Here is a 72089-nt window from a genome sequence, read left to right on the forward strand (position 1 = left end):
TTATAGAGCAAATTTGTGTGTAGATAAAAATGTGTGTCTCATATAAATTTGAGGCAAATGAATAATAAAATACTACCACCAAAAATATTGTTCACAACAACAAAATTTATTCCTAGTTCCCCGGACCTCCGTTTGCTTTTGAGACAAACTAGTTTCTCGTTTGTCCTTGATAACATCCACATAACATTCACTTGCACGGGTTTAGAAGGCAATGCCTCATATCCTTCTGCTAATGCAGACATAAAAACTTTGAATTCTTTCAATTTTGGGGTCAATTTTGACCCTAAATAGCTGGGGCACTTCTGGGATTCTCAGGAAAGGCTGCTTAAAATGCTCACTAAAAACCCTTATCAAAGGAACGCAACTACTAGGCTTTATCTTTTGATTTCAGAAAATTAGCCATAACATCTTCCTTCCCCCTGGGTAGAAGTCCCTGCCTGACTGTCTTCATCACCAGAGGAGGCTGATGAATCATCAGTCTACCTCAGTGACCTCAACAGCCCTAACCTGCTTGGGCTTGGGTTGCTTCTTAGATTTACCTTTCAACATTGCTTCCTGAAGAAATAAAAATCTAATGAAGGTTGCTATCTACCCACTAATTCAAATGGACGAACCCAATAACATGACAACTGCTCGCAGCGAGCTACAGACAGATGGATGGCTATAAATTCTACTGTCACTTGCACCTCTTAGCTGCTGTTGTATCGGCTGTGCAAGAACTTGGCTGAGTAAGCAATCTTGCAATACCACACAGATTACAGAATGTATCCAAGGAGTGTAAGCAGACCAACAGTTGTGTGCTGAGTTAAAATCACTTATGTATACCAAGGCATCATTTACATTGGTGGCATCCCAACCAAGGCCTGGCTTATTACTGTGAGATGTAATCAGTTAGAGGGTCTGAAGACGACTCCTGTTAAACCCATCAGAACTATGAACTGTGTGTGATGACTGGAATTGTCACAAGGTTGGTGTCTTCATCTACAGGGGTTGGGTGACCAACAGTTGTTGCCACTCCTTCACCATGCCCCCTTCAGAACCTGAAAATAGCTTTGAAGGGCCCTCGATGAGGTGGGTGCATGTCCAAACCTAACCCAATTACTATTTGGTGAAGAAGAACAAATGATGAGTCTTGTTCAATTAGCATAATATGGATGTTGTAATAGTTAAGACTGACACAGTGTTCGATACTAGTGGCGGTACACATACACTATTAGTTCAAAGAATGGCCAAAATGCAACAACCAACTCTGGACGTGTCAGGAGAACCAGATATGATTATTAGGGCCTGTTTTGTCCTCTTTTTTGTGTAGTGGATGGATGATAGCTGTCGTCCAGTGTTCTGGTAGTTCTTTGATTCAGATGTTGATAAGCTGTTGAAGGGAAATTTTTGCTGATCTTCCTGCATGTTTTCAGATGACTACAAAAGTGTGTGATCTTCTCCTTCTGCTTTGTAGTTCATGTCACCCAGTGCTTGGTAGACTACTTTTATTGTGGGAGTTTAGTTTTCGTTTAGTTTTAGGTTTAGTTTTAGGGGCTTGGTTTTGTTTCTTTCTTTTGGAAGTAAATTTAATTTTAATTTTGACTACAAAGTGAGTTCTAATCCTCTGTTACATTGTAGAGCTTTTTGTGGTGGTTGTTTGTCCATGAAGACATGGTCTGGTTGCCATTCTCCTTTAATGTGTAGTCAGGGTATTTCCAGGTTTTGAGTTTTTGAGGTTTTCTTTTGAAATATGTGGATTCCAAGATTAGCTTGTGGTTTCTGCAGAATCGATGAAACTGTCTGTTTTTGTTTATTTTCTTTTGGACTGGCCATTTACTGATGATGTTGCAGTATCTTCTTTCTCTGCCTAGTTGAGCATTGAAATTTCCGATTTTTAACATGGTTTTTGGGGATGTTATTCATAGTCAGGTCTTGTAGATCCCAGAGCTTTTTCTGCTTCTTTATGGTCCTGTGGGTGCATGGGTATTTATTAGTGTAAATTTTATTACATACTTTAGGGTGAGTGTTGAGATTCTTGGGGATTGTGATTTGAATTCTTGTATGGAGTTTATTATTTTGTGTAGCTGACTAAAAATCCTGTTCCAAACTGTGGAACATTTTTCATCACCTCTTCATAGGTATACCTTTGTAGAACCTATTTCCTGGAGATTCCATGGCATCCTGGTCAGTGTTTATTTCCTGTAGATCCATGGTGAGAATTTTATGTTGGTAAATTAGGCCACTTATCCATTTTTAGTTTACCAGTCTGTATGAACGAGTTTACATTGTATTTGGAAATGCAGGTGATAATTATATATTAATATTATTTTCATTTTAAATTAATACTTCTTGTGATTATTTATATCCTTTATAATAAAATGTACATTGCATAAATATTTTAATTTAGAAATATTTTAAATACTTAATTAAATATTTTAATGTTATTATTTTAAATAAAAATGTTTAAAAATACAATGTATTATTTTATTATGCATTTTAAAACATATAGTAGTGTTACTTTACATGCTTGTCAGATATATAAAAAAATGTTCAGAGGAATTAAAAAAAAAATGTCAGGTTATCAGGTGATAGATGAAATTACATGTGAATAAACTGTGAATTAATCTTGCTGATACAAAGGTAAAATAAATAATTTTAAATCAGTTGATATACATAATAAATTGAGGATTTATTGTACATAAATTTAACAACTTTAAAGTAAAATCCACAGACTTAGGTCTTTTTTTCATAAAACAAAGAAGTAAATGTAATTAAGACTGTAAAATTAGTTAATATAAATAGTCAGCATGAACAAATAAGAAGTTATAAATACCCAACCAAGTGCAAGTAAATGTTCAGCTAGTTTGATAAAAAAATTTTTGATCTTTGTCTTTCCAAAGTCCAATATCACAATCCTTTTTTTGTTGTGTTGTGGTTCTCTTATTTCTAATATATGTTTACATTGGTAGCCACATTGGATGCTTAGTTTATTGTTGGCTGTTAACAAGTTTATATCTGTTTTGGTAAGGTTGATGATTTTCAATTTGTGGAAAAAATGGAACAAAGAATCTGCATTAAATTTTGCTGAAGAATGGAATAAAGTGCAGCACCACATTGGAAATGTTAAATGTTGCTTCTGGTGATTCTTCTGTAAATAAAACAAGTATTTGCAAGTGGTACAAACATTTCCAAAAGGGTAAGGATGTTTGATGAGTGCCCTCGAAATAATTCATGACAATTGCACCACAATAATGGACCTGTTCACACTTCACTGCTTGTTTGTGAATTTTTGGCCAAGTACAACACAGTTCTGATGGCTCAGCCTCTGTATTCACCCTCATGGCTCCCTGTAACTTCTGAAAAGAACCATGAAAGAAAAGAACCAAGAAGCTGAAAAGACCTATGAAAGACAACGTTTTGCCAGCATTGAAAAGATAAAGACAGAATTGCTGAAGGAGTTTAAATGCCATCCTGGAAATTGCATTTCAGAGGTGCTTTGAAGATTGGAAAAAGTGCTGGCATAAATATATTATATTTGAAAAGGAGTACTTTAAAGGTGACAGTCAATATTGATGAATAAAGATTTTTTGAGAAAAATGAAATTCCATGAATTTTTTTATCAAATCTTTTATTATTGTTGATAACTAGTACACTTTAGTGAGTTAGAAACAAAAATATAATAATTCACAGTAATTGTGATCACATCATTTATAGTATAATGAATTTTATATAAAGACACTGCAAAAAATTAAATGACATAAATGATAATTCACTACCAGATTAGCTGTTATTTTAATTTAATTTTCAAGTTAGAATACTACTGCTAAATAAACTTAAAAATTCTTTTCATTATTTATAGATTTTTATTTATTTTTTATTTTTTGTATTTCAAGTTATTAGTAAATGTAACTCAAGTATTCTAAATAAATAAAACAAACCCAGTCAGCGTGATAAGAGATAAATATTGATACACGTATTTAAAAAACACCCACACCTAAATAAATTTAGGTATTATTTAGTATTTCATCTTTCTTAAATTTGTCATCCTTATTTAATAATTCTGTTTTTGTAAAAATTATTCTATTATTACTACAATCCAAGTGTCTGCAGGCATGGCAATTACTTAAGTCATTGTTATCTACTTTATTTTTTATTGTTGGTTTGTTATATCACATTTGTTAATTGTTCTGTAGATGATAATTAAGTTTTTTTATCTTCTACTGTTTTTCACAAAATTATTTCACATAATGTTTGAGCACAGTTTTTTTACTAGTTAAAAAATATTTATAAAAATAGCTGCAGTAATTGCAACAGTGATCTCTAAACCAGAAATAAAATCTGCATTATAAATAAAGAATTTCTTAAGTGAAGAAAATAAATTCTGTATTTTTAGTTATTTAGACAAAAAAAATCTCCAAATAATTATTACAATGTAAAATCTTAATAGTGCAAAAACAAATTTGCTAGCAAGAGGGGGGGGGGGGGGTCAGTATTCAACTGAAATGGTGGAAATGAAAGTGTTAATAAACTGGATATATAAAATAAATGAGATTGATGTTGTTTACTATATTTTACCTCCAAACACCTAATGGTAAGTTGTAGCTTATGTACTATTAATGTTTGTTTTTAAAATTTTCTTCTATTTTTAGATGTTACTTGAGGAAAAAGAAGTGCTGTTAAAACAAGCTTCTAATGACAATGAAGCACTAAAGAAACAAGTGCAAGACCTTGAAACTCTGCTTAAGGAATCAGAAAATATTCAGAAAAATTATGAGGTAGTTCAGTTTTATGAGACGTAGTTTCTTAATTTTCAATAGCTTTGATTTTCATATAACGTAGTATTGTTGAAATCTTATAGCAATTACCATAGGTAATCAAGAAACCATTTACAAAGGCTTCTACAAACAGCAACAAAAAAAAAATTGTTTTGAAAAAATAAGCAACAATAAACCTTTTTCAGTTGTTAGGAAGAAACTATTTCTTAATGAAAAGATCTAAAATTTAAAGGAAAGAAAAATGTTATAACTTCTATGTCATTCACTCAGAAAACCTAGAAAAGTAACCAATAATGAAAAAATTCTCAGGCTATGTATTAGTAATTTACTTTTTCCTGTAATTTTTTATTTCATAATTTAATGTATTTTTGTGTTTAATCTAATATAACTTTTAAAATTAGGTTAATTTTAAATTTGTATGATGTAATGCATTTATTACACATGAAAAGTTTTATTGTACAATTCAAGAACAAATAAACTGTTGAAAACAAAATTTTTTATCATCCTTTTCTATATAGTTAGCATTATCCATACTATAGAGACTCATTAATTAGTGAAGGATTATGTAAGAACAAATATCAATGACATTTTTCATCACTTTCCTATCTTTTTCTTTTTATTTAAAATTTGAAGCTATTTTTACTGGAATACCTATAATTGTTTAAATGACAGTGAAAAGATTGATAAGAAATCAGTTAATATCTTTCTTTATGGTACATAACTGATTATCTGTGTTTTAAAGCAATAGAGTTATGATTTTTCCAACAGAATGAAGAATATTGACTCCAATATACAAAGAGAATATTCTTTGCTTTGTAAAATACACTTACTAAGCCTGTAATTAAATCTAAATTTTTGTTTAATTTCTTTTCTTCAGTAGTTATACTACATTGATACACTTCTGTATTTTTTTATATACTGTGCTATATCTTAGCATTTAAATAATTCCTATTCCTACTTCTCAATGATTTGTTTCATATTCTAATCCCTGTCTTCACATAATGTCTACATCTCTATAAACAAATTTAGTATCAGCAATGCCTTCGTATATTGCCACAAACATATCTTGTCAATTTTTGTTTTTAAATTTGTAATTAGTATTTTCGAGTAATCAGTATTTTTAAGTTTATTAACCCATCCAGTTTTCAACGCCCCTATTACATTTCATTTCAAAAGCATCTGTTGTTTGTCTAACATAACAATAAATCTTTGATGGTTTCACATTTTTTATATTCAGAAAATTGATTTCTTTTAACATTTTAACTTCACTACATGTTAGTTGTGTACATCTCACTTCTTCGCTCTCATCTTTATCTTTAGTTAATGGTTTAGGAAAATATGCCATCACATATCAGTTGTTTTTCATATCTAGAAATACAGTTTAATATAAATTTGTTTACTTGAAACTAACAACTTTTTTTTTCAGTATGAGAAACAAGCTACTGAAAATTTGAAGAAAGAGCTAAATGAACTTGAAAGTCTTCACTCATGTAACCTATTAACTATTTCTGAACTCAATGAAAAGAATTCTACACTTATGATAAATTTAGAAGAAATTAAGCATGAGCTGACTCTTAATATTTATAAATTAGATGAACTAAGAAAAGTTGTATCTGATGATAAAGAAGAAATAGTAAATTTGAATTTGGAATTGTTATCAAAAGATAAAATAATTGAGGAGCTAAACATAACTGTAAAAGAATACAATGACTTTCAGTTTGCTCATAGTAACTGTAATGAGATTAAAGAAGCTGTGGATTCTCTTATAAATGATTTCTGCAGACTTGAAAAGAATAGAAATGTGTATGTATTTCTATTATTTTAAAAATAGTTTTTTAATGCATTGAAAATTAGATTATGAAATTATCAACTATCATTATCCTCATTCCCTTCATTATTGTGGTTAATTGCCATATCACTTAAATTTGTTGAAATTAGTCTTCAGTGGACTTTTTCATGAATTTTATCATTGTACAGTCATTCATGGGAACCGGATGTTTTTAAAATAATCAGCATAGGCAGCGTTTTCCTATTGCACACCAGAGTCACCTTTGGGCTATGAAGTGGTCTCTCGTGAAGCTGATGTGGGTTTCTTTCTGCCCAATACCGGCAATTCTGTTTGTTGACGAAGCCATTCAGATGAAAATGGGCTTCGTCACTCATTAACAATAACAAATTTTCATTTTCTTCAAAAATGGTTTGTCGACAAAATTGTAATCGCTGCGTGAAATCTTGCTCGTTTAACTGCTGCACGACGGCTATCTTGTAAGGATGGAAATGCAGGTCTGTATACAGAATTCATCTTACCGTACTTGTGATCATTTGAAGCGCTGCTGAATGCCTCTTAATAGAGCGGCGTGGGCTTCTGACAATGGCTTCCCTTACTCGTTCGATGTTCTCCGGAATGCTAGCAGTTGCTTACCCATCGCAATATTGTGTTACGAGAAGGGATACTTGCATTACGGATCCCGTGAATGACCCTGTATTAACTCTGTTGTTATTATTGACCCTGTTGTTATGAACGATCTCTCCTGAAAACCGTTAACACGTTGTGGTAGATTTTAATGAAGTTGGACTGTATGTTTATAGGTGATGAATGAAGAAAACGCCTTGTTGCTTGTTGAATAATGGTTTAATAAATTGTTGTCTTGACAGTTAATGAATGAATTTTAACATAACGTATAACTTGACATATACAAATAAAAATATAAAATTAAACATTAAAGCTAATGTTCATCCGAACAAAGAATGGAGTCTATCCGGACTAAGAGTATGATGTGACTGCCTTGGATCAGAGTCGAGTGCCGAATGAGTAAGTAACCTCATAATGACCATTCCCTGCGACATTATGATGTAGGACATGGTGTGAACAGATCGCCTGACCAAGCTTGCTGTGGAAACTCTAGCCCTCGCTAGGTAGCAGCACCCGATGGCAAAGTTGAACTTAACAATGGTTATAATGAGTTTGATAAAAATTCCTGGGATTTTGTGCATAACTTAATTTGAGTGTGTTAATTATATTCAGTTTGATTTTGAAGACTAAGCGTTTTTTTTTATAATTTTATGTTTGTGTAGAGTAACATATCCTTAAAAGATTGTTTAGAATTGGTGTATATTATTTGTAAAGTTATTTCTAATGGGGTTTTGGCATAAGTAGCTCATAATTCTTGCATGGTATGTATTATAATTAATTGCATTAATTATTGTATTATTACGATGGCTATTGGAAAGTAACTTGCAGTTCATTATTAAAAAAAAAAAAAAAAAAAAAAAAAAAAAAAAAACACAAATTGATGAAAAAACAATTTATTACATACATTTTATATCTTATATCTTTATTACATATATCTTTTAGCTTCTTTTCTAAATATGCTGTCCAAATTAAGGCACTTGTCATATCTGAAACAAATTTTTGAATACCTCAAAAACAAATTTTTTCAATACTTCATCATTTTCAAAATGCTGTATCTCTAACCATGTCTTCATTTTTGGCAAAGGCTAATAATCACTGGGAGCCAAATCAGGGCTGTATGGTTAAACAGTTCCAATTTGAACTTGTCAATTTGGCATTGAATGCATACTGCAGTACACGCATGAGAGTTATGAAGAAAAACGATGCCTGAATGCAGCATGCTGTATCATTTGTTTGTAAGGGCCTTCTCAATTTCTTCAATGTCTTTCTGTAAGTTTCAGATTTAATTGTTCAACCAAGATCACACCTTTACTATCCCAAAAAATCAGCTTCTTTGAAGAAAGTGTTTGACCGGCCCTTACGAGTGACAGGAGAGCTGGCGTGCCTCTGGTGTTAAATTTAATCCATGTCTCATTGCCTCTATAGTGTGCTCAAGGAATTCATCCTTGTCGTTAATGGAAGGTTAGTGCTGACACCATCTTCTTTTTTGTGTATTCATCAGAAAGACTCTTAGGCACCAGCGAGCTCAAAATTTGTGGAAGCCTTACCTATTGGTTACAATTTCATACAGAACTGTTTGTGATATGTGAAGATTTTTGTATGAAGGAAACTAATGACGGCACGCCCTTGGTAGGATTTTCTATGATAGCAGCAATTTCAAACGAGAGTTTTACAGGAACAAACAAGTGTATGATATTTCCAGTAAAACTACTAGAACCACACTGAACCAGGCTTTCAGCTGTGTATAGATAGTTAATTTTTATTAAGTTAATTTTTGAGTAGCCCTTGCATTAATTTTTAATGGAAAATAGCATACATTCTTGTGATTAAAAAAAAAAAAAAGTATAAGTAATAATATGAAAATAGATTGTGTATGGTTTAAAATCAGACATTCAGCGCTGCCTATGGGGGCAGCTTTAGTATTAAGAGCACTCTGTATACTATCAGTCGGAGTTGGACAGTCTTAGAGTAAGCATGCACGCTAGTGCGGCCTCTGCATTATAGTAATATAGTTTAATATTGTTAATCTTATAAATATGGTCTATTTAGTTATCAATCAGTGTGTAATTATTTTATTTATTCATAATACAGTCCACTATTCTGCTACAACGGGACAGCCCGTTATCATTGGTCCTTCCGGCCAGATATTTTTTATTGTGTGCAGAACATAGTTTGTGTTTAATATATCGTAATAATATAGTTCGTAATATATCGTATAATAATAGTTGCGTAATAATATCGATAAGAAGTGCGGTTAATATACAAGTGTAATACAATAATTAAGGGACAGTCTTCGCAGCGCCCGTTTTAATTCGACTTGGAATGCAGACATCGACTTTGGTGCTAAGTAAACAGCCATTTCGTCGTGACCTTCAAGTCAGGCTACCTGCTGCCAGTCTCTTATCTTATTTGTTTCAGATAAGTAATAACAAATTGGGAATTATCAGTTCCTTATTTACGTTCCTATCTATAATATAGATTTACATTCACTAATCCTTCATTTGATTCCTTTATCATTCACATTATTATTTCTTACTGATTAATTCCATCCATATCGTCTATATTTTTAATAATTATTAAGTCCATAAGTATTTTATAAAAATTATCATTGTCTCTTTAAGTAGAAATTACAACTTTAAAAAACAACTAGGAGTATGTAAGGCTCAATTAACACGCATAAATACATTTGACGATAAATGTAATAATGAGACACTAAAAAGTAATATTAAAGTTAGATATGATGCAATGCCAAATATTTAAGATAATTTTAATAAAATACAGACTTTGCTAGAAGTACAGGACGAGAAAAATTACGATACGCATTTAAAAGATAGGTTAGATTTTTAAGACAATTATTATGAAATTAGGGCGCAAATGGAAGAATATTTAAAGGAAACATCAGTTTCAGAAACCCAGCACTTCAACTCACACCAATTTTTCATTAACAAAAATAAACCTTCAGTGAAATTACCAACTATCAATTTACCCCGTTTTAACGGTACGTACGAAAATTGGATGCCTTATGCAGATGCATTCAAAGTATTGGTTCATGACAATAAAGACGTTAGTCCAATTCAGAAATTCTACTATCTGAATTCTACACTGATACATGAAGCAGCTCAATTAATAAAAAACTTAGCTGTTACTGATGCTAATTACCCGGTTGCTTGGAAATTGTTACAAGACCGATACGAAAACAAGAGATTGATTGCATCGGCTCATGTTAGAGAAATAATTAATATTAAGTTAGTTAGTAAGGAAGACGCCAACGAATTGCGTCAGTTCATCAATACGGCGATTAGTAATTTTAATGCTCTCAATGGTCTAAATATTCAAACACCAATTCATGAAGTAATTTTAAGTCAACTGTATATAGATAGTAGATGAAAAAACCAGACGAGAATGGGAATTAAAAATTTCTACACAACTTTCCATCTCTCTTTTTGAATTTTTGGAAAATAAATGTCAAGCCTTGGAGGCTTTAGCCTCTTCAAGCAGTAATAAACAAAAAACAGTGGATGAACGGCAAAAATATAAACCTGTTCGACACTCTAGCTCATATGTTGCTACTAAGTCCAAAGTATGTAAATGTTGCAATCAACCTCACACTTTATACAAGTGTTCGAAGTTTAGTAATTTAAGTGTTTCTGATAAATTTAAGTTTGTTAAGGATAAGAAGTTATGTTACAATTGTGTCTTATATTAGGTCAATTAGTAAGGAATTGTTCCTCTGGAGGCTGTTGAATTTGCAAGGGCAAACATCACACCTCATTACATATAAGTTCACAAAATAATTCTTTAATTCTAATAGCAATAATGATTCAGATTTAAACCAGAAAATTTCTAGTTGTTCGCAAGACAGTCCAGCTTCACATCATAGCTCCTCTAACATATATTGTTCGCTCAAATCAAGAGTGTAATAGAATATTCTTCTTTCTACAGCGATTGTTAAGGTCCAAGATAGTCAAGGAAGATTACAACCATGCAGATTGCTTTAAGATTCAGCTAGCCAATCAAACTTCATTACTGAAAACTGTGTTGAACGTTTAGGTTTAAGAAAAATTCGTCAGTCAGTTCCAATTATGGGTATAAATAATACCCCTACTAAAATAAATTATAGTGTAGACGTACAATTATTTTCTATTTATAACGATTTTAGTGCAAATATTTCTTGTTTAATGTTACCACAAATAACTAGCAATATGCCATGCAATGTTATCAACTACAAATCATGGAATCTGCCTTCGAATTTAAAATTATCTGATCCAGAATTTTATAAACCAGGAAGTATTGAAATGTTAATAGGCGCTGAGCTATATTTCGAAATTATGAAATGTGATAAAAGGGTAAGACCAGGTGGGTTTCCAGTTATCTTTGAAACTGAATTAGGATGGATTCTATCAGGAAAATATCAATCAGAAAATACCTCTTGAAGTCCTCAAACCACATGTTAACCACATTAACAAATGATCAACTTCAACAACAGCTCAAACAATTTTGGGAATTAGAAGAGTTGGTTGTTCTACCCAAGGCTAAGGAACAAGACGAGTGTGAACAGTATTATCAGAACACAACAACCCGAGATTCTTCAGGTCGTCTTATCGTCAGACTTCCTCTAAAGCCAGATCATTTACCGTTAGGAGACTCATTCGATCAAGCAAGTTTGCGATTTCAAGCGTTAGAGAAACGGCTTCAAAGGAATCATTCACTTTGTCTGGAATACTCAAAATTTCTTCAAGAATATAAGGAACTCGGTCGCATGAAGCCAGTGCCTCTTCAAGGTAGTGATTGTAAACAACAGTGTTGATGTCATTAGCTCCAGAAACTAAATCATCCACATAAAAATCACGACAAAATTCTGGCTGCAGTTGGGTACGTGTGTTTTACCTTCCTCATCATTACCTTCCTCATGTTTTTAAGCAAAATAGTACCACAACTAAACTTCGGGTAGTGTTTGGTGGTTCAGCTGAAACATCCACGGGAACTTCTCTTAACGACATCCTAATGGTTGGTCCTACTGTACAGCAAGACTTATTTTTGATTATGGTAAGATTTAGAAGGTTGCGTTTACAGCAGACATTGAGAAAATGTACCGCCAAATTAAAATTCATCCAGATGATTGCAGCTTACAACGCATTCTTTGGCGGGATTCACCAATTGATCAAATTCAATGCTATGAGCTTCAAACGGTTACTTATGGCACTGTCTCAGCTCCATTCTTGGCTACAAGGTCCCTACAACATCTAGCAGGAGAAGAAAAACACACGTACCCAACTGCAGCCAGAATTTTATGTCGTGATTTTTATGTGGATGATTTAGTTTCTGGAGCTAATGACATCAACACAGCTCTGGCTATCCAATCAGAGTTAATAGAGTTGTTAAGGTCTGGTGGATTTCAACTGAGAAAATGAAGTTCTAATCATAAATCACTTTTAAATTCATTACCTCAGGAACTTGTAAAAACAAAAACATCAATTCAGCATGAGAAAAAAGATAGCATTCAAACTTTAGGATTTTAGTGGTTTCTTCAATCAGATGTGTTTTAATTTCTTCCAAAATTCCACAATTTAAAGACATAGTAACAAAAAGAGAAGTAGCGTCTGCAGTAGCTTCCATTTATGATCCAATTGGTTTAATCAGTCCTATTGTAATCTCTTACAAAATATTTTTGCAACGATTGTGGCTTAGTGGTATTGGTTGGGATGATAACTTACCATCATCATTGCTCCAGAAATGGCATGTTTTGGTGTCACAACTTTCTTTAATTGATGATATTAAAATAAATAGAAGAGTTTATCAATAATCCTACAGATATTGAAGTTCACGGTTTCTGTGATGCATCACAACATTCATTTGGTGCTTGTCTGTATTTGCGTTCTGTCAATTCTGAGGGAAAGATTTTAGTTCAACTACTTTGCTCGAAATCTCGTATCGCACCAGTGAAAACTGTCAGCATACCACGGTTAGAGTTGTGTGGCCCTTTACTATTGTCAAAATTGTTACGATATACATTACCAATCCTGAATTTGTCGATTGAAAGGGTTCATCTTTGGATGGACTCCAAAATCTGCTTGGCATGGATCTCAGCTCCTGCATCGAAGTGGAAAACATTCGTTGCGAATCGAGTTTTGCAGATTCAAGATCTAACAGACGTCAATGACTGGAAACATGTCGCTTCGTCAGACAATCCTGCTGATCTCATTTCCAGAGGTTCCAATCCAGAGAGTTTAGATAAAAGCATCTGGTAGTGTGGACCAATCTGGTTAACCCACCGGGTTGGTCTAGTGGTTAACGCGTCTTCCCAAATCAGCTGATTTGGAAGTCGAGAGTTACAGCGTTCTAGTCCTAGTAAAGCCAGATATTTTTACATGGATTTGAATGCTAGATCGTGGATACCGGTGTTCTTTGGTGGTTGGGTTTCAATTAACCACACATCTCAGGAATGGTCGAACTGAGAATGTACAAGACTACACTTCATTTACACTCATACATATCATCCTCATTCATCCTCTGAAGAATTATCTAAACGGTAGTTGCCGGAGGCTAAACAGGAAAAAGAAAGGACCAATCTGGTTGTATTTACCCTCCAGTTCTTGGCCTAATTCAGACAGTTATGATGTTCAAGATATTCCAGAAGTACGACCAACGGAAACTAGTTTGACATGTCTTTTTCTACCAAATGACGATTTAGTTTGTAAGTTTTCAAGTATTTCTTGGTTAACACAAGTAGTTGCCCTATGCAAGAGATTTATTTATAATTGTTGTAATAAAAAGAAGAAAACAGGAAATCTTAATACTGCAGACATTCAAGATTCATTGCAGACATGCATCTGGATGGTACAGCAACAAGTATATTGTCAAGAAATTAATGATCTTCGATCATCTTCTACCGTTCCTAAAAAAAGTGAGCTTCTTAATCTTCATCCTTTTCTTGACGATCGTAACATAATTTGAGTTGGAGGAAGGTTGAATAATGCAGATATTGCGTATGATATTAAACATCAGATTATTTTGTCACCAAAACACCATCTTACGATGTTGATCATCAAGGCTGAACATTTGAGGTTATTGCTCGCTGCACCTCAATTATTATTAGCTTCACTAAGACTCAAATATTGGATACCACGAGCTCGAAAGGTTTTGTATCACAGTGGAAATTATTGTATCATTTGGGAAATTAGAAGTGTTATTCATAACTGTGTAACATGTTCTCGATTTAAGGCAGCCTCGGCTAATCAATTAATGGGTCAGCTGCCCAAACACAGAGTAGAGATTAGTCGTCCTTTTCTTAACTCAGGAGTAGACTATGCGGGACCATTTCAAATCAAGTATGGGAATCCGAGAAGTAAAATAACAACCAAATGTTATGTTGCAATTTTTGTGTGTCTTGCAACTCATGCTATTCACATAGAGCTAGTCAGTAATCTTACATCACAAGCCTTCCTCGCAGCCTTAAGACGTTCACTGCAAGAAGAGTTCACGTCGCCAACTTGTATAGTGAGAACGACATCAATTTTGTTGGAACCAATGAGTTAAATTCATTGAGGAAACTCTTTCATGATAAAGAATTTAATACAGACATTGAAAATTACGCTCCCAAGTCACAGCTCAAATGGCACTTCATACCAGCTAATTCACCTCATTTTGGGGGCCTGTGGGAAACAGCTGTGAAGTCAATGAAATACAATCTCAAAAGAGTCATAGGTAAAACTTATCTAACATTTTTATCCGATATAGAAGCTATCCTCAGTTCTAGACCTATACTTTATCCGATGACCCTAGCGATCCATCTTACTTGACACCTGGACATTTTCTTATTGGTACCTTTAATAGCACTACCTGAACCCAATTTGATATAAAATGTAACAAGCTTTCCAGATGGCAGCAGCTTCAGAAGATACGACAGAGTCTTTGGTCACGATGGTCTCACGATTATCTCCATGGTTTGCAGCAGCGTAGCAAGTGGAAGTCACGCTCTGAAAATCTTCAACCAGGTCTAGTAGTGCTAGTGAAAGAAGACAACTTACCACCTCAATTTTGGAAAATGGCTGTAATGCAGTGTTTTTCCAGGTAAAGATAGTCTAGTACGCGTAGTTCAGTTGAAGGTAGGCAGCAAGGTTTTCAAGAGACCTATTACTAAACTTGTGCCATTGCCAATAAACTGAGACAATGTAATTAATATTTATCAAAGATCACCGTGCGGGGAGTATGTATGGTTTAAAATCAGACGCGCTGCCTATGGGCAGCTTTAGTATTAAGAACATTCTGTATACCATGTTACTTTCATCATGCTGTATACTATCAGTCGGAGATGGACAGTCTTAGAGTAAGCATGCACGCCAGTACGGCCTCTGCGTTATAGTAATATAGTTTAATATTGTTATAAATATAGTCTTATTTAGTTATCAATCAGTGTGTAATTATTTTATTTATTTAACGTACAGCCCGTTATCAGATTGTCAGTTTTCTGTTGTTGGTCTTTTAATGCATTTTGTTTGCTAAATCTGATATAGATTGTGATTTCATTAGTAAAAAAATTTGCATTATTAATTATATACTTTCTCATAAATTGTACTGTTTTAATAAAAAAAAACCAGTACATTTTTATTTATTACATATTATTGTAATTAAACAATTTTTAGTATAAAATGAATGTTAGAACTTAAAAAATTTAGGAATATGCTGCTTGCTTTGGTTTTAAAAATCCGTTATCTTTTTTAAATAAGTAAAAAAATAAGTTTTATTTGTTGCATTAATTTTTTCTCTTTGTTTGATAGTATTTAATTTAATTTGACACAGTGTAAGCAAGTACTATGTATTAGGCTGATGTAATAATGTGGTTTTCTTGTTTAGATTAAATAAGTGTAACAGTTTACAATTTGTACTTTTTCAGGTTAAAAAATGAAAATGAAATTCTAAAAGATGATAAAACTAAATTACAATTATCTTATGAAAAAGCTTCAAATGAACTTAAAAATTTAACCAATAAGTTGGTTGAAAAAGAAAAAGAGTTACGGACGTGCTTTGAAAACCAATTGGCTGACGTCAAAGAAAATACGGTACATTTTCATTAATCTGTTTCATTAATATTTATATTTAATTGGTTAGAAAATAATCATCAGTAACCCCCTCGTTAAAATAAAAAAAAAAATTTTCATCCGTGTCATTAGGGTGACAGGGTTATTTTTCATTGTTTCTTGTTTTATTCCTATTAATATTTTACCAAGATAAATTTTTCTCTCCTTTTCATTTCTTGTGATTTTTTTTCTAACTAGCACCATTTTTTGTTGTAAGTCAAACAACCAACATTTTAGTTGAAAAGGAAGTTGTAAAATAAGTTTTACAAAAAAGTTTTTTTTTCAATTATTACTTTTGAAGTTGGCACCAATTTAAAAATTACTAAGTGTTTTTTTTTTTTTTTTTTTAATTTGGTGTGTCTACTTCTAAAAGCCAAAATTTTCAATATTTGAATAAAATTTTATTTTTTTTTTTGGTTTTAGTGTGGTTATTTTATTATTATTATTATTGGTTTAACATAAAAAAAACATTTTTGTTAGACTATATTGATAACATATTTATTTACATTTTTCAGTTAAATTTTCAATATAAAAAGGAATTATGTTAAATTTTTTACCTTCAGAAGTTTCTCCAAATATTGATAATATGTACTATCAATATGTACTATCCAAATACCAAGCTTTGTAATGAAAGAATGGACTTCATGATTTATGAACTGTTTTATCATGCCCTTGAAAATTCCAAATTGAGGCCGTTTAAATGTGAAAATAGCAGTATACCAGGCAATTAAACAAACTAGATTCATCTCCAAGAAATCAGTTAATGAAATTTGTTGACCTTATATACTACCATAATTACATACATGCTGCTATAATAAAAATCTTTTTTGATAATTTGTATTTGTACTGTGCTTTTTTATTTTGGTTTTTAGAGGATGGATAATGAAGAGAAAAGTAGATCGTCAGAGCAGAGAGATATTAAATGTGAAGAATTAAAGAAAGAAAAACTTTTGAAAAAAGAATTAAAATATGTTAAGAAGAAATGGAAGGTACAAAGATAATAATGTCAATTTAACTATGTTATAATAATTTTCTTACGTTAGTCAATTGTTTTCGTGTGTTCTGGGAGCTATAACTTCCTAAAAATCTCATCTGATTTAATTAAACCATTATACAATTTCACCTTTTCAGGTGCTAATAAAATCAATTATTCTTAATTCTGCACTTTTCCCTCCAACTACCAAATTCCCCTTACTGTGACAGGTAAAAATTATCATACACACACATATCAAGCACATGGATAAATCATATTTGAGAATATTAATTGTTAAAATTTGCTAATTATCATCTGGTTTTTCAGATTTACTGTTTGTAATATGTAGAGCAATAAAAAGTAAATGCCAGACTATAAGCTTTGTAACATTACAAGGGGCTTGATTCTACAAAACGTATTATTTAAACTAATTATTTATATGCATAGTTATTAAATATAAAATGATGAATGCAATATTGGAATAATATAACAACTCTTGTAAGAGTTTTTAGATTTTAGATTCTAAAATTTCTAGAATTCATTTTTTTTTAGATTCTATTTTGGGTTATATAACTTGGACAATACAAGGTAGTAATCTTCAGGTATATTATAGGAAATAAAATGTGAGTGATAAACTTCGGACATTAATCACAGATTTATTTAGAGATTATTAATAAAGTCAATTTTTTCTCCAGTATTAAACTATAATTTCTTTTCTTAGGGCAATTTCTAGGGCACTGAACACAGAGTTCAGTGAGAAATTACAGGTATGCAATTTAAAGGGGACTGAGATTTTTACAGCAACAGCAGGGATGAGGGTAGGTAGTTGTAGCCTTGTAGCCAACACATAGTTCCACATGAAAATAGCAACACCACCACTCTACTACTATTTACATTATAGTCGTATCACTCACAGCTATAGCCTTTGAGTGTTACCGTATCTTGTTGTATTAGATGCGTTTCTTGAAAGAATATTATTAATGGTTCATCTGCGCGCATCAACACTCTAACGTCCACATAATAATGCTCATAAAGGTAGTTTAAAAAAAATTAGTTTAAATTAATGCTCATAAAAATTAGTTTTAAAAGACTCCGATGCCCTGTGGTCGGGTGGTTCCTCTGCCATATCCTCCACTAGGCGCGGTGTTGGAGGGGGAGATTTAGAAAGATGGGAAGTTGCAGACATCCCAGAGGAGGTGGTTGTATTTGGGCTCACTTAACAGGGAGCTTATTTGGTGGCTTACCACCAGCTGTATTTACTTCTGCTCGCAGAGGTAAAACTTTGGGGACAGGAACTTTCAGAGGGATCCCACTAGTGTTAGCTTCACTAGCTGCAACTACCGACTTCTTATTCATCTTCATTAACTCAAAAACACTGTTAGTTTAAATAAACATAGAAATATAAACTATGTACTACTATGTAACTATTATTTCTATATAGAAATAAAAACTATATTTGTATAGTAGTAGTTTTTTTAATGATTTTACGCTTATTTCTGATTTTAGACTGTAATACTAGTTTTCTCTTTTAAAAAATAAAAGTTTAGCTGTGATATTACTTGTAAGTTTTTGTTTAGGTTTTAGTTTTTTAGCTTTTTATTTATTTTTTCTTCAATAAAATTTTATATCTGGGCACTGATAACACCCACAAAAAAAAATTGTTGGTGTTTTCCACCCACAAAAAAAAATTATACAGTGTATTTGTAAAATAATAGTGCAGTTTTAAATGGTTATAGCTTCAAAACAAAGCATTGTAGAGAGAAGAACTACAAGCAGATGCATATTGTGTTACAGTTCATGCAAGCAGCAAGTGCTAGCCATCATGTTTATGGTGCAGAAAAAGGTTCAGTGTACATTGTGGCTTGCTATGTTTGAATCAGTTATGAATACCATCGTGTATACAACAGAGATTTCCTTACATAAAAATAACAATTGGCGATGGGACAAACATCTCAAAGAAACTGGTATACAGTTACGTTGCATTGTATAAAAAACTCAGTTGTTACAACTTTATCCACAGGACAAAGTGAAATGATTTGATTTTGCTATAGACATTCTGGATAGGTTAGACCAGGATGATGATTTTTTTAAAAAAGTCCATTTTCAGTAATGAAGCAACATTTCATGTTTCTGGATGAGTAAATTTGCATAATGTTGTATCGACTACTATGGTCATTAGCCCCTTCCACATCAAAAACAAACTTTGCCTCCCCTAAAAAGAACAAACGACAGTCAAGGAGACTAGTCTTGTCAAAACGTGCATTTAAAGATAGATTCTCAGTATTTATTGAAAGCCTGAAAACACAACATAACAAGGGTGTAAAGGCCCTTGTTTATTTTATAACCTATCTCTAACCATTACTTTTGAAAATTTGTCAAAACTATCAAACATTTATTGTGATAAAAATTAAAAGACTGAAAAAAACTTTTAAATACAAGATGACTAGGGTGTAAGGGTTGTAATCCTTGCCACTTAATATCACACAGATCACTTATAATGAAACTTATAATGATTACTTATAAATCTCCTTGGTTTCCCTTTAGGTCATCCTTTTTTGCTTCTTTTTTCATCTTCCTAAAGGCCTCGATTCGTTTAATAATACCGAGGCCTCTGATAATTCCAAGGTATTATCTGAAGCCTCTGAGTTATGGAGTCTTCAGATCCTTCGCCGTAAGTCATTTAGGATCTCCTGCTGCTGGCATCATTTGAGGCACTGGCTCCACTGGCGCAGTCAGAAGTACATCACAGTCGGGGCTGGATTCACTCAACCCTAGAATATGTGGGGCAGCTGAAGTTCTTGCCCTCTCGGCTAAAGGCCTCTGTGCTTTCAGAAGCTTCATTGTTGGTTGTTTAAAATCTTCCTTTTCCAGTATCTTCACTTCTAGGTTCATTGATGGGGATTTTTTTCTACCTGCACTTTTACTTTAGATATAGTTGGCTCAATCTTTCAGTTACTGCTTCTTTTGGCTTGTGTACTAGTTGTAGTTAGGCTCAAGGTAAAGTCTTGAAATACAAAACTTCGTTCTTCTACATTGGCTTTGGACTATTTCCTCTTGATGGTCGTCTCCTTCTGATTATTTGTTTGACTATATTTGTGAGGACTGGTGCTATTTCCGATATTATGTCCTTGAAGCTACAGGAGCTGTAGCATATGACACAACTTTTGGCGTTCTGCTGATTTAGTCCTCGACACGCAACAACTCCTTGAGCATGTATTCTTCAATGATTTCCTCTTCGCAGCAATTAAATACCCTTTGAGGTATTTAATGTACCATGTGGCGTGACCTCAACATGTAGTACTCCAAATTTCTTAGCTTTAAGTAACTGTGATGATTGTACGTCATTCATCATCCGTGAGCTGTCATGAAAGGGCTAGTCTTTGTAAAATTGCCTTCTTTTTTCTTGATAGGATATATTGGAATTGGTCCACTATCCTTTGGTCGAAATGTCGTTCGATCCGTCTTTTCCAAAACAGTGAATTCTTTGTCGCTAAACTCGACTCTCTTCCTCCTCTTCGCTAGCAAAGACAGAAGTTCTCCAGGATGAGGGTTCTTATATGGACCCACTGCCAGATAAGTTGTGGATGTTGAATCATCCATATCCTATTCATCACCAGTCAATATGTTGCAAGGTGCGAGCGGAGAGACAGTTGGCATGCCCTGGATCATTCATTGATCCTGTCTGGATTACCCCAGTCAGCTGCTTACCATAAATATAACCCAGGTTGGAGTCAGGCACTGCCTGACACAGGATATAGAGACATCCCAGGGCTTATACATAGCAGTAAGGGCTCTGATAATCCCTACTCATGGACAATCCCTACCAAGAGCTGAAATGACTGAAATACACTGGGTGGCACAAGACTTCAGCAGAGCAAGCTCACAGCAGCCCATTTTCAAGCCAGCTTCACAACCAAGAAGAGGGGATGAGCACTCCCCATCCACACTCTGTCCAGCATTGGCAAAATAGATGATAGTCATGATGATCACCAGCTCGGGACTGCCAATCCTGTATACTACAGGGAGCTCCTGAGGAAGACCATTTCCCCATTAGCTGGTAAAGTGAAGTTACCAAAGTACTATGTCATTGCCTGCCCCGAATGTGTGTGTTTAATCGGGGCCATAGCACTTATTCCCTGTCATAAATGTGATCTTGCGAGATATTCCCTTAGTATGATAATAAATACTTAATAATAAAAGGTGTATTGTTTTTTTTTTATTTTTTAGAGAATTTTTTGAAAAGAATAAATAGTTTGGAAAAAGGTATGAATGTTAGCAACAAAAGTATATTAAACGTTTTAGCTTAAAGTTTATATAATTTTCTTTATTCATGTTAGGGAAGAAATTTTTTTTGTTATTAAAGATCTGAAGATTAAAGAAATATATAATTTTTGCAACTTCTATCCACTAATAATGAAAAATGTATGTTTTGTTGTAAAACTCTTTTTCAAGTTATTTACATAACATTAATAAAACGTGTGTTATTTTTACTACCTTGTTCGAAGTAATGGAAGTATTGTGATAGCGAAAAATTTTGGTTTCCAGATTTCAATGGAAATATATCCATTTTGATTAGTTTCGACATGACATCTGTATGTATGTATGTATGTATCTCGCATAACTCAAAAACGATTAGCGATAGGATGTTGACATTTTGGATTTACGGCTATTGTAACATCTAGTTGTGCACACCTCCCCTTTTGATTGCAATCGACTGAACCAAAAGTGTGCCCATAAAAGCACAATATCCAAATTTGGATTTTGTACTTTTCTTAAATGTAGTAATAAACCCTTACTGAGACCTCAACGATATATCATATAAGTGGTAGTTATTTTCTTTGGTTCCAGATTTATAATCAAATACAATTTTGATTAATAAAATATTTGGATCTTAGGGAAAGACACATCGGTTCGAATCAGACTTCATCTCCTTTCTTTTTTTTTATTTGAATTTATTGATTTATTAATAATTATTTTAATCTCACATTGTAAAAAAAAATTAATGAGTAATTATTCAATAACAAAAAAAATATCAGAAGTTACTGAGATAAAATTTAAAAAAATTGTGTAAATGTATTAATTTTTATGACTAGTAATTTTCAGATTGCTTTATTTCAAAAGTAATACTATTTCTGTCAATAATTGTAAAAATTGCTTATTTTTAGAATTGAAAGGGTTTTTTCAGAATTTTTGTTGATAATATGGCTATTGTTTGTACAATAATGGGATGAAACCAAATTAAAAATAAATTTAATAGCTATTACTTTGAAATTTAATGAATTTTTATATAGGAGAATTTGTGAATATAAAATGTAAAAAGTTGAATTTTAACATTAAATTTTAACATTAAATTTTTCAAGGGGTAGTATTCAGAACATCATACAGTGAAATTTTGTTTTTTTACATAGTGACCACAAAAACCAAATTAAATCCATTGATTCTGAACAATAATGTAAGAACGAATATCAATGACAATTTTCATTGATTTCCTTCTTTTTATTTAAAATTTGAATGATTGGAAACCAGTTATTATATATTTTATTTTCATTACATAACTGATTAGCTGTGTTGTAAAGCAGTAGATGTATGTGTTTTCCAACTTGTATTTAAACATAACAGAATGAAAGAATATTACTCTGATATATAAAGAGAATATTCTTTGCTTTGTAAAATATGCTTACTAAAGCCTGTTATTAAATCGAAATATTTGTTATTAATTTTTTTCCTCAGGTGTTAAGTGCATCAAAATGTTACTACATTTGATACACTTCTTCTGTATTTCTTTGTCCTGTGCTACAAATTTACTATTGGCAGTGCCTTGTTTCAGGACCTACCAATCTGGCCCACCTTTTTACTACATACTGCCACAAACATCTCTTGTTAATTTTTTTTGTTTAGGTCTGTATTTTAGTATTATTAATTAGGATGTTAATCCATCCAATTTTCAGCATCCCTATTACATTTAATTTCAGAAGCATCTGTTCCTTTCTTGAAAACTCTCAATGTTTGATACCATTTTAATATTTTGTTCTTTATTTAATTCAGGTTTCTGAATCGTCATTATTTCTTTTCCTTCGCATGCAACCATCAAAGATGTCACCTACTACTAGTTCATCTTCTTTCTTCAACAGAAGTTAACTATTTGTATTTCTGATAGTTATTGATATTGGCTTTAATTTCCTAACTTTCATTTAATTTTCTTTATCTCATAGTTGCACATTTAAGTATTGCTATGTAATTATAGACTGCTTAATATTAGTTTTCACTACATTGAGGTATTTGTCACAGCATGGATCCAGTTTCTGAATATTCTCTTCTTAAAATGAAGTCACCTTTGAGCATCCAGTGTAAACATAATTCTGAAATATTAAATCTTGTAAATTTCCAAACCAACAAACCGGAGAATTTGAAGAGATTTTGACTTTGTCAGCTGAAGATCTAACCAATGATAATGAAATGAGTAATGCTAGTGAGGGGGTTAAATTTTCCTGTATCAGGTTCTTGGTGCTAGGTATAAACAGGAAGATAAATCCTTTACTAAGCTTTCTCCCTTTCTGATTAATTGCATCATTACAGCTTGTGGTAAGGTGTAAGTAACGGTGAAACCATATAGGATGCATAATTTCAACAACAGAGTAATTTTTTGCTGTGTCTTGGCCAATGTTGGGTTGCCTGAAATTACAAAACAATTGTCACCGCAGTCGGTGACATCTGTGCAGAGGATTAGGGGAAGGGAGAATAGTGTTCAATGAATCTAGTCCAACCGTTCCTGAGCATATAAAAGTTGGTTACCTTTCTGCCTTGTGCAACCATTTATACTAAATCCTAGATGCTTCCACTGTCAGGGTTTGGTTATACCAAAATTGGTTGTACAAAGGAACAAGTTTATGCACGTTGTGACTGTACTGGACACGATGACATCACATGCACTGAGACAGAAAAATGTACAAATTGTACAGGTCCACACTCAGCAAGAGCCATTTTGAAAATCTGTACTGAGCAGAAAGTGTCTCTCCTTTGGCACTTAGGAATCCTGTACAACCTGGAATTAATTTTGTACAAGCTCTCAAACAATGTACAAAATGAGAAGAAATGCACATTGTGTAAAGAACTAACCAAATTGGTAGAGGCTTTGCCAGAACAAGTAATATCCCTCATGGCTGCTATTACAGCATTGAGTACTGGCAAAAAGGTAAGTTGTGCCAGAAAAACTGGTGATAGTGATTTATCTAATTCCATATCCCTTGTTTCAAAATAAATAAATAAAATCCAAAAAGGAAATGCTGAATAGTATTTAAGTAATCTGCATGCATTTTTCCATTACTGGAAAAAGTATTACTTTTGGCTACAAATATTATTCAGTAGAATGTTTGCAGTCTCTGTTCTTGCCATGAGGATATTAAATCCTATTAAAGGTAGAAAATTGTTTAACACTGTGTCAGCCTCTGTCCCCAGGATGATGTGTCCTTTTACAGAAATGGCTGTGACCACACAACTGATGGGAGAGGGATGTGAAGGTGTGGCTGTTTTTCTGAAGGAAATTGTGACAGGTGCCTATATTCAGGTAGCGATAGATATCCCTGCAGTCTCAGTGAAGTTATGTTGGTGCCATTCAAAATGAATATCGACAACTTTTGTCTTCCTCCAAATTCTGATGTTAGGAGGGTGATCTGTCCAGTCTGTTTTCCCAAATTCCTATACCCTGCCTAATAATTGGCGATTTCAATGCCTATCACTATTTTTGGGACCCACCATCATGTTCTTCTCGAGGCAATATAGTCGATTGACTGAGGCAGAACTTTGATCATACACATTTATATAATCTTCATCAGGTACATCTTCATGCATCGATCTGTCCTTATGTTCAACAACCCTTTTACATGTCATGTTTCCAAAAATTTCTGTGGAAGTGATTATAGACTGTTTGTTTGTTATCTCAGTTGGTACTAGTGATTTACCTCATTGTCAGCTGTACCGATGGATGGTTCAGAAAGCGGACTGGATTGGATAGAAGGATTCCTTTGCTCAATATGACAAATAGCAGTAACACTATCCACCAATATATGCTAAGTTTACACAACAAATTCTCATTGTGCAAATGAATTCATCCCTTTAACATCTGGAAAGCCAAAGCGGTCTGCTGTTCCATGATGGAATGAAGACTATAGCCGAGCACAAAGAGATTGGCGCAGGGCTTTACGTAATTTCAATTGAAGACCTAAGACTGAATTTTTCTGTGCTTTCTGCAATGCAAGAACTGTTTGGCGTCAAGTGTTTCAGTGTGCTAAACGAAAATCACGAATGAATTAAGTCAAATCCATTTCTCAGACAACAACATCTGTTGTATGGAAAAAGTTTCAAAGAGTGTGTTGATCGGTGCAGTCACTTCAGCCAATTTAACTGCAATGGGGTGGAGACCTTGTTACCACACCAGTTGATAATGGCAAACCCAAACACATTTGGAAGGTCATATAAGGCAGTTTTACTTTCATCATCATACTGTCCTAAGTTTGTGAGATATAAGTTGCAGGTATAAAATATCCTGTTGGTAATTGGAGATTTGCAAAATGAATTAAATATATCCTTTTCTTATAATGAGCTAAGAGCTAATGAGTTAAGGTATGCTTTGAATAATTCTTGTGACACTTCCCCTGTAAGTATCAGGCTCAATATGTTATAACACCTCCCAGATATTTGCACTAAGACATCTTTTGTGTATCTACAGGGTGTCCCGTATAAAACGCAACCCATCAATCACTCATTCATGAAATTTCAAAAGTCAAGCTTACTCCCCAACTCGTTACTGAAATGGACTCGTCCCAACATCTTAACATCGCGGTAGAACACTACCGATAGTAACAACAATGCAATCATAATGTTCAATGTATTGCTAGAGACAAGATGGTGTTTTCGCTAGATGAACGTGTTTTCATTGTTGAGTCGTACTTCAGTACAAGATTTGTTTCGCCATAAGTACCCAGATAAACCAGCTCCTAACAAAACATCAGTATTAAGGTTAGTTGCAAAATTTAGAGAGACTGGTTCTGCCTCGCCAAATAAATCGATCAGACGTTTGTCTGCTGAAATTAATTTGTCTAAATCAACTGTTCATCGGGCGACCAAACAATTACAATTACGACCTTATCGCATTCAAACGGTTCATATACTTCTTGAGCCCGATGGGTTCAATGGTTCTGTCGATTTCTACGTGAGGGAATTAATGTTATGGATTTGTTATTTTTAACAGATGAAGCATGGTTTCATTTGGATGGCTACGTAAACAGCCAAACCAGTAGAATTTGGAGTGCTGAAAATCCCCACGCTTATCACGAAAAACAATTACACCCGCAGAAGTTGGGCGTGTGGTTCACGATATCGCGGAAGAAAATAATTGGTCCTATTTTTTTTATCAAGATATCAGGATATTTTATTTCAGTTCATTGCACTCTTGGAAGAGGAAGACAGACACTGCTGGCTACAACATGACAGTGTGACATCGCACTGCGCAGGTTCAACTTCTGATTTCGTTGAGGAATTCTTTGGTAATCGTGTTATCGGTCGAGGCTTCTGGCCACCAAGATCTTCAGATTTGACTGCAGCGGATTTTTTTCTATGGGGTTACCTCAAAGAAAAAGCCTACAGCAACAAACCACGAACACTTTAACAATTGAAAGTCAATATTGAACAAGCTGTATTAAATATCCAGCCACAAACTTTGAAAAAGTTGCAAGAAACGCTGTAAAAAGAATTGAAGCTTGTATTCAAGAAGATGGCGGCCACTTCCAACATTTACTCTAAATGTAAGGTAATGGATGGTAATAATAAAATTTACATTTACACATGCCTTTTTATTATTTCAATACCTACCAATATAAGGAGGTTGGGTTGCGTTTTATATGGGACACTCTGTATAATAGAACATTCTCTGACCAGGTGATTCTAGATTCTTGGTCAGAGGCACTGGTGATTTCTCATACTGAAACCTGGTAAAGATAAATCATGCTCCACAAGTTATCATCCTATTTCCTTAACCAGTACTCTCTGGAATGTTATGTGATGAATGATACCATCTAATGTGATACCTTGAGATAAATTCTCTAATTGCCCCAGAATAATGCAGTTTCCGCCAGTGTAGATAGTCTGTTGATCATGTAGTTGCCCTGGAAGCTGCTATTCAAAATTCCTTTTTATTTCGCCAACGGCTGGTTGTTATATTTTTTGATTTGCAAAAGGCATACTAACACGGCATGGAGGAGAGGGATCCTAAATACACTACATGGATCGGGTATTCACACTAAAGGTATTTAGTGCAGACTATCATTCATTCATCTGTCTGCCGTGGGTGCATTTTGCTCAAGTCCTGTGGTAAGTGCTATTGGACAGTGGGGTGAGCTATCTCTTTGGAGTAGATGGAAGCAAATGATAGATATGCTCCTATGTGGCTCGGATAAAGGTGCAACCAACTAGTCTAACCTTTGATGCAGTATTCTCTAACCAGCATGTTAATCAATTCCAGGGAGAGCTGAGATCTACTGCTCCACTAGGCATCAAAGCTCAACATCTTTTTTCTGCTCTAGTCCTATTACAATTACCTCTAGTCATTACTGTTGTTCTGTGTTATTACCCCCATTGGTGGCCTTCTCTTGTTAAGTTTAGATCTTTGTTAGTATCATTAAAAGAACACAAATTCAGTTATTTTGCAGAATAAATTTTATCATATAAATAGCGTGAATCCTGAAGCTACAGTTTATTCAGATGACTCTAAAAATGTTCTGTTGGTTGTACTTTTGTGGCTGAGTACAGAACTTACATGTTTGGTCTCCCCAGCATCACCAGTATATTAGTTGTGGATCTATCTATTAAGGCCTTAAATATAATTAGCCCAACATTTCAATATGTACTTATTTGCTTGGATTCCACGAGTGCCTTACAGGAGATTAGTGATGTGTATTCCAAACACCCTGTTGTCTGTGAAATTCAGTGTGTTATTTCACAAATGATTAATGTAATACAGTTGTGAGCTTCTGCTGGATCCTTAGCCATATTGGAATTTCAGGCAATGAGCCTGCTGATAGTACGGCAAAAGAGGCGTTTCCAGCCTTTTTTTCTCGTGTTGTTTCGAGAACGATCTTGTCTTCTGAAGAGGGTGGTTCATGATGAATGACAAAATGAATGGGATGTGCTACTATTAACACAACAGATGCATCCCTTTGTGGTTGCTAATACTGCCAACTAACTGTGCACCACATCCTTGTTGATTGTATCTGTTATGTGACGTTGGGTCGCAAGTTTAAATTAGGGGCTAACAAATGTGAACTATTATTCTAGGGGATAATGAAACAATGTTCTCTTAAGTTTTACAATTTCATAGGGTTGTCAGTTTAATAGTTTTAATAATGTAGTGGATTTATGCCATTTGCCATAAAGCAGATAGTAATTTTATTATTTAAATAATGTGATATATCATTGTGGTTATATTTTGCTTTTAGCATATGACAGGTTTTTCCTTTTTAGATGTACAGGTGTCCATAAAGTCTTTCCATGATTATAAAAATTTATTACAAAATAACTATTACAGTTACAGCTGTGCAGTTTGTGGCAAAAGAAAGAAAAGTTAGAAATATTATTTATCTTGTCATAAACTTCAGCACTTCCGTTTGTTGCTTGCACAATGTTCAACCAATAATCAGTTTCATACCATATGTTGGTTCACACTTCTACGATAACACTAGCAACAGCTTCAGTTATTTTTCATCTCAATATGTCCAGATCAGGTACGGGTGTTGCATAGACTCTGTCCTTAACATAACCCCAGAGGAAAAGTCTAAGGGAGTTATGTTTGGTGATCGTGGTGGCCAGGGAGTGGGACCATCGCACCCAATCCATCTGCCACGAAATGATTCATTCAGAAAATCTAACTAGTAACCCCAATGTGGTGTGCACCATCTTGCTGGAAAACCAGCCTAGGTTGCCATGTAGTTGAGGTTTAGCAAAGTGTTTCAGCATATCCAGGTAAATGTTAGCTATTATTGATTGCTCAATGAAAAAGAAGAGACTAATGATTCTGTTGTACATCAAACCACATCACACATTCACTTCTGGGAAATCTCCAATTTTTTCCCTGGTAAAGCACTGATTTTCTGAGCCCCATATTCTTGTATTATGCCTGTTTACTTCCTCTGAGGTGTGGAAAGTAGCCTCGTCTGAAAAACACATGTTGCTGGTACTCATTGTGGTTATTAATTGTTTTAAAATCTTGTTCACAAAGGCAGCACAACTAGAACTGTCATCTGGCTGTAGATGTTGCAATATCTGATCTTTATATGCATGCAACCTACGTTTTTTGTGTAAAATTTTGTGCACTGTTGACTGGGGAATCCTTAGTGCATGATGGTAGATTTGGAAGGGCTATGTAGAAATACATATAAAATTTTCCCAATGCAGTTTTATAATTTTCTTTTACAACTAATTATTCTTTACTACTTTGCCCTGTATGATTGATTTTTATGTATCGATAGAAATGTTTACCTTTATTGTCAATTAATAATTTTTTTTCAGCATGAGAAACAGGCTACTGAAAATTTGAAGAAAGAGCTAAATAAGCTTGAAATTCTTTACTCGTGTAACCAATCAAAAATTTCTGAACTCAATGAAAAGAATTCTACACTTACAAAAGATTTTCTAAAAGTTAAACATGAGTCGACTCATAATTACAATATTTATATTTACAAATTAGATGAACTAAGAAATGTTGTATCTGATGATAAAGAAGAAATAGTAAATTTGAATTTGGAATTGTTATCAAAAGATAAAATAATTGAGGAGCTAAACATAGTGGTAAATGAATACAGTGACTTTAAATCTGATCATAGTAATTGTAATGAAATTAAAGAAGCTGTGAATTCTCTAAGAAATGATCTCTTCATGCTTGAAGAGAGTAGAAGTGTGTATGTATTTATTATATTATTCATTACATATTCATTGTGATTAAACAATTTTTAATGTAAAATGAATGTTAGAACTTAAAATTTAGGAGAATGCTTGCTGTAGTTTTAAAAATCATTTATAAAAAAAGTGTAAAACTGAAATCTTTAAAAAAAGTGTAATCTGTAAATTTTCATATTTTAGTGTAAATTTATATAAGAAATTTAAATTAAAACCATTTGTAATTTTTTTCACTTAGAGCACTATGTTGCATTACACTTTCTTTTTGTTTAATAGTATTTAATTTCATTTGCTGCACAATATAAGTAGTATGTATTAGGTAGATGCTTATTGTTGATTAAATGTTGTTAAAGTGTAACAGTTTTGAATTTGTACTTGTTTTTTATATTTGTGATCAGGTTAAGGTATGAAAATGAAATTCTAAAAGGTGATAAAACTAAACTACAATTATCTTATGAAAAAGCTACAAATGAACTTAAAAATTTAGCCAATAAATTGGTTGTAAGAGAAAAACAGTTACAGACTTACTATGAAGACAAATTGGCTGACATCAAAGAAAATATGGTATGTTTTTTAATCTGTTTTTCATTAATATTTAATTAGATTTGTTAGAAAATAAACATCAGTAAACCCACATTACAATAAAAATTGTTTTTTTCATCCCTGTGAGCCATTAGGGTGACAGGTTATAAAAAAAGCTAATTCTATTGCACAAAATTTTATTCATTGTGTCTTGTTTTATTCCTCTTCATATTTTATCAAGATAAATTTTTCTCTCCATTAAATTTCTTGTGACCAACCAACAACATATTTTAGATGAAAGTGAAACTGTAAAATAAGTTTTATAAAAAAAATCAAAATTTTTTTCAAAATTCTTCAAAACTTGCTTTTGAAATTGGCACCAATTTATAAATTACTAAGTTGTTGATAGTGTTTATTTTAAATTTTGGTCAAAGTTTAAATTTAAAAATTAATTCTGTTAAAAAATTATACCTAAGTTTCTTCAAATGTACTGCCACATTGAAAGCAAATTAATTGCTTTCCAAACAATTTTTCCAGTGTTATCATAAATTAAAAGTGCTTTCATGAGTGTTGTAGTTAAAGATTGTTACTTTCAAGAACTGAGATTAAATTTCTATATTCACTTCGACAAAGGAGCAAAATTTGTTCACACTTAAGATGCAAATTGTAATTGTAATGTTTAACATAGTTATATCTAGACGAACTATGGATTTGAATGGAGATATAGCTATAAAATTGTCATTCAATTCAGAAAGTACTTCTCTTTTGAAATGTCAGTTATTCTCTGGTAAACATTCCATCAACTGAATTCTTAGCTCGCATATATGAATCATGTTGTCTAATAAATAGGTGGTAGTGTCTTGGCCCAGATTTTTCCTCTGCGAGAAGTTAGAGTAAATGAGTTGAAATATATTTTTTTTCAACATGTACTATTTAAATACCAAGCTTTTTAATGAAAGAATGAACTTTGAACTATTTTTTGGTAGTTTATTGATGTATTCATACTGTGCACTTTTATTTTGGTTTTTAGATTTTGATTAATGAAGAGAAAAGTAAATTTTTAATGCAAAGAGTTATTAAATATGAAGAAGTAAGGAAAGAGTTATTAAAGACAGAAAAAATTTTGAAAAAAGAATTAAAGTATGTTAAGAAGAAGTGGAAGGTACAAAGATAATAATCTCAATTTAAATTATGTTGTTTTAATAATTGTCTTACTTTCCAAAAAAAGATTTTAGCTTAGTAATTTTTTTTGTGTGTTTTGGGAGCTGCAACTTCCTAAAACCTCATCTGATTTCAATTAAACCTTTATATAAATATACCTTTTCAGGTGCTAATAATTATTTATTCTTCATTCTGCACTTTCCCCCCAAGTACCAAATTTCCCTTAGTATGACAGGTAAAAATTACCACAGATATACACATCAATCACATGGATAAATCCTATTATATATTTGAGAATATTAATTGTTAAAATTTGTAGATTTATCATTTGGTTTACTGATTACTGTCTGTAAGATGTAGAGTAATAAAAACTAAATGACAATATAAGCTACATTGTTAAACATTACCAGAGGCTTGATTCTACAAAACTATAAATTATTTATATGATAAATAATTTGTAAAGTTTATTTTTTTTGTAAACATCTTTGTTCATATATTGGGTTATGATATAACTATATATTGGGTTCCTACATTGGGTTACAATGTAACTTGTCACATCACAGATTTATTTACAGATTACAAAATTCAATTTTCTCTTCGGTAGTAAACTATAATTTCTTATCTTAGATTACTGAATCTATTAAAAATTAAAACATTTTATACAGTGATAATTAATTTTACAACTATAATTTGATAAGCTAGAGTTTGACTTATTTTTTATTTAAACTATTTAGTTTATTCTTTCCTTTTCCTCAATAATTTTGTTTAATTCCTTACGTAAGATTTTCCAATTTGTCATATCCTTTGAATTTAATGTAGGAATAAAGGAAACTGGCATAAACTATAAACCCTTTCAACATTAATACATAAACGTATGATTTATGTACAGTCATTTATTTACTTAGTCATTAAGTTAACAAAAGCTTACTAAATTTTAAATGAAAGAAAAAACTGCAATGAAAAGAAAACAGTTTAATAAAAAGAAACAGTTTAGTAGAAAGAAACAGTTAGTATGTAGTAATATGGAGTTACACTTGAGGAAATGTCTTCTCAAAGGTAATGCTGGAATGTATTTCAGTGTGGGTGTCAAATATATACACTAGGAAAAAGGAAGGCTGGATGTATTTGGAAATGAGAGTTGGTGATGATTAAAGATTAGATGAACAGGTAGAATGAAAGATCTAGATGAGTAGAAGCTCAATCAGAAACAACTGAGAATAGAAAAACTGATTTGGTGGAACATGAGATGAGAAAGATTGAATAAAAAAGCTCTAGATGAATCTCTAGAAAGTGCAAAGAAGGCCAGAAAATGTTAAGAATGGTAGATGATCTAAAAGTAAATGGTGGAGCTTTTAAAAACAACCAGTTTGGTTGTAAATAGAAGAAAATAAAGAGAAACATGTTGCAAGGGACTGCATCAGCACAGCTTTTTATGATGATGGAAGATCTTATTTTTTGTTTGTCTGTTGAATGGTTTAATAACAGACAATTTTGTTTCAACCACTATTTTGTCAAATTCACTGAGTGAAAAACATAGTATTTCCAAGAGAGTTGATTGTTACCATTCCTTAAAATATGTGTCTTTAACTGAACTCTTTACCTGATGTTAATATTACTCAAAAATATAAATATCTTGTTTGTTTGAATCATGACTTTTGCTGGATTAAAATATCTATCACCTTATACTATAAACTTAATTAATTTTAATTACTTCTTATCACTGTACTTAATTTTAATCAAATTATCACTTTTCTTTGTTTATTGAGATTTATATAAGTTATTGCTTCCTTAAGTGTAGGCATTTTATAATACTATACATTGTTTTATGACATGTGGTGTAATGAATAATGTGTTTAGGGCTTTTTCAAAGTAAAGAGGAATAGCGATCTACATTAGTCAGCACACCAAGTGTTATCATTCCATTTAGATTAGGATGTGTTTTACATATATATTCTTTAGCAGATGGCAAATAATATTTTTTCTTTCTCACATCAAAAAGTCCAGTGTGAATCAGAAAGTGTTACAGGTTTAAAGAATAGACTTTCTTTAGAATAGTCCCATCACTGGAGAAGCAATAGGAGCACTGTCATTTGCAAGGAAATGCTTTCAACAGAATGTATTACTCTTATTGCTTAATATCACCTACATGTCAGTGGGTTTGCTGTATTTAGGTATGTTAGTATATTTGGCTTGGTATAGAAGGCAACTGGGAAACCATTTCACCACTACTCATTCTCATTCATATACATGGTGTGTGGTTCTTATTATTTTTGAGGGTCTATAAAATTTTATAGAATGACTCGTCTGTCCCATTGCTTAAAATCATTGCAGTTTTGTCACTTAATATAATGTTAAGTTATTGGTGGTAGCCATGTCTTTAAAAATCTAGAGTTGAATTTTCAGTCTATGTAATCACACAATTGTAGAAAAGTGTTTATTTTTAATAACAAAAAACAAAGTAGAAAAACAGCATACCACAACACTGGAAACTCCTGAAAAGCAACTGAAGCATTATAATAGAAATTTTAAAAATTGATTAAAATAATTGTATTGAATGTATGTTAAATCCATTGCTATATGAATTGTACTGCTAGTTGTTTGTGCATAAAGACCAAAGCAAGCATTATGTGTTTAATCAATTTAACTGTATTTGAAGGGGTATATTAGACTCTTATAAACTTGAAGCTAGTTAAATTTTCTAAGACAGGTGTAGAATTATTTCAACTTTCAAGTGGGTTTTTATGTCACAGTCTGATTGCAAAACAAAAATAGTTCACCTATCCTTTTAGAAAGTTGTACACTGCTGATATGCAATTGAGTATTATTGAGTTGAAATTCCATTTATTATTTAAACAAAACTAACAGTGTACGCTATTTATTAAGTTGTATTTAAGAAAGATTACTATCTGTTATTTACTAAGAGATAATATAACATAATTCTGATGCTATTGTGTTAAGTTTCATAATTCTGTGTTTCATCATTTTAGGCATTTGTATTTATTTTTATGTATGTTAAACTTAATAATATTTCTAGCATTAAGTGTGGTACACGATTGCAGCTATTCATTTAAGGAATATTTAATATTAGCTTCCTGTCACAGCTTCACCAACGCTATATGGTTATTTGCATTTCTTGTAGCAGTCAATCTTTTTAGTTTTTTTAGTCAAGTAACTGGAGGTAGGTGCAACCAGTCACTCATTAAATGGCAGCCAGTAATGATGGCAGTGGCTGTGTTGGTTGAGCTACAGCATTGTATACCTTTACACTCTTTAAAAAAAATTGTAATCAAAAAAATCTGAAAATGGTTTTAAAATATGTATTTGAAGAGTGTTTGCAAACCAAAATCCTACTGAATATCTTGTTTACCACAGTCAGGATTGGGAAAATTTATAATCATTGTTCAAACTTTTTTTACCCTTCTTTTCAACATTTGAATTTCAAAAACCAAGAAATTGATTTATTTGTATGAAGATAATTATTACACTTACCAAAAATCAGGTTGATTTCTTCATTTGTTACTGAGAAATTAAAAAAAAGAGTTCCAGAAAAAATCCATCTTTAACCCTTGAAATTCAGAATTTCAACAAATCTAGAAATTTGTTTTTAGAATACAGTAATTTATAATCACTCAGTTCAAACCCCAGCTCACACAGTGATAGACACTCCACAGTTAATTAAATTAAATTCAATTTATTAAAGTTTGTGCTTCAACTGGCAAATCTCCACTACTACAGATATATATTTTATTTTTTGAGAGAAGTATATTTAAAAAATTCTCAGTTATGCAAAAAAACATGGGTAAAAATTTGGTTGTAACTGATTGGGTAGGTTTTTGTTTATCCTAAACAAATAAAAAACCTCTTCTCTTTTATATAATAATATAGAAATTACCACTAACTTTCATACTGAAAACTACTTTAATACTGTAAATTTAATTCTATTATTATGTAATATTATTCATTTGATTGATTCAGATTATTCAGTGCAAACCCTATTCACAGTTCATTAATTCAATTCATTAAAGTTTGTGTTTAAACTGAGAAATCTCTCCACTACTACATATATATCTTTTTTCAAAATCTTTTCAGATTGAATATATCTAAAAAAATACCTTCTCAGTTATGCCAAGAAAAATGGGTAAAAATTAGGTTGTGATTGATTAGGTAGTTTTTTAGTTTATCCTGAACAAACAAAAATTTATATAGTATAGATTTTTTTCCTTTATTAATGGAAAACACATGAACAATTTGTTTTCAATGTATACGTTATACAACCTACACAAATGTTTTATTTTAAGAGTCATTGCTATATCTTTTTTTATTTACTATTCTAAAGTAGCATTGTCATAAATGTGAAGACTTTGCGCGATGATATTCCCTTAGTATATTGTAGGCTTTGTACTGTAACTGATAGTACTGAAAAGTAGTGTAGACACATGAAACAGATGCAGTTTAGCAGTAATTGATCCTATAAAATTTTTATCCCATTGAATCTCTAAGTTAGTGCATTGATGTGAAACTGGATGCATTTTTTCACAAGTATAAGTAAATTTTAAATTAGTTTATGGTTTGCTGAAGTTAATGGTATGGTCTAAATGTGCTTGATAAAGTTCCCAGATATAATGTATTTTTTTGAAAAGAGGTTGGTGCAATCTTATAGTATCTAAGGATATTCATTTAAGGGGAAAATAGGGGGAAGGAGGACAAAATATTGTGCTGCTTCGTCTTGTCTGGAACATTGAGTAGAAGAATATGTAGAGACTTTTTAATTTAGCCATACTTTTGATACGCACATATTTTTTATTCCATGTGGGTAATATAAAGCCAAAACAAGAAAAATCCTTTACAAAATATTGTAAAAGTTTTAATTTTTTTTGTGTTCCAAGAACCCTTCCTGTTAGCACAAATATAGTATGATAGTTTTTGATCTATAATTATGTTCATGCATTGAAAAAAATTAATAAATACAAAAAATTATTGATTTAAAATAATAAGAACTTTTATTTTGGTACTATTTACGTTATTGGAAATTTTATTTTGAAAATGGGATTGTATTTTTCCAGTGTAAGATAAAAAATTCTATGCATGAAAGAAGTGTCATCACTATTAAAATTTTCTGCTGTCACTTGTGACATTTCAGCCATTGTATCTACGTTAATTTATATCTTCATTGTTATTTGAAAAGATTTCATACACTGGATTTGAATGATTTGTGTGCCACACTAGACAATTGTGTTTAAGCATAGTCATTATAGTAGTTAAGTACAACCTATTCATTTGGTATTTGTTGCTTTTTTTTATTTTATTTAAGAAATTTGGCTACTAAAAATAGAAAAGCTTTAATTGATAAATATTCCAACCTAAAAGGAATGTTCTAACCTAATGGCAGACACTGAAAATTTACACATGATATTGCTTACTCTCATTGACCTGAAAGTGTTAGGAGAAATTGTCATTGACAATGTATAGTGAATCAATCAATTGACAATGTATAGTGATGTATAGTGAATCCATCCGAATTTTAATAAATTTTTCAATTATTTGTGACAATAACTTATAAAAATGCTAAGATGTCATGCATTAACTCAAATAAATGTTTACAAAATTTTACCATTAGAAGTATTTATTGCACTGCAATTTAGATAGCCTAGAAGTTCAATAATAGATTTTTAATGTAACATTTTATTGATTCAACAATGTGTTGTATTGATTATCAGTTCTAGAAAAAACTGAATGAATCATCATTTAATATGCATTTCATACTGGTGACAGGAGTATAAATCTAGAGTGATTGTAATGATAATACTGGCAATCTAGAGTGAAATTAATGAAATGAAGAAAAATTGTTTGTCTTAATAGCAAATTCATCCTGTGTAGAGGTGATCTATCTGTGAGGAAGATCAGTAGGTTGATAACTAATCATAACATTTAAATTTTATTTTTGCTTATTGTTGACAAATTTATGGTATAATATTATGAACAAGGGATGCAACTACTTGGAATTCCCAAAATAATCTACACCAAATATCATTGAGACTTTCAGATTGTCATACTGTATAATTCTATTTCATAAGTATTTTTTAAAGTTTGTCTTTTGTTTAAAAACAAACTTATTGTTTCTTTAATAAATCTGGATTTGTTAACTTCATCTTTATATAATGATTTTTCTTTTGTTACAGCAGGAGCAATTGACCACAACACAATTGAAATTAATCATTAAAAATTTAAACCTAGAAATTTGTGATTTAAAAAAAATTACATACTTCTAATCAGTCATTTCTGAACTGAATGAGAAATTCTTCGCTCTAGGTAATTCTAAACATTAACTTATAAACTTGTTTGTATTTTTTTAATTATGTATGTATCTTGTATGTATCTTTTCCATAAATATTATTTATTACAGTTGTTAACAAAGAAATAAAACAAAACCCCATTTTTAAGACTTAATAGTTAAATGGAGATTCTCATGAAAAATATAATATACCTCTGGAACTTTTTCACATCTTTCATAAATTGTACTACATACATGGGTTACACATGAAGTTTTCTTATTTGTAAATCTGTTTGTTCATGTATATGTATGAAGTGACTTATGCCTAAAAATAGTAATTCTGTAGTTTGTGTTTGTAGACTACAGTACCAATAAAAATTTTCCTACAGTTAGGAAATTTCATGATTTTTCATAACTTGCGCTTTTACCCCCTTAGTTATTTGACTGATTTGATGTTATGCTCTAATCTTTTCTATTTTGAGTTAATCTTCCACCTCTTCCTGAATTCATGCTTGTACATTTTATAAATTCTAATCTTTGTCATCCTCTATAATTTTTATCTTCTTAAAGGGATGTATTCAAGATAAAAATTCTTAAAGGGATGTATTCAATTACTTTTTTGTTATAAATTTTGCCATTGGGATCCAGTGTATGCGTAATTATTTTGATAATATCTTTGTTTTAACACACACTCATGAGCCCCATTGTAAAGCAGAAGCATCTCTGCCATCCTTGAGAAAGTTCTGGGTTTCAATTCAAGCCTGGCCTGGATGGTGGTGCTTAGTCAATTTCACAAAATCACATAAAGAGCTGATAATGGTACTATCTCATTAACTTGTGCTTCATGGAATTTACTTTTTTATTATTTATATGTATGAGGTATGTTAAAAAAGTATCTGACCATGTTATTCTCAGAAAGTATTTGAATGTGAGCAATAAGACTTTGTGTAGAGCATACCGTTAATACCTAGTGCACTTAAGTTCTTTTTTGTAACCTGATATAACTGGTTACAACTTGAAAAAATTGGTTGCCTAGCTGAAATTTTGTGTGTTTTTTATTTTATGTACAACGATGTAGTAATGCATAGAGCAGTGTTGTTTACATAAATGTGTGCTAAGTAGTTGGTGATACATAAATCGAAATAATGTTTGAAATTAAACAGACTGTAAAAAAATGATGCTATGAAGGTTGGAAGGAGGTGAATAGCAGTATAACCATTTTCAAATCAGCTGAACTTCAGCTAAAGTGACCAGCATGCCAGTAGGACACTAGTAAGGCAAAATCCAATTGTCACTTGTGTGCTGTATAATTGTAGAAACAATCTATGTTTCCACATTCCACCTTGCAACATTATAACAACCACGCTTCTAACTAGCCCTGCTCAAATTTTTTTAACATTAAATTGAGCATAACTCACTCAATTAATCTAAATCAAATTTTCGCATGTACAACTTTAAATATGCTACTACACATATCTAAATTTCAACTGAAATTGCAGTTGTTTTGGAGATTTTTGAGCCTCAAAATTGTATACATAGGCCTATAAATATATAAGGAAACTCAATTTAACTGAATGGTATTTTTATATTCCTCATACCTCAAAAACATAAAGAAAACTCATTTTTACCCATCACTCTTTCCATGTGATTGAAATTAATACCATACTTTTCATTAAAAAGTTTTAATAACTATAGATGCAGATACTATAAATACTATAAAAGCTTTGTACAACTGACAGTGCGTCAGTATGTATGTACAGGCTAGTTTTCATCAACTAACAGTGGTGCAAACTAGCCTATAAAGAACAACCCCAGTTTCTCATAATTGTATGAGAAACAAAAATCGGCTGTAGTTGCATGACATTGTCACATGACATTGATATTTTTGTCCAGTGGAGGAGTGGCCTAAGTTTACCCATCAGATATTGCTTTGAATTATTCATACCACAGTTATGAATCTGAATTACCTGAACCTCCTTTTGTTTCAGACTTTCCTTTGAGATTTCCCAGATATCTTGCATATATCTTAGCCAGGATTCTTTCGTTGGAAACTTCTTTAATGAGTGGTGCCAAGTGTTACTGCCTTTGCTTATTTATATGTCCTGTATCCAAAACTTTTCAATAGTTTTCTTAGTTTTATTAAAATTAGAACTGCATTTTCAATATCATTTGGAACAGTCTTTGAAATTAGTGTTTACTGTAAAATTTGCTTTCTAAAGAAGTAGTATAACCTTTTCTCCACTTTCTATTCTCTTTTCTCAAATCCTTTGAGTTTGTCAGATTTTGAGTTCTTTTCCTTGTGTTAGGTGTTAATTGATAAAACTAAAATAATTCTTTTACCTTCAGAAACTGAATATTGTGGGCCAGCTACATTTACTGCACATAAAGACAGAGTAGGAAGTTGTCTTATTCATTTTATGAAATTATAATAAAATAATGTTTCTTTGTTTTACATCAAATCCAGCAATTCAAATGATTTCACAAGTCTTAATTAAAAGAAACTCTTTATTGAAAGACTTATTTTTTGTATTTTATCAAATGTTAGCTCTGATATACTATAACTAAAGTAACAAAAAATAAAGGCATATGTTGTCAAATGAATTTTAACACTTAGTTTGATAGCATAATAGTTTTAAGTTTATTAGATGATCAACAGGAGAATATTTGTAAAAAAAAACTTTGAAAAATATAATTTTTTTACACTACAATATATTGTAAAAATATATAAACTGTAGAATGTAATGATAGGCTGTCAAAAATGTTATGAAGTTAGTATCATTCTAACGGAATAAGAAAAATATATCAAATGTCAGATCATGTTTGTATATGTGTGTTTTATGTTTTATAAAAAAAATAATTAGAAATTATTATTAGAATTTCCATCTTTTCTAATCCTAAAAGTCAAGAAGTTTTCAAAATGTTGGTCTCAAAGGAAACACTAAGTAACATTTTCAGTGTTTTGCAATTTTTCCCTGTTCTTCATTCAATGAAGACCTTTAATCTATTTCATAAGCTGCTTTCCTGAAATCTGAAAAATTTTCATGGCCTGCAAAATCAGTAATAAAATGTGTATATGCATGCAGACATTAAAATTAAAAATTGCAATTGTTAATTTTCATCAAAATCTCAAATAATTCAGAACTTTTTGCTTATAATTTTTTTTTTATATCTATGCATGATTGTTCAGATTTTAAGCTTACAGAAATATGATTACTAAACAATGTAAAAAATTAAATGTTTGTAGCCAAATAGAAATTCAAAAATAACTTTGATAGTTGTAACTGTGAAGCATTTGAAGGAAAGACTGATTTGATTAATTAATACAGTAAAACAGCATAAAAAATTTGTTGTCAGTTTAAAACTTCTGAACTGCATTTCTGGAAATTTGTTCCTTAGGTCTTAGCCAAAATTTTGTCGGCTGAGATCAATGAAAACAAAATTTTCATTGATCAGTTATTTCCAAGATTACATTTGAAGATGAATGAACCATATATCTAGTTATGAGGGAAAAGTAATCGATTCCTGTATGTTGAAATCTACTTTTTAATAATTATAGTTGATGTCTTATTACTTAGTTGTTTTTTTTAAATTGAAAAAAATTAATATTTTATTACTAAACGTGTTTTATATTATTATAACTAACATTTTGTGATTGTTTATTGTTTATTCCATTTTGAATAGAAAGATGGATTATTGAAGCATCTTTCAAAGAAAATTGCTAAGGAATAAAGTGGATTTCTGAAGCACTGAAAATTGAGCTAGATGTTCAACAAAAATATCAAGTTTTGCTATTTTTGTTAATATGCTTTTAAGATGTTGCTATTTTTGATAGTATTATGAATGTGATATTGAGCGGTGCAGAAAGCACTAGAGATGTAGTTTCATTATTTAATTTGGTACTTCTTTATTAACAGGGGCACTTGATTTTTTTAATTTCTATTTATTACATTAATTACTTCTGTGCTGAATTAGTGTTATATAATTATTGTATTTAGTTTAAATTTCACTTTTGATATTACTATGTAATTTATGTATTTAATATCAATTAGAAAAGGTTAACAAGAATTAGATTAGGTAACATAACAAGTCAAAAACTGAAATCAACATAACCTAATGCTCGCTTTGCTCGCTATCCTTTTTTTAATTAACTTTAAATATACTAGTTATATAAACTTATTAATAACAAAAGTGATAATAAAATACCAGCAGAAAAATATGAAAATGGAGTGTGCCCACCCATTAAGAAGTACCTTAACTGCAGCAGTGAACTGATCAGGTGATTGATTGTGGATTTAACAAGGAAGTTACTTGACCAAAAATGTTGGAACAAATGTAGGGATATATTAACAATTGGGTTTCACATTCTATCCAGAGAGTATTATTTTGCAGCAAGACTGTTAAACACATATAAATCGCTATTTTACAAATAAGAATGGAATAGTTGTTGATCTACAATAAAATTAATTCAGGCCTTTATCCCAGCAATTTTCTGGAATTGTTATGAGGTATGTTCTGAAAGTAAGGTTACAACATTTAAAAAAAATCAAAAACTGCTTATTTGTTAATGAAACTTATGAAATATTATACAAATGTGTTTATAAAATTATTTTTCTATATATCTGTCATTCAGTTCCAGGCATTTGGTCAGCCGGCATATCAATTTTTACTTCTTGGTCAGTTGAAAAGCATTTTCCACCAGTTTATTTTTTGTTCTGTTAACAGGTATGGTACACTTTGAATGCGCAGTTTTCAAAAATTCAAACAATTAGTCACAGTTTGACTGACTAATTGGTTTAAGAAGTTCAAAAAATTGGTCTATAGTAGAACCAGCAATCTTCACGAATCAGTTCATTCTAGTTTATCAACAAACTCATCAGTTGTAATAAACAGTCTTCCGCACTTACGTTCATAGTGAATGTCTGTTCTACCATGTTCAAATTTCCTACACCACTTGGTTTCTGTATCATGTGACATCAAATTGCTGTAAATTGAAACATTTATGCAATGGATGTTGGCAGGCTTTTAATTTTTAGTGATAGCAAGATATCGGGGAGAACTTGTACTTCACATTTGGGGGATCAGGAATTACAGAGTTCATTTTAAAACATCATTCTGGTGTAACTTTCCTCAGAGCAACAGACATGTTACCTTACTTTCTAAACATATCTCATGCATCAATTTTAAATAATTTATGATTTAATGATTGCTATAAATTTGTTATATACTCATTTTTGTTGCAGGTTGAAAAGCAGTTTTAAAAAATTTAAAAACAGTCTAAAAGTTCTTGAACTGAAAAACTTGCAGGCTTCAAATCAATCTCTTATAACACAACGATAAAAATTTTCTATAAACACAAAACATGCAAGCTAAATTCTGAGTTGTCTGCTAGTAACTAGAAATTTTCAGAATTAGAGGAAGAAATTACTGATTATAAATGTAAATTGTCATAATTGTACTTGTAGTACTTGTCATAATTGTACACTAAGTGCTCAGATATTATCAGATGAAAATATAATTGAGGAACTTGATTGAAAAAGAGTACATTTTTCTAGAATCGCACAATAGCTGTAAAGAAATTATTATTATAATTTCTAAATGAAAATTTTTACTCTATTTTACCACCCTGACTACTTATTACAGGGTCCAATAAAAAGGTTTTTTCAGAATGAAATGAATGAAATCAATTTCTTTTTTTTTTGAATTTACATGTATGTAATTTCAAAGGTACCAGTGTAACCAGTGATTTCTTCAAGAAACAGTCAGTAATTTATATAACAAAATTTTGGTAATAGCCCTGAAGTAGTTTTCTATTTACAGTAATAATCTATTGCAAGTCATGAATTCAGTTATTTTTTTAGCATTCTGTTTGTAGTACTGGCTGTAGAGTTGTGGATATATCTGTGCACATTTTTTTACTATTTTTGTATAAATATCTAAGCGTATCGGTCCTTGTTTTCCAAAACAATGCTCATTGTTTTTTTATACTCTGTATTCAGGTGGAGTTACTGAACACAATATAAGTAAAATTCCCATTTTTTATTTTATTCCCTAAGTGCATAATTAAAATAAGATTCTTGTACACTGTTTAAATCAAATTAGAAGTATCACTCACCATTAGTTGTAAATTTACCAGAGAAGTAATAGAAATTGTAAAAATATATGCAAATTGTGAAATTTTGCAGAAGCCATTTTTTGGTGAAGATTAAAAAACATTGCTTTTTATATTTACTAAAAACCATGTTTATATTGTATATTATATTTCACAAGTGCATTTTATTGTGCACTGGTAATACTATTTCTAGAAAAGTTTTTGCAATAAAAATATATTAAATTCATTAAATAAATAATAATTTGCACCACTTTTTAAATTATCAGGTATTTTATATTTCTTGACAATATTAAGTAAAATATTGAGTAAAATATTAAGTAATTTTCTATGGTCAGACTGATAAAAACCAAAGTAGCACTTCTTTTTTTTATTCCTGTAATTTTTCCTTAATATGCCCATATGTTAGATATAACATAACTAACATATATTAGATATATTATATAGCTAACCCCCCCTCATATTCTTATCAGCTGTAATTTAATCATTTAGTAAACAATAAAAAAATTACACATTCTATGATTTCTGACATGCACTCAATATGTATAATCTCTGTTCTCAACAGAAATACATTTTTCTAATGCATTTCTTTTGAGAACATTTTATTTTAAGACATTTTCTTTCAGGCATTTCTTATCATCTGAGTAGTAAAATTGTTCTTTTCATTGAGAGATTTTGTTATCAGAGGGCAGTTGAAATTCATTTCAGCACTCTGCTTTTGTAAATGTCAGTCAAATTTTCAGATGATTGTATAGAACCACAAAATGGTGTATAAAAAAAGAAAATTATTATATAGCCAATGATTTTCTGATCTGTATGTGGTATTTATCTTTTTTTGTTATTCCATTTAAAGAGTGAAAATGAAATACTAAAATAGGGTCAACGTAGACTACTTATAGAATTTGTTGAAGCTAATAATAAGTTGAAGGTTAATTTTGAAAACCAGCTGGCTTGTTAAAGTAGAAAATGGTAAGTCAGTATAGTGCTGTCCCTATAATCAGGATTAATATGTTGTCAGTAGAATTTATTTTTAAGGTTGAAGTATTATCTGTACACAATACTTTTTTTTGTAATATAAATAGAAAATTGTTTGTTTTTAAAATGACTTTACAATCTCTGTTTAACCTGTCTCAACTCATTTTAGACTCCAGCACAAATTCTATCTTAATTAAATGAATTTTTGACAAAGAAAAAAATTATTTTTTATGCTTATCTATTTGCCTATTGTATAAGGTTTACATTTTTTCTTGGCCTTGATCGGTGCCCTTGATCGGTGGAAGGGCCTGAATGTTGTCATCAATGACACTGGTCTATGAATGATATTCATGACTTTTGTTCTCATAATGCATAATGCATCACATCCACTTTGAATTTTTTTAGCCCAATCAACCACTTAATTTTCAACAGGGTAGCATCTCCGAAATGTACTTTGAGTAGAGTCAAAATTTCAGAGGATTTTGACACTTTGTTGGTGAGAAATTTGATTACAATTCATTGCACAGTGGATGATTGTAACTCCTAATTGTACGGTCATGGCTGGTTGCTCCTCTCCACACATAAGCATGCCAAAATTCTGGTTTACATTTACATGATCTTGTAATAAAAAAAGAGCACAGAATTTAAGTAATAGAAAACTTTAATAAATGCATGCTTTTACTTAGAAAGAATTAATATTTCCATCAGTCATTAATTATGTAAATACCAAAGATTCTCACTTTTTCAATGACTGCTTGTGGCTTAAATACTGAATGGTAAATAATAATGTCTTCTGCTTAATACTGTATTTATGAGTACAATTTACAATTAGTAATTTAAGGTAGTGTCGTTAAAAAAAAATTATGTTTATAGATGAAAATATAAATATGAGAGGTTATCTCTAAAGTAAAGACTGCTTCATTGTAAAACCATTTACACTGAAAACTATAAATATTTTTTATTTCTCTTATTAATTACATACCTTATAACACAAGAATTAAGAAGTTCATTGTAGTGATGTACCAGCTTCAATATAACCTCGTCGTATCTGCCAGTCCATTTAGCCATTGATTAACACCATTTTTAAATTCATTGTCACCCGCGAATCGCTTACTACTCAAAAATTCTTTCAATTTCTCAAACAAATGGTAATCAGAAGGTGCTAAGTTCAGACTGTATGGTGGGTGATCATAAATTTCCCATCAAAATGTTCTCAACAAATCATATGTCGGCCCTGCAATATGTGGACATGCATTATCGTTCAGCACGACGACGCCGTCTGTCCATTGCCCACATAGCAGATGTGGTGGTAAGTAATGTAAGAGTTTCACAGTAGGCTTGTGCATTTATGGTCATTTCATGTGGTATGAAATCAATCAGCAGTATACCAAACCAATCCCAAAAGATTCTGGCCATCAGTTTGCGTCCAAATGGCTGTGGGTTGAGCTTTGTTTGTCTGGTTGGTGATTGAGGATGACGCCATTCACTTCACTGCCATTTTCTCTCTGGCGTGTAATACAAAATCCATGTTTCATCACCAGTAACAATTGAATGAAAAAACTCATTACCTTTTTCTATATACCGCATCAAAAATTCCAAAACAGATCCCATTCGGATTTTTTGTGATGTTCCCTTAAAATGTGTGGCACCCAACGTGCACAAACCTTTCTGAAGTTTTGAGGTGGAAGAACCCCATTTACGAGCGCCAAAGCAGTGTCAGACTCGCTAACAGGTTCTGCAAGCTGTTACAGAAAAGCATATGTATTCCTGTATACTACTGACTAAACCTCCACCCCACCTGGCGACCCCACCTCCAGGAGGTGGGGTCGCCACCTCCAGGAAAAAGCATTACTTCAGGAGTGGGGTAAGTGCGCCCACACACACATTCGGTCTCCACCAGCAAATATCATCCATACCAAACCATTACAAGAATACCTAAAGTGAAAAAACATTCAGAAAAATAGAACACCTAACAGGTACTAAGATGAACCACACACATTTATACATTCATACAATCAAGCCACAACTCATACACACAACTCCCTTACCACTTTCACTTACCCAAGCCCACGCAACCGTCAGCCATAATCATTAAAAATGCGAGCAACACCCTCAGGCACTGGGAGTGGAGTGTCGATGGCTTCACTACACCAAAGCAACCACCCCCGCATCTTCGAGAGGGCCCCCAACGCACTCAAGCACAGACCTGTCCAACCCAGCATTCTTCGACGCCTCATTCCCTTGCAGGCTGTGCCAATGCTCACCACCTCAGAATTTTTTCTGTTTTTACTGAGTTCTTCTAAAACTTTTTTATTTAATTTGCAATAATAGTCCACTGCTTCACACCCTGAAGCATTATCTGCTGAAAATCCTCAGGTCTGAACATGTCCACCCGACCCAGGCCATCCAGCATGCACCTCCATGCATCTTGGAATGTCATACAAAAGATAAAGACATGGTACGGAGTTTCCTCTACATCACAGGCCAGACAGCGGTCTGAATGGTCAAGAGCAAACCTAAACAGATAATCTGTAACCACCATGCCCAGCCAGGAATTGCATAAGACTATAATCAATTGATTTGTGAGTCCTACTGCACCAACTACTTACATTCCCAATCAGATGGTAAGTCCACCGACCTTTCTCACCCGCATCCCACTGTTCTTGCCAAGTATTCTATCAGCTGTTATAAATTGGCCACAATCAATCTCTTCTTCTCTGAAGAAGGAAGCATCCTTAATTCTCTACGCTTCCTTCTCTGAGCAATTAGCCGGTCAATTGGCTCTGCAGCCTCTCTTGAAGTTGTATGATAAGTTGCCAAAATCTGGAGGCAGCATCCCCTATGCAGCGCAGCAAGTATTCCCATATACCTTTTATACCTCAGAACATCTGCCCAGATATCTTCCTCATATAAGAGGGAAAAATACACCACACTTGTTAATAACCTCCTCCTGAGTTCTCCAGGCCCCCTAGTGTTGGAAGTAAGATGGCAACCGCATGGATCGTCCTCTCTGCTCTCACAACTTTTCATAACATGGATTCTGAACCTCAATCTGGCATCAGTCCAAATGCCAAGGTATTTAATGGCCATTCTGGAATCAGCCTTCCTTCCCGCCAGTTTCAACGACAGTGTTGACGTCTTTTCTTAGGGGTGATAAGTACAATCTCTGTCTTTTCAGGGGCCATCTCAAGGCAAACACCAGCCATCTAAGTGCTGATCCTATTATACCAAGCCTGAATTTTAATCACAATCTCTCTCTTTGTAGTAGCCCTGACTGCGAGTACTATGTCATCCGCATAGCCGACCACAGCAATGTCCTCCGGAAGTGAAATTCGAAGGACTCCATCATATACCATATTCCATAAGGTCGGTCTGACCCCTGCGGCACACCCTGATCAATGGTCCTAACAATCCTGCCATATACGTCAATTGTCTGTCTCTTAAGTAAGATAATAATAATTTTAACAGATATGCAGGAGCCTGCAGATTCTGGAGAGCATTCGCAGTGGCAATTGATGAATGCGTTTCTTACGTCCAACTTCACCAACACACACTTTACGCTCTGCAAGGTACATCCGAGCCGTGCCTATCAGTGATAGGCACGGCTCCTCCACCGCATCAAGTGCAAACCTACCAGCTTAACCATATTGTCCATAAAACCATATTGTCATCCCTAGAAGCCATCTGTATCCTACACTGCACGAACCAGCCTTTGCTGGAGCATACGCTCTATGAATTTCCCCAATGTAATAATCATTGCTAGTGAATGATTATACGATGGAAGCGCCAGATCATGTCCAGGTTTCAGCACCAATACAAGACGCTGTACCTTCCACGCTGTGGGAAATATCCCCTCTCTCAGACAGGTATTATAAACATTGAGAAATACATCTATATTAGCTCAGATTGCCAATATAATCACAATGTTTGGTAACGCATCAGGACCAAGGGCCTAGTCACAAGGAACGCGCTCCATCACCAAGATCAATTCTTCCTTCGTGAACATTGGTAGATCCAGTATCTCACCTGAGGTAGTCACCAGAACCCCATCTCCATGCGGAAATAATCCATCAATGATGTGCTGGGCTGTCTCCACAACCATAACAGTGGGTACTGTAGGTTTCACAGAATACTTAACAGTATTCTTGTATGGTCTTCCCCATGGATGTTTGCACCAGCAAGCCTTCTTGGATTTCCTTATGAGCTTCTGTAGCTCCCACCTTCTCTGTTTGTAAAGTACCTTACAATGTTCCCTAGCTGAGTGGAAATAAGTTCGCTGAATTTCCCGTCTGGCCCTTAGGCATTGAATGCGTTTTCATGAGATCTCCTCATTCCACCAATAAATAGGTGGATGACCAGCCCTGTAACACTTTCAGGGAAGGAGATTATCCCTTCCCTGAAAGTGAAGGGATAGTCTCCCTCATCAATTCATCTACTAATAATTGAAACTTTCCTTCTGCCACTGTAATCTCGGTAACCTTCCTCAAATCAAGAGCCTCCACGAATAACTGGGGGTCCATTCCCTTCACACTCCATCCTTGAGTCAGGGGTCGCCCTATCACATGATGTCTACCATCGTCAATCGTCATAACGACAGCCTGGTGATTGCTTCCTGTATAACCTTCCCATACTCACCAGTCTCGAATTTTAGCCGCAAGGGCGGGGGTGGCAAAGGTGATGTCCACTATAGACCCATATATGCCTACGGTAAGTAAATTCATTTCCAGTGTTAAGACATCAGGAAATTGCTGCCACCTCAAGAAGCTGTCTACCTCGCGCATCAGTGCAGGCAGAGCCCCACGATGCAGACCATGCATTAAAATCACCTGCAATTAATGCCGGGCGATGCACAGTTAAATTCTCAGTAACGATTGCCAGAGCCTCCTTATATCTGTCCATGCTTATGTTCGTCGACATATATACGGTGTAGAAATAGGTGTCGCCGATCTTCGTTCTTGCAAACATACGTTCACACAGAGTTTCTTGTCAATAAAGGTGTACATACCCAAATAGCAGAAGTTCCATCCAACGATACTATCCAGCCTGTTTGAGAGTGGGGTCGATAAGGCTCTGAGATGAGTGCTATATCAGCACCCATCTCTGAAACACTATGCACCAAAATTTCCTGTGCCAAAGCCGCATGGTTCAGATTCAATTGAATCAGCTTCATTGAAAGGTTGTTGATCCCCCATTCCTCTAAGTCATGGTTTTCTTTTGCATTTCAACTCCCTGTGGGCATAAAGTAACTCCAGTATGCTGTCCTTCCTTTTTGCATGTTAAACACCTTGGTTTTTTAACACACTCAACAACATGGTGCTCCTCTTCTCCACAATTAAAGCAGGAGAGGAATTTTTTTAGGCCATATTATGACCTGAAACAAAACATATGTCCACTGCTACAACCTGGAAAGCAAGAGAAGGAGTACGGGGTTGGTGGAAAGTGGTGAGAAGGCACTGATGAAGACAAAGAAACACTTGTCAGCTGGAGTAAACACTCCAGCTGACAACTGTGTTTTGGTGCTCAAAAGGTGTGCTGTTGATTAATTTCTTGCACAAACAAAGGACAGTAAATGTGGTATACTACTCCCAGTTATATGACCAAGGCTGTGCTTACTGCCAACAAACAACATAAGCAATCAGTTCACATGTCCTCCTCCACAACAATGTATGGCTGCATACGTCAACTCAGACTCACGAATCCATTGAACACCCACTGTACAGTCCAGACTTATCATTATGTGATTTCCACATGTTTGGTTGGCTGAAAGAAAGAAGATTATGAAAGGAAAGATCAACAATGATCCCGCATTTGAGCATTATAGGCACAAATGGGTTGGTAGTGTCTGCCTTATATCCAGAAAGTCCTGGATCTGCAACTCTTGTCAAGTTAGGCAGTTTTTATGCAATAAAATTCATCTCTCATAAGTAACTATAATTTGGCATTAGCCTGAGTTGCAAAAAGGAAGCTGAGTTAGCTAACCTTTTGAAATCAATTAAAAATACTTAGCTCTGCCTAATTTTTAAAAATGAAACTGAAATATGATCTTTATAAACTTTCAGAATGTCACCTCAAGGCTCCTCAATTGTAGAGTTTAAATTTTAATTAGGATGATTTGCTAAAATACACAATCCTTAATCAATGAGGCAGAAGTCCTTCCAAGTAGCTCACCTTAGAGTAAAATTAAAATAAAAGTATTAACTGAGCTGCATGTAATATATTTTTATACATACTAAGAATAATGTCTTTCAGAAAGCTCAAATGTAGACAAACAGTATAATTTAACTGGAAAATGTAATTTATATATATAAAATTATAAGTAGAGTGATGTTAAATGTGAATGTTACATATAGATACATAGATAATTGTTAAAATTATAAATCAATTTATTGTAATCTATTTCTTTACAAAAACTAATATTACAACTAAATATATATCCTCAAAAAACAATTATCAATACACATTTATTATTAAACAACTGTAAAAATTTAAAAATAATCTGATCAGTAAAATTTCTTGTTGAAATCAATATCCACAATTTAACTGGTTAATTAATTATATTAACTTCCTTTTTTAAAATTGCATGTACAGTCAGTCCTGACATGGTTAGCAGGGATTATCATTTCCATCAGTTTACCAAAATGCCTCCTTCTTCATGTCAATGAATTATCCTTCTGAAAAAAAATCTTTAAAATTATATATTTAACCTATCAATTAAATTGATATTTAATCTCAAGTTTCAGAACAATGATTTAATCTGAAAGAAACAATCAGGGTGTAAGAAAAAATACCAAAAAATTAATTCAAGGGAATTTAGAAAAGATAAAATAAATAAATGTGCTGAAAAAGGTATTTTTCAGACTAATATCTACAGTTGCACAGTTGATTTTTTCCTAACATATATAAGCAGTCAATTGAAAATTGAAACAAATGAAACTGCACACTTTTATAAGACAAAAATTAAGTCATTTTAGATCTGTTGAATATGGAAGAAGTAAATAAAACATCACAATGTAAAAGACTGAATTTATGAGATGCTCCTTGGAGATGTTACCTAAAGAGGTATTTTTATAAACTTTTTCATGTTTATTTGATAAATTCAGTTTTTATGAGGAGAAAAAATTTAACAATATACAAGATTTAAGTAATATTTTTTTACAGAAATAAAGATTGATCACAATAAATAAAACCTAATACAATTTTGAATTTTAAAATGTCAGATGCAGTATGTCCACTACTGCACAATTATTACTGTCCGAATACTGATTTGGTAACTCCCCTTTATTAGCTGTTTCATAGTTTATAAAGTTACTATACATAAAGTATAAAAACATATAACAGCTTATAAGGGCATTATTAATAATATTTGTTTATTGATTATTTATCATAAGATTGTGCTAGTACTGTAAGATTCATAAAAACACATTTAGTTCACCAAACCATTGTTGTAAAACAACTAAACAATGGAAATTTTACCATAAATTAAATATGATAAAATGTTCAGGGGGAAAAGAGAACTGGGCTGGGTTGTTGTCTTTTCAACATTAATTTTACATGAATATAAGCACAATTTCCTTACTAAAAATCATTCATTCTCTTTGTTTGAACTTGTAAAAAATTTTAATAATTCATGTATTATATATTCATGCATACATGTGTATGTTAACCTAAAATATGTTACCTAACATGTGTCAAATAACCTTAAATAAAAACAAAAAAATAACCACCAAGCACAGTAGCAGAACCTAAAAAACTAGTTCCAAAAGTTGACTTTTGCAGGATCCTGCATCAGTTTTATATATATATATATATATAGATTTGAAGAACAAGTACACTTTTGGGCTTGAACTCAGACCACAATGAAACCTGTCATCACGCAGCAACCCAATCAGAGGATGATAGTCAAAAATCTACAGAAAGTGTACAGATTGGTTTTGTCTAGGAATTAAATGAACAATTAATTCCCATCTGACCACAGTATTATACATTATTGACAAGGACTAGCTCTTAGCTCCACAGATAACCTCAATGATAGGTCCTATTAAAGGAGTTCCTGAAAGAAATATGACTATTGCAATAACAGAAAACATTTAAACAAGTAAAAATTATTACTGTCCTGAATTTAATAGTTCTTATGGTAAAGGACTACTCCTTTACCCCGCGGCAAATTAAATTGATATGAATGAATATTAGTTTAACAATAAACAACTCTTATTGGTTTTTAATTATTTACATTACACTTAAAATCTTGAGAAAGTTGATTTTATATTAAATTGATTTTTAGGTAATAATAAAAAATAACAATTTTTCATGTTGTATAAAATCAACAGTTAAAACATGTTTGTTGGTTTGAATATAACAAAATTAAAGGTAAAAATTTAGATAAAATCTGATACTAGGTTACAGGAGGTGTATTAACAATATCAGTTGCTTAAAACAATAAATTTAGCTGTATATGAACAATAATATATTAACTGTGCATGTACAATAAATTTAATAGTTTATTAACTAGCTCTATTGGCTACTTTATTAGCAGGCTGTTGCTGATAAGAACTTTTTGCTTATAAAGTAAAATGTTTCCTTTCTGCTACAGGTAATCAAAAAGTTAAAAGCGGTATTAAATTATACCTGAGGAAGAATAGACCATGAAAAATTCTTGTAAAATTTGTGTGATATTAAAGTTACCCATTCTGGTTAAATAATTTGTATTAAAATTTGATGATCCACTTCAACTCCAGATTGTATCTCCGATGGAACCTCATCTTCAGTATTGCTTGCTGTTTCATTAGTACAAGTTTCACCATTTAGGTTGATGATCAGTTTATCAACTTCAATATCCATGGCACATTCTTTATGCCAGTAGTCATTTTCAATTTCAGTAACTTCTCACAACATTTTAACCACACACTAGCATCAATAAAGAAACTTTTTGTGGGCAGTAACATGTGCTGCTTTAAAGCTTAAGTCTTTATATACCACCCACTCTTTTATTATTTCCTAAATTAGTTCTATTGGATTTAAATCTGGGTGATACAGGGAGCAGTCTAAGAACCATATGACCCTCCACATATAAAATTCTAGTTATTGAATCATTTTCAATCCAACACTACTTGAAATAGTCAAGGCAAATTTGTCATCTCATTAACCATGCAAAGATAATAGCATTCAACTAGGTGATTCATTTGTTAATGCTAAAAACAGATTTTTATCTTTAGAAAGAAAACTAATCAACAATGTCAACCTTAAAAAGGACTACTCTGCTTTCATTCAGGAATATTTAGAATCAGGTCACATGTCATTACTTAATCCCAATTTAACAAATTGAATGTGTGCCATTTAAAAAATACTAAATGTATTATAAAGTAATATACTTGAGTAATATTACTTTATAAATAAAGAATGAAACTTCACACAGCATTTAATCATTCAATATTCTTAAGCATTATGAAATATGCTGATCTTCTTAATTTGACAAAAAAAACATGTTTAAATAAACAGATGGTGTATGAATATGTTATATAACCTGATATGGTGAATGACTTTTGGTCAGGTGATTTTAGAGTAATTAATTCAGCGTCAAATAATGGGCAGGCAGGAGTAGGTTTCCGTGATGAACAAGAAGATAGGGAGGAGAGTGGAGTATTTCAAGACGCATAGCGATAGAATCATTGTAATAAGGATAAAATCAAAACCTAAACCGACAACGATTGTTAACGTCTATATGCCTACAAGCGCCCATGATGATGATGAGGTAGAGTGGATATACGAAGAGATTGATGAAGCAATTAAACACGTAAAAGGAGATGAAAATTTAATAATAGTTGGAGATTGGAATGCAAGCATTGGAAAAGGCAAGGAAGGAAATATAGTGAGTGAATACGGGCTGGGCAAAAGGAATGAAAGAGGGGACCGACTTATAGAGTTTTGCACGAAGTATAATTTAGTAATTGCCAACACCCAATTTAAAAATCATAATAGAAGAATATACACTTGGAAAAAGCCAGGCGATACTGCAAGGTATCAGATAGATTATATCATGGTTAAGCAAAGATTAAGAAATCAACTCGTTGACTGCAAAACTTACCCTGGACCAGACATTGATAGCGACCATAGTTTGGTGATAATGAAATGTAGATTGGGGTTTAAAAACCTGAAGAAAAGGTGTCAGATGAATCGGTGGAATTTAGAGAAGCTTGAGGAAGAGGAGGTAAAGAAGATTTTTGAGGAGGACATCGCAAGAAGTCTTGAGTAAAAAAGATAAGGTAGAAAATGTAGAAGAAGAATGGGAGAATGTTAAAAAGGAAATTCTTCAATCAGCAGATGCAAACTTAGGCAGAATAAAGAGAACTGGTAGAAAACCTTGGGTTTCAGACGATATATTGCAGCTGATGGATGAACGTGATGAAGAAAGTAAAAGGAACTATCGGCAATTAAGAAATGCTATAAACAGGAAGTGCAAACTGGCGAAAGAAGAGTGGATTAAAGAAAAGTGTTCAGAAGTGGAAAGAGAAATGAACATTGGTAAAATAGACGGAGCATACAGGAAAGTTAAGGAAAATTTTGGGGTACATAAATTAAAATCTAATAATGTGTTAAACAAAGATGGTACACCAATATATAATACGAAAGGTAAAGTCGATAGATGGGTGGAATTTATTGAAGAGTTATATCGAGGAAATGAATTAGAAAATGGTGTTATAGAGGAAGAAGAGGAAGTTGAGGAGGATGAAATGGGAGAAACAATACTGAGATCTGAATTTAAGAGAGCATTAAAAGATTTAAATGGCAGAAAGGCTCCTGGAATAGACGGAATACCTGTAGAATTACTGCACAGTGCAGGTGAGGAAGCGATTGATAGATTATACAAACTGGTGTGTAATATTTATGAAAAAGGGGAATGAAAATAAACAAGAACAAAACAAAAGTAATGAAATGTAGTAGAAATAACAAAGATGGACCACTGAATGTGAAAACAGGAGGAGAAAAGATTATGGAGGTAGAAGAATTTTGTTATTTGGGAAGTAGTATTACTAAAGATGGACGAAGCAGGAGCGATATAAAATGCCTAATAGCACAAGCTAAACGAGCCTTCAGTAAGAAATATTATTTGGTTACATCAAAAATTAATTTAAATGTCAGGAAAAGATTTTTGAAAGTGTATGTTTGGAGTGTCGCTTTATATGGAAGTGAAACTTGGACAATCGGAGTATCTGAAAAGAAAAGATTAGAAGCTTTTGAAATGTGGTGGTATAGGAAAATGTTAAAAATCAAATGGGTGGATAAAGTGACAAATGAAGAGGTATTGCGGCAAATAGATGAAGAAAGAAGCATTTGGAAAAATATAGTTAAAAGAAGAGACAGACTTATAGGCCACTTACTAAGGCATCCTGGAATAGTCGCTTTAATATTGGAAGGTCAGGTAGAAGGAAAAAAGTGTGTAGGTAGGCCACGTTTGGAATATGTAAAACTAATTGTTAGGGATGTAGGATGTAGACGGTATACTGAAATGAAACGACTAGCACTAGATAGGGAATCTTGTATGTTTAAGCTGAAAAAATTCTTAAGCTCTCTCACTAAAACCAAAAACCAAAAACATTAATTACCCCAAAAATGAAATCATTTTGAAATATAGGTTACATTTTAAATCAGGATTTCACCAACAGTAAAATTTATAATAGTGGTGAGTAGAAAAACATTTTCAAATTTTCTTTTTTTTTAATTTGTAGCTTCTGGCAGGAGATCTAATTGTATTCAGCATTTGGTCTTGAATTCTGTTAAATGAATCCCATTTATACTGAGCAGGATACAATGAGCAGGATATTTTTATATCCTTACAGTTATTACATGCTAGATTGTTTCCATATGGGGCTCTGCACACATTCTTTTGAATTCTTTAATTTCTGAAACAGAAGCAGCTTTTTTTTGTTTGTCAATAATGTACTGTTCCTACTTGGTAAAATAAATACCTAATTTTTCTGAAGGAGCAGGAAGTTTCCTGTTGGTAAGATTGCTTGCCTCATGTTGTAGTTTTCTGAAAGTAATAATAATTTCTGATCAGACACTTATTTCCTTTTCCTTGAACCCTTCTTTGCTATTTTCAGTTCCAAAGGTATAGATGTGACCTTCCTCAGGGTGTAAGACCTGCAGAACTAGTATGTTCTACGAGTGATGTAGTGGAGAGGCTACCTGAGGAAAATCCTGGGACTTGCTTCATTTACAGTGACTGCATAATAAGCTTCATGATAAGTGTCTTATGAGGCTTCATAGAAATTTATAAATTTTATATAGATAATTTTAAGCAGAAATTCCCATAACTAGATATGCTGCAAGGTGATTATCAGTGATATTAACTGCTCTTCCAGCAGTTATTTTGTCTGGTTATACTCCTGGCTAATGACAAATAAGCTGATCATACATTTTTTTTCCATAGAACAAGATAGACTTAAACCATCAGATATTGCATCGTTATAATTTGTTCATTCGTCAAATTTTCCTTACTCATATGTAGTTTATAAAGAATAAGAATATTTAAAGTCTTGTATAAAGTAAACAATATTTAAAATTGTATTCCTGTTTACAAGTTGAACTTACACATTCGTAGTAAACATTAAAAGCTTATGTAAGAAAAATTGTAGTAATTGTAAGCTTATGTAGTTAAAATAAATTGTATACAATTATTCATATTATTATTAATTATATTGTAATTTTAATTATTCATTTTTCTGTATTCTACATACAGAAAAAAAAATAGTCAAACAGAAGTGTAGTGTGGATCCAGTTGAATTGCATACTAATTTAATTGCTATCATTTAAAGTTTGCAATCTTAAAATAATTTTAGTTTTATTTGCAGTATTGAAACAGATAAAGTGGAAATGTTTTTCATGGTTTTAAACAAAGCACAGTGTGTTAACTAGATCATTTAATTATTCTCTTGATTAAAGTACACATTCAAATAGATGTTTTTTTTAGCCTTCGGGAATCACAGTCAGGTATTACTTCAGAGGATTAATATGCGTGTAAGTGAAGCGTAGTCCAGGTCGACACAGTCTCAGGTCGATCATTTCTGAGATGTGCGGTTAAATAAAAATTAAAATTTAATACTCAGTGCTGTATTTAGTCAGTAGGGAAGTAAATGTATTTGCTAGATGTAGTGTTATATTTAACCGCTAGATATCGTCGTGTAGCCGTAAGCATCTCATTGACGTTAAATAACAGCATCGCAACAACGATACCATTATACACATTTAGACGCTTAAAATATTAAAATAAATAGTAAACACAAAACAATAATCTAAATTAAGTTTATCAGGAACCAGACGATTAGCGTATATTATTTTAAATTGATGTATTTAACGTGAAATACGAATCAAACAAGCATTCATGAAAAAATCGGCACTGTTTTACGATAATTCTGAAGTAGCCTATTTGATTGGCGATAAATAACTTAAAAATTAATCGCGGAGTAATTTTTTTACCCCAAAAGAAAAATTGTAATTTTTTTTTAGGTTAAATAAACAGTAATATTCTTTTTTAGTTCAAACTCTTGAGAAGCAGTATACTGATTTTACATTAAAATTCATTTACACTGAACTGAGGAAGTTGTTACTTCCCGTTGATCGACTACTTGTAATTCAAATATATTCTTTAATTTGAAAATATAAACTTGTTTGTAATATACATTTACGTCTTTTTTTTAGTAACAACAGCCATAATTAAATCCACAGTTGTAATCCGAGAACGTTATTGTTTTAAATAAGATATGTTTGCTGGTAATGAAACACGAATGTGCATTAGGTTTACAGTCCATTGAGAAAGAACTATCTGAAATCAGTATTACTTAAATTCTAAATACCAAATATATTTTATTAAAATAAAATATATTCAGGGCTTTATTTCAAACCATACTGTTTGGCTTTGAAGCACCTTAATAATACCTTAAGCTTGTATTCATTATTAACTATTTATTATGCTTATGTGCAATTTCATATGAAGTGCAATATTAAAGCACCCTCAAAAAGTAAAAACAAGTATTCAAAATACAAAACCAGGGTGTCAGAAAATTGTTTGGTTCCTATAAGTATGAATTGTGCTGGTTGATATTCAGAAAATTAAAAATATAAATTTAACTGTGTTTATATTTATGAATACGCAATTTTGCTAAAAAGAAAATTCATTATTCTTAAAAAAATAACATTATTCATTGTATTATCAAACCAGACAACAAAACTGTTTTCATATACAAACAAATTACTTTGGCTTACCAGAAAGGACCTTATTATGATTACTACATTGCCATTTATTTAAAATAAAGATTTTCTTTTATAGAAAAAAACATTACTCTGTCAATTAATTTTTAAAAAATACTTATTTTCTGCAACTTATTCAATCTCATAAATATGGGCATGAATAATTTTCATTAATGACTTCTGAATTGTTATTTATTTTGCATTTATTTTTTTTATATTTAGGATCTTTATTTAATCATATTATTTAATATGTTAAGGTTGTATCATGGTTTCTATGATTCATCCAGACAAATGATGGGGCAGTTCCTCATTTTTTATTTATGAATAACATATCTACCCATTACTGAGGTGATGTATATTGATATACTGATCAGAATAAAAGATTTATCTATTTACATACAAAGGAATTAGTGTAATACTAATTACATTATTGTGTGTAGAATTAAAAGTAACCTGTATCGAGCCTTAATCTATCTTGGATGTTTGTTTTCATTCTTCTTTATCACAAAGAGTTGTGATAAAGAAGAATTTGGGAGTTTCAGACAGTTTGCTACTCATAAAGCTGGCAATTCTGAATGCACAACCCTTAGTGGAATCGACTGACTATCTAACTGGAGGCAATTAATTATGAAGGAGCTAGCTACTCTGAATGTACAGCCTTTGGTAAAAGCCTTCATCCAACTGGGGCAAAACTATAAATGTTAATCAAGAAGTCACATCTCTCAAGAAATGTTTGCTTATATACCAGAAAAAACTTTTGACAAATAACATGAATTTTAACCAAGCAGCAATATTGACCAAAATAGTATAACAGAAAAACCTAGTTCATCTTTTTTTTGCTGATAATTAATCTTTTTTGGCAGCCGCTAATATTTGAAGTTTTTTAAAACAAGATCTGGTATTTGGGTGATTACTTCAGACAATGACATAGTAGAACAACAGTAATAGAAAATTATCTTCAAAAAAATAATCGTGTTCTTAAAAATCAGCTATCCTCATGCATCAACCAGCTACGTGCTGTACCAAAAATAGGGTGCATTTGCTGCTCGGCTGCATATTAACATTAATTTGGCTTAAACTAATCAAGCAATGAATGGTAAATAGCAATTACTGTGACTGAAGGGTTGTTTTTCTGTTTGGTACGTGAGTGCAGTTCTATGTTACCCATCATTTTTCTTGAGAAAAACTGAATTTGATGATTCAGTTTTGCAAAATATAAGCTGAAGAGCTATTTATTAAATTTAAAGAGTTTTATTTATTTATTAGACGATCATTATTTATCAGCAATATATTACTCAGAAATGGAAAAAATTCTTTAGCAGATAAATTTGATGATGATTTATTGGCAGAATGTAGTGTGACATAAGCCACAAATCACGATCATACAACTTTTATTGTAAATGCATAACAACCAGGGCTAAGACCTAGGGTTATTTAATACATGGAAAAGATATGTAAACCCTACTGTCCTTTAATTATGTTTTTAAGACTGAAAACTTTCATTAAAAATTATGCATTTTTACAAGTAGAAATAACGTTTTAGGTTTATGAGTAAAATGCTGTTTTAAAAGTAAATGCTTTCAGTAGCCGATTTCAAGATTTGATTATATACAAGCCTTCTAGAAGAAAAAAAGACAAATAAGTATACTGTATACTACATATTTATCAATGCATACTTATAATATGATGCAGTATGTGAAGTTTTTAACTTCAGAAAAGCAAGCTGAAACCTAAAGATAATGTTTAAAGATTTTTTGCAGTACTTTTACCTGTTTACTATACCCTAAAAAGTGGAAGATTTCAGTATACCTCATTTTTTAATTATAGTAACATTCTAACTTTTATTTTAGCGATTTCTTTATTAAAAAACATTTTAAAAAATTTTCATCATTTATGGTTTATTTATTTTACATTCTTAGCCTCTCAAATACTCAATTTGATGCTAAGTAGTTTAGAAAATATCTTTTAAAATTGAGATTAGATTTTACATTTAATACGTTTCTGAAAAATATTTATTAGTTTTTTTTCTTATCTACCCTCTAATCAAAGGGACATAATTTCTGTCTTATTCTTGTTTGTATTTCTCTTTTCTCTTCAGTTTATATTTAAAATAAATTACCTCACAATCTAAAATATCTTCTGATTACTCTTATTAAAATTTAATTTAAAAAAAATACTATTCAAGACAAATGCTGGGTTTCCTATCACGAGAATAATAAAACCTACAGTTTTTTGCTGATATAGCTATATAATGCTTGTTATGATGCAAACAAAGTAAAATATTTAAGTTTTTCTCAGGCTTTCGAAATTATACCTGAAATGATTTTTTCTTTTCTTTTTTGTTTTTAATATTTGGGTAAAATAAAATTTAAAAACTAAGCCACGTGTATTTCGTCCAATATTAGGTATGAGTTTTTGTCGTACCCAATCAAATCCTGCTATTGTGGTGTGACGTTGAGGCTCGGAACCTAGGATGTATTTTAAAATTGATAACTATACAAACCGTGTATTATAAAAATAGTTGGTTAGGAAAGGAAAATCTATTTTTTTAAATTATGAACACGATTAAGGATGATGTATGACGGTGTTTAATTAAAACCGACAAAGAATTTCCATTGTTTTTCTTGATTGACGCTCACGCGGCATCATGAGTTTCGAGCATCCTACGTCATCCGACTTAGTCAATATAAGACACTGCAACCGATTAAACAGCTTGAAGCAGCTCAGCTGATGTCTGGGAGTGTTGTGGTGTGCAGACTGTGATTTGGGCGTTCCGAAGTGAAAAGTAGAGCATATCCAAGTTCTTGTGGAATGTTGACATCTAACGTGTTTAGTGAAACTCCTATAGTTACTACAAATATGGATTCAAACAGGTAAAAGTGATAAATTTCAGTAATTCCATTTTTTATTGATAGTACCCAGCCATTCTCACTTTTATTTTAGCTATTTCTGTATTAAAAAGAACTAGTAAAATTGTCAAGTTGAATTTTATATAACTATTTATTTTATGGAAAAAATTAGTATTATAAAACAGAATGCTTGTTTTTACATTCACTTCTAAAAACTTACGATCTATGTACCTGCTCCATAGTATCTGGTCAGGTTTCTCCATTAAAAGATTAATTTTCCAACTGTATGATAATTAAAAATACCCTTGTTTTACTAATTTTGTCTTGTCGAGACCTCTCCATTTAGTTAATTTTTTTTTACATATTTGGTGTTGTTTCTGTTATTTTTATTAAAAATGTTATTTTAAAATATTTTAATAAAATAACATTTTAACCTTTATTCACAACTGAAACTATTTTAACTTTTTCAATGTACCTATTATGTAATATAAATTTTTTATAATTAAGAAAGATTATGCTGTTTTGTTTCTGGTTTTTCATAAAGTAAGTAAGTAGTAGTAGTAGTAGTAGTAGGTTGGCATCAAGACTTCTTTTGCAATTTAAAAAAAAAAAGAAGAAAATTCCGATTTTTACTGTGCAATACTTAGATACCTGTGAAACATTTTGCAAGGTGTAGCTTCCACTCATTCATATCCAGGTCATAGGTACAGTCTGTGTAAAGAATATTTATAAGCAATACATAAATCTTGCATACCTTCATAACCAGTTTGTGGCCTTATTTAATGAAAGTGCAAGTGATAATTGGAATATTTATATATATATATATTTATATAAAAAATGTGTGTGTGCATATTGTAAGTGAAGCCAAATATTTACATTCTTTTTATTTATAAGCAATTGTAGCAGTGAATTGGATGTATTTATTTATTAATTCATTAAATAGTAACAATAATGTTATCCTAGCTGAAACGTAGCATCGTTGACATTTTTGTTTTTAGACGTTTCATATTAACTTAAGAATAAGATTTTTTTGTTCTTGTTTTGATCATTTTTACCCCATCACCCATTTTTTCAAGAGTTTTAGATATTATTTTTTATTTGCTAATTACTACAAATTGATAGAATATTTTATTCACTCATTAGATGAGTGAATAAATATTAAGTAAAATTAAATAAAAATTCTGTTGTATAGAAATGAATATAATATTAACATGAAAACATTTTTTAAAATTTCTTCTATAACCAATTTCATTTAAGGTAAATGATAAGTACAGGTTTTTTTAAATATATGTTTCACATTATTATTTTCCCTTGGATTGGTTTTTTTGCATAGGTGTAATTGTTTGAATTGTAATTATAATTACAATTTTAATTGTAATTGTGATCTTGTCTTCATTTCATAATAATTACATATTTGTAAATATATTACATATATAATTTATAAACATTATTAAATTACTGTTTGTATAGCATTTTAAATTGCTTATAATTTATTACCTCTGCCCATGCACATTGACAATTTCTCATATAAAAGATGCTGATGTTTTTCCGTATGGTATTCATGGAATATTTTTCTGACTTAGCATCAACTAATCAGCTGTATTACATAATCTATATTATTTTAAGGCTAATTACCATTGAAATCGAAATTTATTAACATTCAGGTGTTGTTTTAAATTAGTTAAAAATATAGTACTTGCAACCAATTATGCTGTTTTATATGGTTAAGCAAATCAATGCTTAACCTTTCAAGACAATAACTAGTTTTTAGAATACTGCTCTATTTATACATAAAATGTAATTTAGTGAAAGTATTTAGCTTAATGGTTTGTATTTTTTTAATATTAAACTATTTTGATCACTTATTTATCAAAAACTAAAAAAAAATAAGTTTATACAGGTATTTACATGACTGCCATTAATGTTCAAGTAGATCATATTTATACTACTATTAACAGGTATAAATTTTATTTTTATTGTAACAATCTAGCTAATGAATTAGTTATTTCCTGCCAGTATTTGTTTAAAAATAAACAATTTTTTATTGTAGTTTTTTTTGTAAAGGATTAGTGTTTCTAAAAGATTTTCACACAACTTAGCATAGTAATGAGTAGTACATAATTCTTGTAACATATGTTAAAAAAACATATCCTAACAAAAGTTAACTGATAGGTGTAAAAATTGTTGATACTTATTAAATATTAAAATTTTTAGCTTAATGGTATCATTTTTTATTTTTAATTTCTTACTAGTATGATTTTTGTGTTAAATTATGTTGCATTGCATTAATTTTTTTCAGTTAAATAATGTTACCTTAATAAAATATTTGTACATTATTTTATAAACTTTCTCGTTTGTGTTAGAATGGTAATAGTTAGGATATAATTAAGATTGGATTATAATTTCATGTGATGTAGGCTCTGAAAACAAGTGTCTGCGAGTTATTTTTGGCCTGAAAATTAGTCATTGTTATAGGTATTGATTTCGTTTTTTGGAAATATTCTGTTGTTGCAAAATTACTTTAGTAAATAATATTGTTCTTCTTGATAAGAAAAACATGGAAGTAAAAAGTAGGTTGAATGTTAGATCAAATGATTTGTGAACTGAACTCTCATTTCACTAGCCCTTGATTTACTAGCAAGGTTCTTGCATATTTCATAATTAGGCCCACCATTCTCATCTGCAGTTAGCATTAAAGTAGATAAAAAAATGGTTAATAATGCTGATTTGGAATCTCACCTATAATTGCCTAAAAAGTATTGTCGCCAACATGAGTTGCCTAAAATATTATGTTCTTGTTTATTTATTAACTAAATTTTTTCACTCCAGTTTGTGCTACCTAATCATTTTTCTTGTGATATGAGCGCATTTGTAATGTGTTTACCATTTTCTAAGGAGCACAAAGTACAAGTATATGCTTAAAATATTTTGAGTTTTTTAAAACTTTTTAGTTTACTTTAAAAAGTTAACTTTATTCATGTTTTAAGTGATGCTTTAAAAAGCATGCATTTTAAGTCATGCTTTAAAAAGCATGATCCCTTTAAGTAAAGGGATCATGCTAATTTACCAATAATGGTTAATTAAAATTTTAACCGAGAGAGTAAATGTGCATGAGAGATGTAATAATAAATTGTTTCTCAATATTTGAAAAAAATTTGTAATGTTAGTACTTGACTTGTGCACTAGTATTTTATGATTTAGTTAGGAAATTTATATATAGTAATACACTAAGAAAATATTAGAACCAAAATTGAGTAGAATGCAAGTTATTCTTTTTGTAGATGATTTTAATATATATGCTATGTTGTGTCATTATCTTGTAGTATTGATAATTTTGTTTGATTTTATTTAAAGAAATTTCAAAACCTGTACAAAACATTTTAGAACTGTTTATGGTTGTTTAATATTGATTGTACATTTTTGCATTCGTTAGCATATTTTAATTGCATTTTAAACATTTAATTGTTTATTTTAACCTGAATGTTGTTATTATTTGCATCAGTGTAGTACTTATGCTATTCTCTTTACCTTGATTTTAAAAGTAAATTTACATTTAATTTTAAGAGCAAGGTTGTTTGTAATCAGTACCACCAGATTTTTAAAAAACATTTCTATTCTTAGTTGATAATAGTATTACCGTGGACCTAATCTATTTATATTAATGTAATTTTATGATATTTATTATTATTATTAATTTTGTTGAGTTATTTGTGGTGAATCGCAACTTAAATTTTTTAATCTTGTGTTTTTTATTAATCTTTACAATTTGCTGAATGATCTAATTTTATTATTGATATTACTATCTGAGAGTGGTTTAATATTACTATTAATATTTTTATAAGTTGTTAGATGTGTATTTTAATGTCATGGATTCAGACATATTTTATTTAAAATAACTCATGTTGTAGCATAATAAAATATATTTCTATTTATCGGATTAACTAACACTATATTGGGTTTTCTTTTGTTTCAGAAATTGTCTTCGCAGATACTCTAGTCGTAAAGAAATGCAGTTTTCAAACCAGAGTGTTATGAAAGCTGTAGAAAAGTTTGTAGAAGCGGTACAAGAGATGGATGAGACGATCCTTGTGCCTTCTCGGCTGATGGATCTGCAAGTGGGAGACGGTAGTGATTCTATGGGTCTCAAGGGAACAGACAGGAGTCTTGACCTGTACAGCTTGTATTCCCTTGTCAACTGCGTACAGAATGAGCTACTTTGGGGTACCGAAGAGGGGAGGACGTTAACCGCCATCGACGATGAGGAGATGCCACCCCCTGCTACTTCCACTGTACCTGCTAAAACTCATGTGCGAAGGCCTTCCACTGTCTCTATGACTTCTACCAACTCTGCTGGTTCTTTGATTAGCGATACTGACTCTGAGACTGGCAATGAAAATGACTCTGGGATTGAAGGCGAGACTGAAATCAGTGCTAAACCATGCTATACTAAAAAAGTTGAAGCGAGTTTTCGACGACATTTATATGGACTGCACCGTGCACTTGAACAGATGACTGATGCTGCTTCGTTCTTAACGAAACGTTATCAGAACGATATCGGTGGAGCTGTTTGATTTAACGCCAATCGTTATGATGAACTTTTGTTTATATTAATATATTATTATTACTAATTATAAGATTATTACTTTTCTGATGTTTCTATTGCCACCTCAGTGATCGACACATTGTGGTTGACATCATTTGTTTATGATCATTGCAATAATCTGTAATTAATAAAAATTTTAGTCGTGAACAATTTCTATATTAAATTTTAATTTCAATTAATTGCAGGCTGCTGTGTTAAATAGATGAGGACTGTCATTATTTATTCTCAATGTATTTTTAAAACAGTTCTATTGTCGGTTCACTTTGTTGTGAGTTTTGGCATAAGAAATGGAGTGGTTTTTTTAAAACTGCTTGTTTGAATAAATGTGTGATAAAAACTTAGTTATAATTTTTAAAATGTACATGCACATGTATGAAAAATTATAATTAGGCTGTTGATTAAATAATTTTGAATTATTGATAAAAGAAAATCGTGCATAATTTATTTATCACCTTATGAATAATCATCGGAGAGACATTCTTTCATATTTAATTAAATGAACTCATAGGTTAGTAAAACAGTTTTATTTGTCATTAAGTAGATTGTACTCTTTAATTTATTATCCCAACTAAAATGAATAAATCATTTCTTGCAATCTTAACTTCCTTGCAATATTTACTTATAAAGTAGAATTCGTCATAAACCGTGTTTCGGGTGAATGAAATATAAAAATTTTGTAACTGTAATTCATGATCAGTGGATTGTTGCATAAAAGTTTGTGTTTGTAAATATTTAAAAAAAATGTGGTGGCAATAATTTTTTACAAAAACTTTGTTTAATAAGAAATGAATTTTGTTAGCAAAATCCTTTCTTTTTTTTCAAGAAAAAGGAAAGAAAAGGTTACCTCCTTTTTAACTTGCATACCTAGTCATTCAATATTTTATACATTTTTCAGCGGTAAATATGAAATACTGATTGAAATTTGAGGTACATTATATTATATTTAGTTCCATTAAGTTTAATATTGATATTGTGTATAAGTATAAAAAATTAAGTTATTATATATTATTGTAGCCTAGCAGTTATTTTCCTTTTGTACAATAAATATTTTGTTTATGTATAGTGTCCTGAAAAATTTTGTATAAAATATTTGTATATTTTTTTTTAGAATTGCTCAAAAGCACATTATTAATGTTTAAACAAAATGTGCATTAATTATAAATAAAATTAAGGGTGTGCGTGACATGTGGTATTTGTGATTTTGTTAATGAGAAGAATACGATTTTACTAATAAATATATATAATATAGGAATATTTATAAAATCGGATATTGAAAACTTACTCCACAAATCATGTTAAATTACACGTTCAGATAAATCTATTTTTTGAAAATTTATATACCTTTTGTTATGCAAGCTGGTCTTGCCGCTATGTATATATTCTACGGATATATTCTAATCTGAAGAAAATTAATGTATATGCATATTACACATAGGCAATGTATATGTGTGTATATGTACTTATTTGTAGGTAAAGATTTTTTTAAAAGTGTTTGTAAAATATTTTTATTTTACAAATTTATTTATTAAATTTTCTTTAATAAAATAATTATATTTTAAATAAAGCTAATTTTTTTCTCTTCAAAAATATTTTATCATATTTTGCCAACTGACAGAAGTAAGAGTAACTTGATCCAAAATTTTTGTTTATTGAAACAGAAACAGTATGGCAAAAGAATATTTTAAAATTGTGTGCTTATTGTTAATCTGAAGAAAACTTTTATTGTTAATTTTAAAAACAAAATGTCTCGATTCAGAAGAGAAAATATATGTTGAGTTTGTTGTATGCTTCTTGTGGTGTCTGATCTTACATGTTACAAAATAAATTTATTAAATTATTACTAAGTTTGTTATTTTTTTAAATTACATTTTCCTTTTATTTCTGTAGTCCAAATTTGTCATGTATTAATTATATTTTTCATCTATTAAGTATTGCTATGTAATTATTTATTTTTTTCCTTTTTAAGTTATATGTTAATTTCATTATCAATTTAGAAATTGTGTTCTTATTAATCAAAAAAAAAAGGAAGTGATTATATGATTTTTTCATAATTAAACATTAGTTTCCTGTAATATTTTTTATATATTTTTGTGAATGATTTCACATTTTATACACTATGTGTATTGTATTCAGTTAAGAATTCTAGATCGAAGCGGTATTATTTGAAATTTTTTAATGCTATGTGGAGGGAGGAAAATGTGTTTGTGCTCTCGATGTAAAGTAATTTAGTAAAATAATTCACTTAGTATCTACTCATTCATTCTAATTATTTTGAAAATGCAGTCTGGTCCATCTGTTATGTGGATTGACATTAATTATACCATTGTTTATTTCTTCAATTAATTTTATGTCGTTCTAACTTTCTCATATCCACTTGTTTTGTAAAGGCAGGCTGCTGTTTAATTTACTGATAGTTGATCACGATTGTTCTTATCACTTCAGTCATATTTGAAATTGGATGTCATACAGCAATCAGAATCACTTATTTGTTTGTTTTTTATTACTCGATATAATTATTTAATGTGTAAATAATTTTCAAATATAACACTTAATATTGTTGTATATTACAAAGTTAAATAGTTGATCCTGAAAGCGGGAAGGGTGTAATATTTAAATTATGAACATAATTGTAGAGGTGGCCCAGCGGTAACGAAAGAATTGTGCATGAACGGTACATTTAAATGAAAATTTAACATGTCCAACTAATGGAAGAAAAAAGGAAACTGCCTCAGCAAGCAGGTATAAATAATGCAGTTGCATAGCTCGACTCGTCAAAATAATAACCGTATAGAAGCTACAATTATATCACGATAATTTTGTTGGATGGATTAACCAATATTTTTATGTGAGATATTTCATTTCCTTATTGTGCTTAATTGCAAGTTTATCTTCTTTAATTGTTCTCAGTTTTTCGATTGTGTGAACAGTTTTATAGTTATTGTATAACCGATAAGAAATTCTACTTGACTTTGAAAAGAGGTCCATACTAATGTGAAAGGGAGTATCCAAATTATTATGATCTTAAATTAATTTTTTTCTAACTAATGTTTTTATCTAATCCTACAAATACCCAAGCAAATATGAATCTTTAAAATTATACCCCTTTTGTAAAAGTATTTTTCTAATTTGAATTTGTAAAGCTTTTTTGAAATTCAGCTTCTTAAATGCAAGCTGTGAGAAAAACAGAAGATTTTCCATATCTCTTGTTTATTTTTTTCTTTGGAATTATAGAAAAAAAACAAACATTTGCTTGTTCTATGTATGGGACGATTTTTAGTAAAGAATGATGTATTGGAAGTAATACATTATTATTTTTACCAATGTTTTCCAAAAAACAATAGTTAATTTCATTTGCAAAAGTAACCACAAGATAATTTTGTAAAGACAGTAACGTTAATCTGAAAATATCCAATATTATGCGATTTCTTCTTTTTTAAAAATTAATGTGAATCAAATGGTCATTTATTGTTTCATTGATAAAATAATTGTGAATAAAAGAAATATGCTGATTTAAGGACTGGAAGGATGATCATATATTTTAAAATAACTCTGAAGCCTGACCTTGGTCATTAAAATTAGACTGTTTGAACTTGACCTAATAATTGTAATCATTTGGTTATAAGAAATCTGTTTGAACTCTACTAAAGTAAAAATCTATACAGTGAAATGATTCATCTATCATTTTTAATTTCACCAAAATAAATACTTATCTTCTTATTTAGTATTCCTTGATGAATGTTACATATAATAGTTGACTATGTGACCCGCTGAATAGTTTATTGTAAAGCAAAATATTAAATGCAAATTATATTGCTTATTTTTTGCATTTTATTAAAATTAATATTGTTTACAATGCGTTCACAATAAATACACTATTTAAAAAAACAACAAAGGTGAAATAGTTCAGGTACAAGATACATGATTTTAGCCCCATTTGGGCATTCGTAGACCATGTACAATTTTTTTTTCTGTACTTTTTAAAGCATTAATTTGATTATTCAAACATATTGCTTGTATTTAAAAAAACTATAAATTTATTGTTGGTTGTAAATGAAATTGTACACTACTTGTTTTTAATTACTCGTACATTATATAAATTTTGATTGTATTAAAATTAAAAAAAAATCTGTAACAAATCAGATCGATGACCTTACCGTATAACAAAAGCATTATTCTCTTTTACAATACACTATTGTATTGGATTTGATAGTATTTTTTTTCTTTTCTGTATTAATTCATTGACTTTATTGCCCTTGAAAATGTTTTTCTCAGTAGTAAATATCTGTGTACTGCAAATATTAATTTTTAATTAATAAGTGAAGTTTGTAGATTTAGCAGTAATTTTATTTCATTCCGAATACTTTAATGAAGGTTATTCTAGAAAAACCAATGTTAACTAGGATAATATTTATGAATTATTTTGTTTTATTTTTATTTTTCATTTTAGTTAAAATGAATAAATTTTTATAGCAAAGGATTTTATTCTTGAATTTTGACAGCTTTGGTCTCAAAATCAATCATAATTGTTTCAGGTACCACAACCACTAGCATATTTGTAGGTATGTCATTTTAATGCTTATAATTAAGAAACAATTCTATAGGGAATCTTTGAATATATCTGGTAATTGCAGGGTATTCCTCAAGCAATTCTGGATTAACTGATGTAAGATGACTAACCGACATAATTTTAGTGTATTAAATGTTAGGTTAGTTATGTTAATATTATGTATACAATGATTTTATTAAGAAATTTTTGTTGACCCAAGATAAAAAGCAGAAAACTCGTAAATTATATCTTTAGTGTAGGTGCACAATATTTTGATTAGTTTCTATTGAAGTTTATGAACCGATTAATAATCTAAAATGGTTTTATTTTTGTGTATTGACAGACGTGAATCTCGTCTAATGACTGACGAACTATCACTGTTTACGATGCTATTTATTATGTATATCTAGATTCGATTTGATTTTAATAATCCTTGAGGGTTCTTTCCGCTTACTAGTGAATATGGTGATAACCTTGTTTCACGGACAACTGCTTTGCTTTAGTAACACCTGCTCTACAGCGGTATTGTTGAACGCAATTGAAGCTTTTGTTTGCATATGTATGTAGATACGTGCGTAAAGATAGATAACTCGTTTCATTTGTTTATCTATGATATTTCTTTTTGTTTGGAATCGTGTTCAAGTTTG

General features: G+C 31.3%; 3 protein-coding genes across 6 annotated transcripts; 2 read left to right on the top strand and 1 right to left on the bottom strand.

The window, feature by feature from the left end:
- The first annotated feature begins 4487 nt into the window (after positions 1–4487).
- On the top strand, positions 4488–45327 carry LOC142321494 (uncharacterized). Of its 4 annotated transcripts, XM_075359629.1 has the most exons (9): positions 4488–4573; positions 6184–6560; positions 16064–16229; positions 17120–17236; positions 29779–30167; positions 30564–30729; positions 31718–31849; positions 38028–38157; positions 43360–45327. In XM_075359629.1, exons 1-8 carry the CDS (start codon positions 4571–4573, stop codon positions 38115–38117), a joined length of 1440 nt encoding a protein of 479 aa, XP_075215744.1. In that variant the 5' UTR covers positions 4488–4570; the 3' UTR covers positions 38118–38157; positions 43360–45327. The 4 variants fall into 4 exon arrangements, with proteins under 4 accessions (XP_075215744.1, XP_075215752.1, XP_075215761.1 ...); XM_075359637.1 differs by lacking the exon at positions 31718–31849; XM_075359646.1 differs by lacking the exons at positions 4488–4573; positions 6184–6560 and adding an exon at positions 11558–15496.
- Positions 45328–47885: 2558 nt separating this feature from the next.
- Positions 47886–48290, bottom strand: LOC142317613 (uncharacterized). Its single transcript, XM_075354171.1, has one exon. The coding sequence runs from the start codon at positions 48288–48290 to the stop codon at positions 47886–47888; it is 405 nt and encodes a 134-aa protein (XP_075210286.1).
- A 13860-nt stretch (positions 48291–62150) lies between these two features.
- Positions 62151–68736, top strand: LOC142321516 (mid1-interacting protein 1-B). The gene is made up of 2 exons (XM_075359668.1): positions 62151–62317; positions 66267–68736. The coding sequence occupies exons 1-2, from the start codon at positions 62256–62258 to the stop codon at positions 66862–66864; spliced, it is 660 nt and encodes a 219-aa protein (XP_075215783.1). The 5' UTR covers positions 62151–62255; the 3' UTR covers positions 66865–68736.
- Positions 68737–72089: the final 3353 nt, after the last annotated feature.

Source organism: Lycorma delicatula, chromosome 1 (assembly GCF_047948215.1).
Source record: "Lycorma delicatula isolate Av1 chromosome 1, ASM4794821v1, whole genome shotgun sequence".
In the NCBI taxonomy this organism is placed as follows: domain Eukaryota; kingdom Metazoa; phylum Arthropoda; class Insecta; order Hemiptera; family Fulgoridae; genus Lycorma; species Lycorma delicatula.

Bases quoted from the DNA above. Each gene is read 5' to 3' on its own strand.
- LOC142321494 (XM_075359629.1), top strand. The intron at 30,730-31,717 runs GTATGTTTTTTA...TTTGGTTTTTAG, and splicing joins CTGACATCAAAGAAAATATG to ATTTTGATTAATGAAGAGAA. The intron at 31,850-38,027 runs GTACAAAGATAA...CTTTTGTTACAG, and splicing joins ATGTTAAGAAGAAGTGGAAG to CAGGAGCAATTGACCACAAC.
- LOC142317613 (XM_075354171.1), bottom strand. From the start codon at position 48,290: ATGGCCATTAAATACCTTGGCATTTGGACTGATGCCAGATTGAGGTTC.
- LOC142321516 (XM_075359668.1), top strand. From the start codon at position 62,256: ATGTTGACATCTAACGTGTTTAGTGAAACTCCTATAGTTACTACAAAT. The intron at 62,318-66,266 runs GTAAAAGTGATA...CTTTTGTTTCAG, and splicing joins ACAAATATGGATTCAAACAG to AAATTGTCTTCGCAGATACT.